This window comes from Triticum aestivum, chromosome 4A, assembly GCF_018294505.1.
Source record: "Triticum aestivum cultivar Chinese Spring chromosome 4A, IWGSC CS RefSeq v2.1, whole genome shotgun sequence".
NCBI lineage: Eukaryota > Viridiplantae > Streptophyta > Magnoliopsida > Poales > Poaceae > Triticum > Triticum aestivum.
The window spans coordinates 110,235,008-110,307,096 of NC_057803.1; the positions used below are offsets into that span (position 1 = coordinate 110,235,008).

Consider the following 72,089-nt stretch of genomic DNA (forward strand, 5'->3'; position numbering starts at 1 on the left):
GCCGAAGAAGTACCAGAGCGGGGCTCCAAGGGGAGCACAACCCACCTGGTCGTGCTTGGGGGCCCAGGTGCGCCCTGGTGGGTTGTGCCCACCTCGGCCGCATCCCGCACCACCTCTTTGCTCTATAAATACCCTGAAAATCCAAAAACCCTAGGGGAGTCAACGAAACACAATTCCAACCACCGCAAGTTCCAGAAACCATAGATCCAATCTAGACACCATCACAGAGGGGTTCATCATCCCCATTGGTGCCTCTCCGATGATGCGTGAGTAGTTCATTGTAGACCTACGGGTTCGTAGTTAGTAGCTAGATGGCTTTCTCTCTCTCTTTTGAATCTCCATACAATGTTTTCTTGGAGATCTATTTGATATAACTCTTTTTCTGGTGTGTTTGTTGGGATCCGATGAACTTTGAGTTTATGATCAGATCTATTTTATCCATGAAAGTTATTTGAGTTTTGATCTCTTATATGCATGATTGCTTATAGCCTCATATTTCTTCTTCGAATCTTTGGTTTAGTTAGGCCGACTAGATCGATTTTTCTTGAAATGGGAAGAGGTGCTTTGTGATGGGTTCGATCTTACGGTGCTCAATCCCAGTGACAAAAGGGGACATGACACATATGTATCGTTGCTATTAAGGATAACAAGATGGGGTCTATTCCTACATGAATAGATCTTCTCTACATCATGTCATCATTCTTATTGCATTACTCCGTTTCTCCATGAACTTAATACACTAGATGCATGCTGGATAGCGGTCGATGTGTGGAGTAATAGTAGTAGATGCAGGCAGGAGTCGGTCTACTAATCTTGAACGTGATGCCTATATAATGATCATTGCCTGGATATCGTCATAATTATTTGAAGTTCTATCAATTGCCCAACAGTAATTTGTTTACCCATGGTATGCTATTTTTCTCGAGAGAAGCCACTAGTGAAATCTACGCCCCCCGGGTCTATTCTTTATCATATTTGCCTCTGAGATCTATTCTTATTTGCTTTTATTTTCAGATATATTAATCCAAAAACCCAAAAATACCTTGTTGCACTTTTTTTGTTATTTATTTTATTTCATGTTTCCGCGAGATCTATTTATCCAATCTACTACAAATTTATCTATCTTTTTACCCGGGAGGGATTGGCAATCCCTCTTACACGTCGGGTTGCAAGTATTTGTTCTTTGTGTGTATGCACCATTTACATAGTGTTGCATGGTTCTCCTACCGGTTCGACAACCTTGGTCTCATCACTAAGGGAAATACCTACCGTAGCTGTGCTGCATCATCCCTTCCTCTTTGGGGAAATACCGACATAGTTCAAGCCACATCAAAAGGAATTTCTGGCGCTGTTGCCGGGGAGACATCATCAACATCTATCATGTTCCTAATCACAAATCTCATCTCCTTGCAATTTACATTATTTGCCATTTGCCTCTCATTTTCATCTCCCCCACTTCACAAAATTTTGTCCTTTTTGCCCTGTTTTCCGTTCGCTGTTTCTCGTCAAATCTCTTGTTTGCTTGAACTTTCCATCATGAGTGGCATTGGTATGGCAGAAACAGATGATGGCCTAACTCCTAAAATAGGACGATCTAGCAATATGGATGCTAAAACTTTTGTTTTGGGGCAAGGGAATGTTATAAGGAAAGAACATTAATGGCCCACAAGTATAGGGGATCAATTGTAGCTCATTTCGATAATTAAGAGTGTCGAACCCAATGAGGAGCAGAAGGAAATGACAAGTGGTTTTCAGTAAGGTAATGTCTGCAAGTGCTGAAATTGTAAGTAGCAGAGTAGTTTGATAGCAAGGTAATTTGTAACGAGCAAGTAACGATAATAGTAGCAAAAGTGCAGCAAGGTAGCCCAATCCTTTTGAGGCAAAGGATAGGCCAAAACGGTCTCTTATGATAAGCAAAGCGTTCTTGAGGGTACACGGGAATTTCATCTAGTCACTTTCGTCATGTTGGCTTAATTCGTGTTCGGTACTTTGATAATTTGATATGTGGGTGGACTGGTGCTTAGGTCTTGTTCTTACTTGAAAAAACCTCCTACTTATGATTAAACCTCCCGCAAGCATCCGCAACAACAAGAAAAGTATTAAGAATAAATTCTAACCATAACATTAAACTTTTGGATCCAATCGGTCCCTTACAGAATAGCGCATATACTGGGGTTTAAGCTTTTGTCACTCTCGCAACCCATCATCTAATTGCTACTCCACAATGCATTCCCTTAGGCACAAATATGGTGAAGTGTCATGTAGTAGACATTCACATGACACCACTAAGGGAATCACAACATACACACTATCAAAATATCGAACACACATATCAAGTTCACATGATTACTTGCAACATGATTTCTCTCGTGCCCTCAAGAACAAAAGTAACTACTCATAAATAATAAACATGATCATGATCAAAGGGGTATTAAATAGCATGTTGGATCTGAACAAATAATCTTCCACCAAATAAACCATATAGTAATCAACTACAAGATGTAATCAACACTACTAGTCACCCACAAGCACCAATCTATAGTTCCGGTAACAAGATTGATCACAAGAGATGAACTAGGGTTTGAGAGGAGATGGTTTTGTTGAAGATGTTGATGGAGATTTCCCTCCCCAAGATGGGAGAGTTGTTGGTGATGATGATGATGATGATGATGATGATGATGATGATGATGATGATTTCCCCCTCGGGAGGGAAGTTCCCCCGGCAGAATCGCTCCGCCGGAGGGCAAAAGTGCTCCTGCCCAAGTTCTGCCTCGAGGCAGCGGCGCTCCGTCCCGAAAGTCCTCTCCTCATTTTTCTCTATGTCAAATGACTTATATACCAGAAGATGGGCATCAGAGGTGGGCCTGGGTGAGCACAACCCACCAGGGCGCGCCTGGGCTCCCTGGCATGCCCAGGTGGGTTGTGCCCACCTGGTGGGCCCCCTCAGGTACTTATTGGCTCCAATATTCCTCATATATTCTCTTAAAATTCTCCGTGAAGTTTTGGCTCATTTGGAGTTGTGCATAATAGGTGGCTTGACGTAGCTTTTCCAGGTCCAGATTTCCAGCTGCCGGAATTCTCCCTCTTTGTGTATGCCTTGCATATTATGAGAGAAAAGGCATTAGAATTACTCCAAAAAGCATTATTATGGATATAAACATTATAAATAACAGTAAGAAAACATGATGCAAAATGGACGTATCAACTCCCCCAAGCTTAGACCTCGCTTGTCCTCAAGCGAAAACCGAAATCAAAAAACATGTCCACATGCTTTGAGAGAGAGGTGTCGATAAAAACAAAATACGGGCATAGAAGCATCATGTTGATTATTATAACAGAAACAAGATTAAACATAAGACTTTTATCATATACTTCTCATGAATAAGTAACAATTCATCACACAATCGAAGTATAAAGCAAAAAACTCTATTAGAAACCAACAAACTATGTTCTCAGTCAACTTTACAACTACAATTCATCATCTTTTCAGGAAGGGTCACGTGTTGGAGCCTTTAGGAAAGTGCACATACTCAACCATCATATAGTCTTCTATGATTGCTAACACTCACCTCGTACACATGATCAAAACGTTTCAACCGGACACATAGGAAGATAGGGGCTTATAGTTTTGCCTCCCAACGTAATCACCTCAAGGGTGGTGTCAACAATAATAACTCATGCTACCTATATTCAGCTGGACATATATGCCTAGACCTTTCCTCACCACATGATGCTTGCCAAAGGAAAAAAATAAAAAGGAATAGAAGGAAAACTTTGACTCTTTGCATAAAAATAAATTCGTAGAAGTAAAAGATAGGCCATTCGCAGAGGGAAGCAGAGGTTGCCATGCGCTTATTTATTTGTATGCTCAACCCCTTAGTGGAAAAGAACGTCATGTTACATTGCCCCTTGTGATAGCGACCTTTATTATGTAGTCTGTCGCTTTTATTCTTCACCATCACAAGTTCGTGCAGCGCTCAATTTTCTCTTACACTAAATGATCTCACACATTTAGGAGCTTTTTTATTGCCTTTTTGCACCGATGACAACTTACTTCAGGGATCTTGCTCAATCCCTAGGTAGGTATGGTGGACACTCGAAAATAACATTTGGGTTTAAGGGGTTTTGGATGCACAAGTAGTATCTCTACTTAGTGCAGAATTCTTGGCTAGCAAAGTTAGGGGGCAAGCACCACATGTTAAAGGATCCATCACAATATGACTTCTATGTGAATATAAAAAAACATAAACCATTAAGTTATCTTCCTTGTCCAACGTCAACAATTTTGGCATATAATATTTTGATGAGGGCTCACAATCACAAATGATTTCTAGGATAGTATATTTATATGTGAATCTTCTCTTCCCTTATTAATTATTTCATGAGTTGCATCATTGACTAATGCTATGTTTATCAATCTCTAATAAAATTTTCACCTTATACTTTTCCTTATGTGGTGTCATCACCTACCATAGGATTAGTATATGATATTCTCATTATTTATTTCCTTCCTTTTATTCTTTCTCATTTCCTTTATTTAATTGCAACATGAAAGTAAAGAAAGCAAAAACTCACACTAAACTTTATTATATACCTTGCACACGATTACAAGGATAGATCACTAAGCACTCTCGAAAAGAAGAAAGAACATAAGTAACTTTTATTCATCTAAAGCAAAAAGATCGAACTAAAATAAGTAGAGGAAAAAAGATAGTGGGATGATACGATACCGGGGCACCTCCCGCAAGCTTGGCGGAAGCCAAGGGGAGTGCCCATACCCGATACTCAATTCTCTTTTGGTGGTGAAGATGATGATGGTGGTGAAGAGATCTTGTCCTCGGATTTCCATGCCAGTGGTCCACCATCATAAGAGGAGGAGTGAGTCTCACGGGTCCTGCAATTAGCAGCCTAACTCATACCTTTAAACCTCGCCTCGTATTCAAAGACTTGGTTTTAGAGGCCATAGATCTGGCTTTGGAGGAAGTTGATTTGCTCATTGAGGGTGAAGACGATGTCCTTCATGGGCTTGCCATCCACCTTGAGATCACGGGAGAGGTCCGTGATCATGAGGTGATTGGCATTGAGCCCACGCTCCACCATCCCCTTGCACCGGAAGACATCTTGCTCCATAGCTTCAAGGCTGGCCTCCATGGTTCCCGTCCCCTTGGGACATGGCACATCATGAAGGTAAAGCACCCCCTCATGCATCTGGATGGTCTGAGGGTGCTGCACCACCTCCCGCAGATATCGGTTGATGACGTTCTTGAAGAACTTGTCCTTGGAAGAGCTTGAGGTGGCCATGATAGATGGGATCTGGCAGAAAAACTGCAAGAAAAGAGAATAGAGGATTTCTCCGTGATACGGTGATCAACAGGTTCGGGAAGTTTATATAGATTTTTTATCTTGGGGGACAAGCATAAGGTAGAAAAGCGAAGTACGGAAGGTGTCCTAGGTGGGCACAACCCACCTGGGCGTGCCAGGCAAGCCTTGCGCGCCCTGGTGTCTTGTGCCCACCAAGGGACGCTTCCTAGAAGTTTCTTTATTTCCTAATTTTCAAAATATTCCAAAACTGATAAAAAATATTTGTGCGGATTTTTCGGAGTCCGTTTACTTACCGTATCACGTACCTCCTTATTTTCACGATTCTAGAGTGTTCCGGAAGGACTCTTTCATGTGTTCTTTCGGTGTCAAAGTTTGGATAATATTACTTTCAACATTAATGGGCGTACCTGAGATATAATGTTTTATTCGTTGCCCATTGACAACCTTCGGGTTAGTACCTTCAAAATTATTTATTTTGATGGCTCCAGACTGATAAACCTCCTCGATGACATATGGGCATTCCCATTTTGAGAGGAGTTTTCCTGCAAAGAATCTGAAATGAGAGTTGTACAAAAGAACATATTCTCTCACTTTAAATTCACACTTTTGGATTCTTTTGTCATGCCATCTTTTAACTTTTTCTTTGAATAATTTTGCATTTTCGTAAGCTTGGGTTCTCCATTCATCTAATGAGCTAATATCAAATAACCTCTTTTCACCAGCAAGTTTAAAATCATAGTTGAGCTCTTTGATGGCCCAATATGCTTTATGTTCTAACTCAAGAGGCAAATGACAAGCTTTTCCATAAACCATTTTATAAGGAGACATACCCATAGGATTTTTATATGTTGTTTTATAAGCCCAAAGTGCATCATCTAATTTCTTGGACCAATTCTTCCTAGACCTATTGACCGTCTTTTGCAAAATTAATTTTATTTCTATATTGCTAAGTTCAACTTGACCACTAGACTGAGGATGATAAGGTGGTGCAATTCTATGGTTAACATCATACTTGGCAAGCATTTTACGGAAAGCACCATGAATAAAGTGTGAACCACCATCAGTCATTAAATATCTAGGGACTCCAAACCTTGGGAAAATAACTTCCTTCAAAATTTTAATAGAGGTGTTCTGATCAGCACTACTGGCTAGAATAGCTTCTACCCATTTAGTAACATAATCAACAGCAACCAAAATATGTGTATACCCATTAGAGGAAGGAAAAGGTCCCATGTAATCAAATCCCCAAACATCAAATGGTTCAACAGCAAGCGAATAATTCATAGGCATTTCTTGATGCTTACCGATATTACCTATCCATTGACATTCATCACAAGATAAGACGAACTTATGGGCATCCTTGAAGAGAGTAGGCCAATAAAATCCAGATTGCAATACCTTGTGAGCAGTTCTATCCCCAGCATGATGCCCTCCATAAGCTTTGGAGTGACATTTCCTTAGGATTTGTCGCTGTTCATGCTTAGGTACACAACGTCTAATAATACCATCTACTCCTTCTTTATAAAGATGTGGGTCATCCCAAAAGTAATGTCTTAAATCATAGAAGAAAATTTTCTTTTGTTGGTATGTAAAGCTAGGTGGTAAATATTTAGCAACAATGTAATTAGCACAACCAGCATACCAAGGAGTAATGAGCAACATTTATTGCAGCTAACTGCTCATCAGGAAAACTATCATCAATAGGTAGTGGGTCATCAAGCACATTTTCAAGCCTATATAAATTATCAGCTACTGGGTTCTCAGCCCCTTTTCTATCAATGATATGTAAATCAAATTCTTGTAATAAGAGAACCCATCGAATAAGTCTAGGTTTAGCATCTTTCTTTTCCATAAGATATTTAATAGCAGCATGGTCTGTGTGAATAGTTACTTTGGAATCAACAATATAAGGTCTAAATTTATCACAAGCAAACACAACTGCTAAGAATTCTTTTTCAGTAGTAGCATAATTTCTTTAAGCATTGTCTATAGTTTTACTAGCATAATGAATAACATTCACTTTCTTATCTACTCTTTGTCCAAGAACAGCACCAATAGCATAATCACTAGCATCACACATAATTTCAAAAGGCAAGTTCCAATCAGGTGGTTGAACAATAGGTCCAGAAATTAAGGCTTTCTTGAGTGTTTCAAAGGCTTCTAGACAATCATCATAAAAAACAAAAGGAATATCCTTTTGTAAGAGATTAGTAAGAGTCCTAGAAATTTTAGAGAAGTCTTTGATAAATCTCCTATAGAAACCAGCATGACCTAAGAAACTACAAATACCTTATATATCTTTAGGACATGGCATTTTCTCAATTGCATCAACCTTAGCTTTGTCCACTTCAATACCTCTTTCAGAAATTTTATGACCCAAGACAATGCCTTCATTAACCATAAAGTGGCACTTCTCCAAATTCAAGACAAGATTTGTTTGTTCGCAACTCTTCAAAACTCGATCAAGATTGCTTAAACAATCATCAAAAGACTTCCCATAAACAGAAAAGTAATCCATGAAAACCTCAACAATATTTTCACAAAAGTCAGAGAATATAGTGATCATACATCTTTGAAAGGTAGAAGGTGCATTGCATAAACCGAAAGGCATACGTCTATAAGCATAGGTTCCAAAGGGACAAGTAAAAGTGCTGTTTTCTTGATCAGGTTGAGAAACAGGTATTTGTGAAAAAAACATAATATCCATCAAGGAAGCAAAAATGTGTGTGCTTAGATAATCTTTCAAGCATTTGATCAATAAAAGGCAGGGGGTAATGATCTTTTCTACTTGCTTTGTTTAATTTTCTAAAATCAATTACCATTATGTAGCTTGTAACAATTCTTTGTGGAATAAGTTCATTCTTATCATTAGGAACAACAATAATACCTCCTTTCTTAGGGACACAATGAACAGGACTTACCCATCTACTATCAGCTATGGGATAGATTATACCTGCTTCCAGAAGTTTTAATATTTCCGTTCTTACCACTTCTTTCATCTTCGGGTCTAACCGACATTGGTGATCAACAATGGGTTTAGCATCAGGTTCCATATTAATTTTGTGCTAACATAGAGTGGGACTAATGCCCTTTAAATAATCAAGAGTATATCCAATAGCAGCTCGGTGCTTCCTTAGAACTTTCAATAATCTTTCCTCTTCATGTTCTGAAAGGTTAGCACTGATAATAACATGATATATCTTCTTTTCATCAAGATAAGCATATTTCAAAGTGTTTGGCAATTGTTTTAATTCAAACATAGGATCACCTTTAGGTGGAGAAGGACCTCCTAGAGTTTCAATAGGCAAATTTTGTTTAAGCAGAGGACGTTGTTCAAAGAAAATTTCATCTATTTCATTTCTTTCATGCATATGTAAGTCATTTTCATGGTCTAGCAAATATTGTTCTGAAGGATCAGTAGGTGGTACATGATACGTCTCCAACGTATCTACTTTTCCAAACACTCCTTTTGCCCTTGTTTTGGACTCTAACTTGCATGATTTGAATGGAACTAACCCGGACTGACGCTGTTTTCAGCAGAATTGCCATGGTGTTATTTTTGTGCAGAAATAAAAGTTCTCGGAATGACCTGAAACTTCATGGAGAATATTTTTGGAATTAATAAAAAAATACTGGCGAAAGAATCAACACCAGGGGACCCACACCCTGTCCACGAGGGTGCAGGGCACGCCCCCTGCCTCGTGGGCCCCCTGAGACTCCACCGACCTCAACTCCAACTCTATATATTCACGTTCGGGGAGAAAAAATAGAGAGAATGATTCATTGTGTTTCACGATACGGAGCCGCCGCCAAGCCCTAGTATCCATTACGTTCTGAAATTGATGTTGCTATGACTTTGCTATGCTTAATGCTTGTCACTAGGGGCCGAGTGCCATGATTTCAGATCTGAACCTATTATGTTTTCATGAATATATGTGAGTTCTTGACCCTATTTTGCAAGTCAATAGTCACCTACCATGTGTTATGATCCGGTAACCCCAAAGTGACAATAATCAGGACCACTCCCGGTGATGACCGTAGTTTGAGGAGTTCATGTATTCACTAAGTGTTAACGCTTTGGTCCGGTACTCTATTAAAAGGAGGCCTTAATGTCCCTTAGTTTCCAATAGGACCCCGCTGCCACAGGAGGGTAGGACAAAAGATGTCATGCAAGTTCTTTTCCATAAGCATGTATGACTATATTCGGAATACATGCCTACATTACATTGATGAACTGGAGCTAGTTTCGTGTCACCCTATGTTATAATTGTGCATGAGGAATCACATCCGACATAATTATCCATCACCGATCCATTGCCTACGAGCTTTTCACATATTGATCTTTGCTTAGTTACTTTTCCGTTGCCACTGTTACAATCACTACAAAAACTACTACTGTTACTTTTGCCACCGTTACTGCTACTTCCATATTACTTTGCTACTAAATACTTTGCTGCAGATATTAAGTCTTTCAGGTGCGGTTGAATTGACAACTGAACTGTTAATACTTGAGAATATTCTTTGGCTCCCCTTGTGTCGAATCAATAAATTTGGGTTGAATACTCTACCCTCGAAAACTGTTGTGATCCCCTATACTTGTGGGTTATCAAGACTATTTTCTGGCACCGTTGCCGAGGAGCATAGCTCTATTATTTGAGTCACTTGGGATTTATATCTGTTGATCACTATGAGGAACTTTAAAGATGAAAGAACCAAGATTTTTCCCTCAACTATGAGGGGATGTAAGGAACTGTCAACTAGCTCTGCACTTGATTCACCTTCTGTTTTGAGTAAACTTGCAACACCTACTCCTGCTATTGATTCTGATATGTCGCATGTTATTGATGATGCCACTTCCTCTATACATTATGCTTATGATAAACAACTTCTATGCTTAATAATATTGCGCCACTAGATGAATTTCTTGATGAATAACTTGCTAGGTTTAGAGAGAATGAAATTATTGAAACTGATAATATCGATTAAAGTGATGATGAAGATTCTCCCCCTAGATATGAATTGCCTGATGTACTTGAGGGTTATGTTATGGATGAAGAAACTCCTAGAGACTTTTTTTCTTGCAAAGATAGATATGATCTTAAGAAACTGTTAGTTAAGCTGAAAGAAAAGTCTTTGAATTCTAGAATGAAATATGACCCTGCTTTTGCTACTTCACCTATTTGTGTTTCTAATAAGGATTATGATTTCTCTGTCGATCCTGAGTTAATTACTTTGGCTGAATTTGATCCTTTTTATGGCTATGAATCTTAAACTGTTGTGGCACATCTTACTAAATTAAATGATATAGCCACCCTGTTCACTAATGAGGAGAAAATTCGTTACTACTATATCCTTGAGTTATTTTCGTTCTCATTAAAGGGTGATGCTAAAACATGGTTTAATTCTCTTGACCCTGGTTGTGTGCGTAGTCCCCGGGATATGATTTATTACTTCTTTGCTAAATATTTCCCCGCTCATAAGAAACAAGCTACCTTAAGGGAAATATATAATTTTGTGCGAATTGAAGAAGACAGTCTCCCACAAGCTTGGGGGAGGCTTCTCCGATTACTTAATGCTTTGCCTGATCATCCTCTAAGGAAAAATGAAATACTTGATATCTTTTATAATGGACTAACCGATGCTTCTAGATACCACCTGGATAGTTGTGCTGGTTGTGTTTTTAGGGAAAGAACTGTTGAGCAAGCTGAATTGCTATTGAATAATATGTTGAGTAATGATAATGATTGGACACTTCCTGAACCAACTCCTAAGCCAACTCCGAAGAAAAGGGGTATTCTATTTCTTAGTCCTGAAGATATGCAAGAGGCAAAGAAATCTATGAAAGAAAAGGGTATTAAGGCTGAAGATGTTAAGAATTTACCACCTATTGAAGAGATACATGGTCTTGATAACCCGACACAGGTAGTAAAGGTAAATTCTCTCAATAGATTTGATGAAGGTGATATTCCTCGTTATAAGTCTGCTAGCCAATGCTTATATGAGTTTGATAATTTTATTGTTAAACAAGAAAACTTCAATGCTTATGATAGTAGACAATTGAAACATAATGCTTATATGATTGAACACTTGAGTGATTATATGTATAGAGTTAAAGGTGAGCTTAAAATTATTAGTAAACATGCTTCTATGGTTACCACTCAAGTAGAACAAGTGCTTAAATCTCAAGATGATTTGCTCAATGAATTAAATAATAAGAAAAATGATAAGGCTGTTAGAGTTGTGACTGGAGGGGTAGAATGACGCGGTAACCTTTGTATCCTGAGGGACACCCTAAGAGAATTGAGTAAGATTTTCAGAGAAAAAATGTTGATGCACCTAGTACTTCTAAGAAGAAGAAAAAGAAAAATGATAGGACTTTGCATGCTTCTAGTGAACCTGTTTTAGACACACCTGAGAATCCCAATGATATTTCTATTTATGATGCTGAAACACAATCTGGTAATGAACATGAACCTAGTGATAATGTTCATGTTGATGCTCAGCCTAGCAATAACAATGATGTAGAGATTGAACCTGCTATTGATCTTGATAACCCACAATCAAAGAATCAACGTTATGATAAGAGAGACTTCGTTGCTAGGAAGCATGGTAAAGAAAGAGAACCATGGGTTCAGAAACCCATGCCTTTTCCTCCTAAACCATCCAAGAAAAAGGATGATGGGGATTTTGAGCGCTTTGCTGAAATGATTAGACCTATGTTTTTGCGTATGCGCTTGACTGATATGCTTAAAATGAATCCTTATATTAAGTATATGAAAGATATTGCCACAAATAAAATAAAGATACCGGAAGCTGAAATTTCCACCATGCTCGCCAATTATACTTTTAAAGGTGGAATACTAAAGAAACTAGGAGATCCATGAGTACCAACTATACCATGCTCCATTAAAAGAAACTATGTTAAAACTGCTTTATGTGATCTTGGAGCCGGTGTTAGTGTTATGCCTCTCTCTTTATATCGTAGACTTGATTTGAATAAGTTGACACCTACTGAAATATCTTTGCAAATGGCTGATAAATCAACTGCTATACTGATATGTCTCCGCCGTATCTATAATTTTTTATTGTTCCATGCCAATATTCTACAACTTTCATATACTTTTGGCAACTTTATACTATTTGTGGGACTAACATATTGATCCAGTGCCCAGTGTCAGTTTCTGTTTGTTGCATGTTTTTTGTTTCGCAGAATATCCATATCAAACGGGATAAAAACTGACGGAGATTTTTTGGAATATATATGATTTTTGGGAAGAAAAATCCATGTGAGACGGTGCCCGAGGGGGCCACGAGGCAGGGGGGCGCCCTAGGGGGGCAGGCGCGCCCCTGACCCTCGTGGCCACCCCGTAAGGCAGTTGGTGCCCTTGTTTCGCCGCAAGAAAACTAATATCTGAATAGAGACCGTGTTAAAATTTCAGCCCAATTGGAGTTAGGATCCCCGGGAATATAAGAAACGGTGAAAGGGTAGAATCTGGGAACGCAGAAACAGAGAGAGACAGAGAGACAGATCCAATCTCGGAGGGGCTCTCGCCCCTCCCACACCATGGAGGCCAAGGACCAGAGGGGAAACCCTTCTCCCATCTAGGGAGGAGGTCAAGGAAGAAGAAGACGAAGGGGCCCCCTCTCCCCTTCTCTTTCGGTGGCGCCGGAACGCTGTCGTGGCCATCATCATCACCGCAATCTTCACCAACAACTTCACCGCCATCATCACCAACTCTTCCCCCCTCTATACAGCGGTGTAACCTCTCTCTTACCCGCTATAATCTCTACTTAAACATGGTGCTCAACGCTATATATTATTTCCCAATGATGTATGGCTATCCTATGACGTTTGAGTAGATCCGCTTTGTCCTATGGGTTATTTGATGATCGTGATTGGTTTGAGTTGCATGTTTTATTATTGGTGTTGTCCTATGGTGCTCTCCGTGTCGCACAAGTGTGAGGGATCCCCGCTGTAGGGTGTTGCAATATGTTCATGATTCGCTTATAGTGGGTTGCTTGAGTGACTGAAACACAAACCCGAGTAAGGGGGTTGTTGCGTATGGGATAAAGAGAACTTGATGCTTTAATGCTATGGTTAGGTTTTACCTTAATGATCTTTAGTAGTTGCGGATGCTTGCTAGAGTTCCAATCATAAGTGCATATGATCCAAGTAGAGAAAGTATGTTAGCTTATGCCTCTCCCTCATATAAAATTGCAATAATGATTACCGGTCTAGTTATCGATTGCCTAGGGACAAATAACTTTCTCGTAACAAAAAGCTCTTTACTAAAACTAACTTAGTTGTGTCTTTATCTAAACAGCCCCTAGCTTTTATTTATGCGCTCTTTATTACCTTGCAAACCTATCCAACAACACCTACAATGTACTTCTAGTTTCATACTTGTTCTAGGTAAAGCGAACGTCAAGCGTGCGTAGAGTTGTATCGGTGGTCGATAGAACTTGAGGGAATATTTGTTCTGCCTTTAGCTCCTCGTTGGGTTCGACACTCTTACTTATCGAAAACTGTTGCGATCCCCTATACTTGTGGGTTATCAAGACCTTTTTCTAGCGCCGTTGCCGGGGAGCAATAGCATGGGGTGAATATTCTCGTGTGTGCTGGTTTGATTTATGACTAAGTAATTTTTATTTGCTGTTCTTAGTTGTTCTTTATCTTTAGTTATGGATATGGAACACGAAATACCAAAAAATTAGGTGTACTTGCTACTCATGGAGATGGGGAACCTCCTAAAACCCTCGATGTTGGTTATGTGAAAGATATTATGTACTACTTTAATAATCCTGAGAAAACCCCATTCAATTATGTAATGGGAGTAACGTTGGATCAACGTGAATACTTTAGGGATTACCGCTTGACTCAAAAAGGGAAACTATTATGGGATCAAATTCATATATTAAATTGGTATGCTAGTCAACTATGCTTGAGATATGATTATACTTGTTGCTCTAGGATGAAGGCTCCACACCTTCCCTTTTTATGAGAATTTAATGATAATAAAACCTTAGCTTCTTATGCTAATGGTATATGTGATTACTATGATGTGGAGCAAATAGAAGAATTTGTTGCTTTTATGGGTGCTTATGAAATTGAATCTATGTTTAAAGAGTTAGAAGATTTTGATGATGCTGCTTATAGACCTTAAAATTTAGCTATCCTCAAATATTGCTATGAGAATTATGAATACAATTCCGATATTAATGCACTCATTGAGAAAGTCTCCGCTGTCCAAGAATAGATTAATATTATGGAAGAAGAAATTGATGAAACTGTGAGTTCATTGGATGAAAAAGATGAGGAGGAGAGCGAAGAACAAAAGGAGGAAGAGCAGATTAGCTACCCGTGCCCACCTTCTAATGAGAGTAACTCTTCAACTCATACATTTTTTAATTTCCCTTCGTGCTTACCGAAGGATGATTGCTATGATCCCGTTGACTCTTTTGAAATATCCCTTTTTGATGATGCTTGTTATGCTTGTGGCCAACATGCCAATATGAAGTATGCTTATGGAGATGAACTTACTATAGTTCCTTATGTTAAACATGAAATTGTTGCTATTGCACCCACGCATGATAGTCCTATTATCTTTTTGAATTCTCCCGACTACACTATATCGGAGAAGTTTGCACTTATTAAGGATTATATTGATGGGTTACCTTTTACCGTTACACATGATGATTTTGATGAATATAATATGCATGTGCTTGCTGCTCCTACTTGCAATTATTATGAGAGAGGAACTATATCTCCACCTCTCTATGTTTCCAATATGATAAAATTGCAAGAAATTGCTTATGCTATGCATGGGCCTTTACTATGTGTGGATGAATTGTTCTTTTATGACATGCCTATGCATAGGAAGAGAGTTAGACTTCGTCATTGCATGATATATGTTACTTTGTGCTCACTACTAAATTACAAATCATTGTTAATTAAAATTGGCTTTGATATACCTTGGGATCCGGGTGGATCCATTACTTGAGCACTATATGCCTAGCTTAATGGCTTTAAAGAAAGCACTGCCAGGGAGACAACCCGGAAGTTTTAGAGAGTCATTTATTTCCGTTGAGTGCTTTCATATAGTTTAAAAACAACAAAAATTAAGAGGGGAACCCAAAACTTTTTCAAAAAGGAAAGTGAAAGTGAGAAAGACAAGCATTGTTTAAGTGGGAGAGCTCCTTGAACTTTGTTCATGCTCACGGCAACTTTGTGAATCTTGATTACAAAAACTTTTCAACAAAAATAATTATCCCCTTGTACAATTCCATTGTATTATAAAAATAATGTGCCAAGGTTTTCCTTTAGGATGTTTACGTTTGCTTGATGGTCTGTACGGTGCAGGACAGAAACTTTGGCTGTAGTGCACGATTTTACATTTTTAGCTGGAATGGCAAATGGTTCTGATTATTTTTGCATTGTCTTTCTATACAAATTGTTTATTTTCCTAATTTTGGAAGAATTTTTTAAGTATCAGAAGTATGGTAAATGTTCAGATTATTACAGACTGTTCTGTTTTAGACAGATTCTGTTTTTGATGCATAGTTTGCTTGTTTTGATGAAACTATCGATTTATATCAGTGGATTAAGCCATGCAAAAGTTATATTACAGTAGACACAATGCAAAAACAAAATATGAATTGGTCTGCAACAGTACTTAGAGTAGTGATTTGCTTTATTATACTAACGGATCTTACCGAATTTTCTGTTGAAGTTTTCTGTGGATGAAGTGTTCGATGATCAACAAGGTCTCGACGTGAGAAGAAGGAAGAGAGGCAAGAGCTCAAGCTTGGGGATACCTGAGGCACCCCAAGTAAATATTCAAGGATACTCAAGCGTCTAAGCTTGGGGATGCCCCAGAAGGCATCCCCTCTTTCTTCAACAAGTATCGGTATGTTTTCGGATTCGTTTCGTTCATGCGATATGTGCAATCTTGGAGCATCTTTTGCATTTAGTTTTCATATTTCTTTTATGCACCATGCTGGTATGAGATAGTCCTTGGTTGATTTGTAGAATGCTCTATGCACTTCACTTATATCTTTTGAGTATGGCTTTATAGAATGCTTCATGTGCTTCATTTATATCATTTGAAGTTTGGATTGCCTCTTTCTCTTTACATAGAAAACCGCCATTTGTAGAATGCTCTTTCGCTTCACTTATATTTGTTAGAGCGTGGGCATATCTTTTGTAGAAAGAATTAAACTCTCTTGCTTCACTTATATCTATTTAGAGAGATGACAGGAATTGGTCATTCACATGGTTAGTCATAAAATCCTACATAAAACTTGTAGATCACTGAATATGATATGTTTGATTCCTTGCAATAGTTTTGTGATATAAAGATGGTGATATTAGAGTCATGCTAGTGGGTAGTTGTGGATTAGTATAAATACTTGTGTTGAGGTTTGTGATTCCCGTAGCATGCACGTATGGTGAACCGTTATGTAACGAAGTCGGAGCATGAGGTATTTATTGATTGTCTTCCTTATGAGTGGCGGTCGGGGACGAGCGATGGCCTTTTCCTACCAATCTATCCCCCTAGGGGCATGCGTAGTAGTACTTTGCTTCGAGGGCTAATAAACTTTTGCAATAAGTATGTGAGTTCTTTATGACTAATGTTGAGTCCATGGATTATACACACTCTCACCCTTCCATCATTGCTAGCCTCTCTAGTATCGCGCAACTTTCGCCGGTACCTTAAACCCACCATATACCTTCCTCAAAACAGCCACCATACCTACCTATCATGGCATTTCCATAGCCATTCCGAGATATATTGCCATGCAACTTCCATCATCATCATATACATGACTTGAGCATTTATTGTCATATTACTTTGCATGATCGTAAAATAGCTAGCATGATGTTTTCATGGCTTGTCTGTTTTTTGATGTCATTGCTATGATAGATCATTGCACATCCCGGTACACCGCCAGAGGCATTCATATAGATTCATATCTTTGTTCTAGTATCGAGTTGTAAGTAAATAAAAGTGTGATGATCATCATTATTGGAGCATTGCCCAGTGAGGAAAGGATGATGGAGACTATGATTCCCCCACAAGTCGGGATGAGACTCCGGATTTTAAAAATAAATAAAAGAGGCCTAAGAAGCCCAAATAAAAAATAAAGAGGCCAAAGAAGCCCACCAAAAAAGAGAAAAAAAATGAGAGAAAAGAGAGAAGGGGCAATGTTACTATCCTTTTACCACACTTGTGCTTCAAAGTAGCACCATGTTCTTCATATAGAGAGTCTCTTGAGTTATCACTTTCATATACTAGTGGGTATTTTCATTATAGAACTTGGCTTGTATATTCCGATAATGGGCTTCCTCAAACGCCCAAGGTCTTCATGAGCAAGCAAGTTGGATGCACACCCACTTAGTTTCAGTTTGAGCTTTCATACACTTATAGCTCTAGTGCATCCATTGCATAGTAATCCCTACTCACTCACATTGATATCTATTGATGGGCATCTCCATAGCCCGTTGATACGCCTAGTTGATGTGAGACTATCTTCTCCTTTTTTGTCTTCTCCACAACCTCCACCATCATATTCTATTCCACCTATAGTGCTATATCCATGGCTCACGCTCATGTATTGTGTGGAAGTTGAAAAAGTTTGAGAACATCAGAAGTATGAAACAATTGCTTTCCTTGTCTTCGGGGTTGTGCATGATTTGAATATTTTTTGTGGTGAAGATGGAGCATAGCCAGACTATATGATTTTATAGGGATAACTTTCTTTGGCGATGTTATTTTGAAAATACATGATTGCTTTATTAGTAGGCTTGAAGTATTATTGTTTTTATGTCAAATGATAGACTATTGCTTTGAATCACTCGTATTTTAATATTCATGTCATGATTAGATATGTGATCAAGATTATGCTAGGTAGCATTCCACATCAAAAATTATCTTTTTTATCATTTACCTACTCGAGGATGAGCAGGAATTAAGCTTGGGGATGCTGATATCTCTCCATCGTATCTATAGTTTTTTATTGTTCCATTGCCAATATTCTACAACTTTCATATACTTTTGGCAACTTTTTATACTATTTTTGGGACTAACATATTGATCCAGTGCTCAGTGCCAGTTCCTGTTTGTTGCATGTTTTTTGTTTCGCAGAATATCCATATCAAACGGAGTCCAGATGGGATAAAAACTGACGGAGATTTTTTTTGGAATATATATGATTTTTGGGACGAAAAATCCACGCGAGACGGTGCCCGAGGGGGCCATGAGGCAGGGGGCGCCCCAGGGGGGCAGGCGTGCCCCTGACCCTCGTGGCCACCCCGTAAGGCAGTTGGTGCCCTTCTTTCGCCGCAAGAAAGCTAATATCCGGATAGAGACCGTGTTAAAATTTCAGCCCAATCGGAGTTACGGATCCCCGGGAATATAAGAAACGGTGAAAGGGTAGAATCTGGGAACGCAGAAACAGAGAGAGACAGAGAGACAGATCCAATCTCGGAGGGGCTCTCGCCCCTCCCACACCATGGAGGCCAAGGACCAGAGGGGAAATCCTTCTCCCATCTAGGGAGGAGGTCAAGGAAGAAGAAGACGAAGGGGCCCCCTCTCCCCTTCTCTTCCGGTGGCGCCGGAACGCTGCCGTGGCCATCATCATCACCGCAATCTTCACCAACAACTTCACCGCCATCATCACCAACTCTTCCCCCCTCTATGCAGCGGTGTAACCTCTCTCTTACCCGCTGTAATCTCTACTTAAACATGGTGCTCAACGCTATATATAATTTCCCAATGATGTATGGCTATCCTATGATGTTTGAGTAGATCCGTTTTGTCCTATGGGTTATTTGATGATCGTGATTGGTTCGAGTTGCATGTTTTATTATTGGTGTTGTCCTATGGTGCTCTCCATGTCGCGCAAGTGTGAGGGATCCCCGTTGTAGGGTGTTGCAATATGTTCATGATTCGCTTATAGTGGGTTGCTTGAGTGACTGAAACACAAACCCGAGTAAGGGGTTTGTTGCGTATGGGATAAAGAGAACTTGATGCTTTAATGCTATGGTTGGGTTTTACCTTAATGATCTTTAGTAGTTGCGGATGCTTGCTAGAGTTCCAATCATAAGTGCATATGATCCAAGTAGAGAAAGTATGTTAGCTTATGCCTCTCCCTCATATAAAATTGCAATAATGATTACCGGTCTAGTTATCGATTGCCTAGGGACAAATAACTTTCTCGTAACAAAAAGCTCTTTACTAAAACTAACTTAGTTGTGTCTTTATCGAAACAGCCCCTAGCTTTTATTTACGTGCTCTTTATTACCTTGCAAACCTATCCAACAACACCTACAAAGTACTTCTAGTTTCATACTTGTTCTAGGTAAAGCGAACGTCAAGCGTGCGTAGAGTTGTATCGGTGGTCGATAGAACTTGAGGGAATATTTGTTCTGCCTTTAGCTCCTCGTTGGGTTCGACACTCTTACTTGTCGAAAACTGTTATGATCCCCTATACTTGTGGGTTATCATATACATGTCGGTATTTGTGAGGATGTGCCTATTGTGGTCGCAAACGTTACTATTTTAACGGACTTTGTTATTCTTGATATTCCCGAGGACGATAGTGTGTCTATTATTCTTGGTAGACCCTTTTTGAATACTGCAGGGGATGTTACTGATTGCAACAAAGGCAATGTCACTTTTCATGTTAATGGTAATGAGCATACGGTACACTTTCTGAGGAAACAACCTCAAGTCCACAGTATCAATTCTATTGGGAAAACTTCAACGATTACTATTGGAGGTTTTGAATTTCCTCTCCCTACTGTCAAGAAGAAATATAATATTCTTATTGTTGGGGACATGCATATCCCCGTTGAGGTAACTTAGTGTTATTCAAAAATTGTCCGTTTTCATGTTATTCGGAAAGAGTTTGTTAACAAGACTTGATCAACCTTGTTAGTGGATTCCTTTTGATGATCATGAGATGGATGAAGTTAGGAAGCACAACTCTCTATACCCTCCTTTTACTTTCTGCTATTTAGATTAAATAAAGCAAAAATAGTATTTTCAGTCTGTTTCCTGAATTATCCTTGCAATAAAAAAATACCCTGAAAATAAAAGTTCTCCAAATGCCCTGAAAATGAAACATGATTTTTTGTAGAATATTTAAGAAGTATTGGCACTGAGAACACACTAGGGGGCCACACCACCTGGCCATGAGGGCCCAGGGCGCGCCCACCCCCCTGGGGCGAGCCCCCTGCCTCGTGGACCCCACATGGGCCCCCTCCACTTATTCCAGCACCCACACACTTCGCCTTCCTCCAGAAAAAATCATCCCACAGCTCAAACCCGAGTTCTAGCTCATCTTGCTGCCATTTTCGATCTCCTAGCTCAAAGCTCCATTCACAAAACTGCTTTGGGGGATTGTTCTTCGGTATGTGACTCCTCCAATGGTCCAATTAGTTTTTGTTCTAGTGCTTTATTTATTGCAAATTTTTGCTGCTTAGGTGACCCTGTTCTTGAGCTTGCATGTCAAATTTATGTGGTCAAAAGTAGTTTTAATGCATGATATAGCCTCTAGGCACTTGTGGGAGTAGTTGCTATCAATCTTGTTGAGTCTGATTCACTTTTATTTTGAGTCACTAAAAATTTCAGAAATTTTTCAGAGGAAGAAAAATGTTTAGGAAAATGTACCAAGGTGGTTCCTCAAGGAAGCAAGGACCAAGGCTCGTGATACGTGAGTAGGACGATGAACCACCAAGGGAAGCTCAAGTGCGGCCTTGTGAATGGCCGTCAGAGGAGTTTATGGTCCAAGCAGGCATCAAGGATGAATTTGACATGTATATGCGTAAGGCTGATCTTGAGGACTTCGTGTCCGATAAGTGCCGGCAGTACCACTACCTAACTGATTCCTTTGTGAGAAGTTTTAAATTTACATCCTTGCGCAATTCTCACACTATTTTATTTGATCTTTATGATAAATCATATACCATGGACCTAGAAGATTTTAACATTGCTTGTAAACTCCCGCACTGGGGCAATGTTAGTGAACCTCGCAAATCTGAATATAAAGACTTTCTTGCTAGTATCACTGTGGGGGGGAATCTAGGGAAATCACACAAGCTAATAGGGAGCATTCATTTCCCTTCCATACATTATTTTACTCTCTTCATTGGTAAATGCATTAACGGTAAAGATGAGGCTTGTCACATGTGCATTCCAGATCTTAGTGTCCTCAAGAGTGCGGTATTAGGTGATAAACAATATAACTTGGGGGCCATTGTTGCACGAAGGTTGCATCACAATAGTGTAAGTGGAGATTTGTTTGGTGGAATTTATGCAACTCGTGTAGCTAATTATCTTAATATACCCATACATGGAAATGATATAGAGTTACCTCCTGCTTACCTAGATTATAATGCCATGGTTCACCATTAGTTTGTTGAGAGGAATGAACAATTCCTCCAGTACCGACTAGACAGACGGCGCACCGTCCATGTTGCCCTCCCTGCTCCTACTTTCTTTGACTTTCAGGCAAAAAGGAGATATGTTATAACCAGGGAGGAAGCAAATGAATATGAGAGGAGGATGGAGGGAGCTCACCTTCCAAGCGGCAGCTCGTCAGGCAGTAGCTGTTGCATCTCATTACGACCCCAGCTACAACTTTGGATATCCACCATCCCATTAGTGGCCATAGACCAACTTAGGCCAAAAGCCTAAGCTTGGTGGAGCACATATTTCTCACCGACATTACATTCATGTTCACACACTCATTCCAGTTGTCGGCGCCCATACTTTTTCATTGTATTATCCATGCTAGTTTATTTTCTTTTCCAGCATTCTTCTTGTGTGTTTGAAAAACCTTAAGAAAAACCAAAAGAATTAGTTGTAGCTTTTAGCTAGTTTACTTTCCATGCTTGTAGTAGTAGTAATTAAAAGAAACCCAAAAATATTTCTCGTTCTTCTTTTGCTTGTTGGGAGCTTTCCCATGTAAATAGTTTTATTTCTTTTCTTTGGGGGTCGAGAGGAGAAGACCATGATGAAAATGTTGAGTGGCTCTCATATGCATTATTGTTGATCTAACCAAGAGCCCATATTACCTTGTCTTCTCCCTTGTATTAAATTCTTGCAGATTCCAGCTTAGTCCAATGCACGTGCACGATTATTATTATTATCCACACCGTTCGGTCTTACAAGTGAAAGGCAATAATGACGATATATGATGGATTGATTGAGATGAGAGAAGCTGGTACGAACTCGACCTATCTTGTTTTTGTAAATATGATTAGTTCATCATTCTTGATTCAGCCTATTATGAATGAAACATGTTTGCAATGACAATTAGAGATTATAGTTGCTCATGCCATGCTTAATTAGCTAGGAGTTTATAATGGTTTACCTTGCGTGCCAACATGCTATTAAAATGGTTGTGATGTGGTATGATAGGGTGGTATCGTCCTTTGAACGATTCAAGTGGCTTGACGACTTGGCACATGTTCACGCATGTAGTTGAAACAAAATCAACATAGCCTCCACGGTATTTATGTTCATGGTGAATTATATCCTACTCATGCTTACACTCAGTGTTGATTAATTTTAATGCATGTTCATGACTATTGTCGCTCTCTAGTTGGTCGCTTCCCAGTCTTTTTCTAGCCTTCACTTGTACTAAGCGGGAATACTGCTTGTGCATCCACTCTCATAAACCCCAAAGTTATTCCATATGAGTCCACCATACCTTCCTATAAGCGGTATCTACCTGTTGTTCCAAGTAAATTTGTATGTGCCAAACTCTAAACCTTCAAATTAAATTATGTTTTGTATGCTCGAATAGCTCATGTATCAATTAGGGTTGTCTATATCTTCCATGCTAGGTGGGTTATTCTCACAAGGACTGGACTCCGCTCCTCATTCACGAGAAAATGACTGGTAACCGGGATGGCTAGTCCCATGCTTAAATTAAAATAATTGCAAACAAAACTCCCCAAGGATTGTTGTTAGTTGGAGGCACCCATTGTTTCGGACAAGCCATGGATTGATGTTTGTTGGTGGTAGGGGAGTATAAACTTTACCATTCTATTTGGGAACCGCCTATAATGTGTGTAGCCTGGAAGATATCGAGATCTCTCGGTTGTTATGTTGACAATGAAAGTATACCACTCAAAATATTATTCATCTCTATTTCAAAACTCGAGCTCTTGCACCTCTACAAATCCCTGCTTCCCTCTGAGAAGGGCCTATCCATTTACTTTTATGTTGACTCATCATCCCCTTATTAAAAAGCACTAGTTGGAGAGCACCGCTGTCATGTGATGCATTACTATTAATTTGTCATGTGATGCATTACTATTAATTTAAATTGAGTATGATTGGATCTCTTTTACCATGAATTACAATGTTTAGTCGGTCCTTGATCTTCAGAGGTGCTCTGCATTTATGTTTTGCGGTCTCAGAAAGGGCTAGCAAGATACCATCTTGTTATATCATATTATGATTATTTTGAGAAAGTGTTGTCATCCGAGATTTATTATTATTGCTCGCTAGTTGATTATGCCATTGATATGAGTAAATATGAGACCTAAGTGTTATTGTGAATATGGTTAGTTCATAATCTTTGCTGAAAACCCGAATGCTGGCTTTACATATTTACAACAAGAAGAGCAAACAGAGTTTGTAAAAGTTTTTCTTTTATCACTTTCAGTTTATCAACTGAATTGCTTGAGGACAAGCAAAGGTTTAAGCTTGGGGAGTTGATACATATCCAAGGTATCTACTTTTCGAAACACTTTTGCCCTTGTTTTGGACTCTAACTTGCATGATTTGAATGGAACTAACCCAAACTAACGCTGTTTTCAGCAGAATTGCCATGGTGTTATTTGTGTGCAAAAATAAAAGTTCTCGGAATGACCTAAACTTCACGGAGAATATTTTTGGAATTAATAAAAAATACTGGCAAAAGAATCAACACCAGGGGGCCCACACCATGTCCATGAGGGTTCAAGGCGCCCCCCTGGGGCACGCCCCCTGCCTTGTGGGCCCCCTGAGACTCCACCGACCTCAACTCCAACTCTATATATTCACATTTGGGGAGAAAAAAAATAAAAGATAAGGATTCATCGCGTTTTACGATACGAAGCCGCCACCAAGCCCTAATCTCTCTCGGGAGGGCTGATCTGAAGTTCGTTCGGGGCTCCGGAGAGGGGACTCCGTCGCCGTCGTCATCATCAACCTTCCTCCATCACCAATTTCATGATGCTCACCGTTGTGCGTGAGTAATTCCATCGTAGGCTTGCTGGACGGTGATGGGTTGGATGAGATTTATCATGTAATCGAGTTAGTTTTGTTAGGGTATGATCCCTAGTATCCATTAAGTTCTGAGATTGATGTTGCTATGACTTTGCTATGCTTAATGCTTGTCACTAGGGCCCGGGAGCCATGATTTCAGATCTGAACCTATTATGTTTTCATGAATATATGTGAGTTCTTGATCCTATTTTGCAAGTCAATAGTCACCTACCATGTGTTATGATCCGGTAACCCCGAAGTGACAATAATCGGGACCACTCCCGGTGATGACCGTAGTTTGAGGAGTTCATGTATTCACTAAGTGTTAACGCTTTGGTCCGGTACTCTATTAAAAGGAGGCCTTAATGTCCCTTAGTTTCCAATAGGACCCCGCTGCCACAGGAGGGTAGGACAAAAGATGTCATGCAAGTTCTTTTCCATAAGCATGTATGACTATATTCGGAATACATGCCTACATTACATTGATGAACTGGAGCTAGTTTCGTGTCACCCTATGTTATAATTGTGCATGAGGAATCACATCCGACATAATTATCCATCACCGATCCATTGCCTACGAGCTTTTCACATATTGATCTTTGCTTAGTTACTTTTCCGTTGCCACTATTACAATCACTACAAAAACTACTATTGTTACTTTTGCCACCATTATCGCTACTTCCATATTGCTTTGCTACTAAATACTTTGCTGCAGATATTAAGTCTTTTAGGTGCGGTTGAATTGACAACTCAACTGTTAATACTTGAGGATATTCTTTGGCTCCCCTTGTGTCGAATCAATAAATTTGGGTTGAATACTCTACCCTCGAAAACTGTTGCGATCCCCTATACTTGTGGGTTATCAGTACAGCAATAGAAGCAAGACCAATTAATTCATCCTTACTAGGCAATTCTTTTTCATGAAGCTTTCTACTAAACTTGGAAAAAATAAATTCATGACACTCATCACCGAAACTAACACCGATAGTTTGTTTCTTGCAATCTGTCTTAGCATTAACAGTGTTCAAGAAAGGTATACCAATGATAATGGGACAAAAGTCATCTTGTGGGGAACCAAGAACAAGAAAATCAGTAAGGTATTTTATTTTCCCATGCAAGACTTCAGCATCTCTAACAATCCCAATCGGTGATATTGTGTCTCTATTAGCAAGTTTAATAGTAACATCTATGTCTTCTATCTTTGCGGGTGCTATGTCTTTCGTAATTTCTTGATATAAGGTGTAAGGAATAACACTCACACTAGCACCTATGTCACATAAACCATGATAACGGGGATCTCCTATTTTAACTGAGACAACGGGCATGCCAGCAACAGGTCTATGTTTATCCTTTTTATCAGGTTTGGCAATTCTAGCAGCTTCTTCATAGAAGTAAATAACATTCCCATCTGCATCTTCTTCCAAGAGATCTTTAACCATAGCAATACTAGGTTCCACTTTAATTTGTTCATCAGGTTTAGGTGATCTAATATAGCTTCTGTTAACCACAGTTGGAACTTTAGCATGTTCCTTTATCCTAACAGGGAAAGGTGGTTTCTCTATATAAGCAAAAGGGACAACTCGATCAACATTATAAAGTATAGTTTCTTTTTTAACCGATACTGGTTCTTTTGTTTCTTCTTTAATAGGTAGGTGATATTTAAACCACTTCTCTTCAGGGAGTTGAACATGAATAGCAAATAATTCACAAAAGGAGCCTACTATCTCAGAGTCAAGTCCATATTTAGTGCTAAACTTTTGAAAAGCATCGGTATCCATAAAAGATTTAACACAGTCATACTTAAGTTTAATACCTGACTCTTTACCTTTGTCGAGTTCCCAATCTTCAGAATTGCGTTTAATTCTTTCCAAAAGATCCCACCAGAATTCAATAGTCTTCTTCATAAAAGAAGCAGCACAAGAAGTATCAAGCATGGTTTGATCATTACGAGAAAGCCGAGCATAAAAATTCTGGATAATAATTTCTCTTGAGAGCTCATGATTGGGGCATGAATATAACATTGACTTAAGCCTCCCCCAAGCTAGAGTGATACTTTCTCCTTCACGAGGCCAAAAATTATATATATAATTCCGATCACGATGAACTAGATGCATAGGATAAAAATTTGGGTGGAACTCCAATTTCAAACGATTCCAATTCCAAGATCCAATATCATCGCATAGCCTATACCATGCCAATTATTTTCCCTTCAAATATAAAGGGAAAGCCTTCTTCGTAACTTCATCCCTGGGTAGACCTGCAAGCTTAAACAATCCACAAATTTGTTCTACATATATCAAGTGCATATCAGGATGCTCGGTTCCATCTCCTGCATAAGGATTAGCTAGCAGTTGTTCTATCACACCCGAAGGAACTTCATATTCAATATTTTCAGTAGGTGTAGTAGGTTGAGGGGTAATTAATTGTGGTTCCGTATGAGGTGAAGATACCTCGAACAAACCCCTCAAAGGATTGTTTTCCATAGTAGCAAGTGACAATAAATTTCAGCACACTATATAAATGTTTCCTTAGCAAATTCCACTTACCAAAGGCGCTTCACTCCCCGGCAACGGCGCCAGAAAATAGCCTTGATGACCCACAAGTATAGGGGATCAATTGTAGCTCTTTTCGATAAGTAAGAGTGTCGAACCCAACGAGGAGCAGAAGGAAATGACAAGTGGTTTTCAGCAAGGTAATGTCTGCAAGTGCTAAAATTGTAAGAAGCAGAGTAGTTTGATAGCAAGGTAATTTGTAATGAGCAAGTAACGATAATAGTAGCAAAAGTGAAGCAAGGGAGCCCAATCCTTTTGAGTCAAAGGACATGCCAAAATGGTCTCCTATGATAAGCAAAGCTTTCTTGAGGGTACACGGGAATTTTATGTAGTCACTTTCATCATGTTGGCTTAATTCATGTTCGGTACTTTGATAATTTGATATGTGGGTGGACCGGTGCTTAGGTGATGTTCTTACTTGAACAAACCTCCTACTTATGATTAACCCTCCTGCAAGCATCCGCAACTACGAAAAAAGTATTAAGAATAAATTCTAACCATAGCATTAAACTTTTGGATCCAATCGGTCCCTTACGAAATAGCGCATAAACTGGGGTTTAAGCTTCTATCACTCTCGCAACCCATCATCTAATTGCTACTCCACAATGCATTCCCTTAGGCCCAAATATGGTGAAGTGTCATGTAGTCGACGTTCACATGACACCACTAAGGGAATCACGACATACACACTATCAAAATATCAAACACATATCAAGTTCACATGATTACTTGCAACATGATTTCTCCCGTGACCTCAAGAACAAAAGTAAATACTCACAAATAATAAACATGCTCATGATCAGAGGGGTATTAAATAGCATATTGGATCTAAACATATACTCTTCCACCAAATAAACCATATAGTAATCAACTACAAGATGTAATCAACACTACTATTCACCCACAAGCACCAATCTATAGTTCCGGTAACAAGATTGAACACAAGAGATGAACTAGGGTTTGAGAGGAGATGGTGCTGTTTAAGATGTTGATAGAGATTGCCCTCCCCAAGATGGGAGATTTGTTGGTGATGATGATGATGATGATTTCCCCCTCCGGGAGGGAAGTTCCCCCCGGCGGAATCGCTCCACCGGAGGGCAAAAGTTGTCCTGCCCAAGTTCCGCCTCGAGGCGGCGGCGCTCCGTCCCGAAAGTCCTCTTCTCATTTTTTCTAGGTCAAAATGACTTATATACCAGAAGATGGGCATTGGAGGTGGGCCTGGGTGAGCACAACCCACCAGGGCGCGCTTGGGCTCCCTGGCGCCCAGGTGGGTTGTGCCCACCTGGTGGGCCCCCTCTGGTACTTATTGGCTCCAATATTCCTCATATATTCCATAAAAATTCTTCGTGAAGTTTCAAATCATTTGGAGTTGTGCAGAATAGGTGGCCTAATGTAGCTTTTCCAGGTCCAGATCTCCAGCTGCTGGAATTCTCCCTCTTTGTGTATACCTTGCATATTATGAGAGAAAAGGCATTAGAATTACTCCAAAAAGTATTATTATGGATAAAAACATTATAAATAACAGTAAGAAAACATGATGCAAAATGGACGTATCAAACGTAACCAAGAATTTTTTAACTCTGTTGGAAATTTAAGTCTTGACGATGTTCCTATACTTAAAAGGACTAAATCTTATGCGGAAGCTATTTTAGCACTAGTTCTGAAACTTGAAAATAAATTTATCCATACCCATCCTACCTTGCAAAGATTGTTTTTTGAGTTACCTGTTATAAAGAATCCCAAAGCTAAAAAGTTGGCCACCCTTGTTCTTATGAATGATTTGATTACATAATACGGGAAGCTAGGGAAATCTTTGATTTTTATGGTATGAATCGTGAAAAACTGGTTATAGATGAGATTCTTTATAATAGTGATTATGTGCTAAGACTTTGCTTGGGGATAATCGAATCTTTGATGAGAATCTTAAAAAGGAAGCTCTGGTTTTAGACATAATCCAGCAAGTTTCCAATTATGTTAATCAACACTATTCTTGGATTGTTGCCGGAAATCAAAGGGGATATGATGACAAGCAACTTGACAGTGCTAAAGTATCTATGGATAAGGTGTTTTATGTTGTTTTTGCAAAACCCCCTAACAAAAACACCTCTAAGGAAAATGAAAATAAAGATAACAATACTTATATCTATGCATTATGCCTAGCTAGGGGCGTAAAACGATAGCGCTTGTTGGGAGGCAAACCCAATGAATAAAATTTATTTTTGTCTTTTTCTTTCTGTTCTTGAGTGTTTGCACAATTGTGCTACTGTTATGATTGTGTTTTTCATATTTTAGTTAGTGTTTGTGCCAAGCAAAGCCTTTGGGATCATGTTGGGTGATAGTTGATTTGATCTTGTTGAAAAACAGAAACTTTTCCGCCCAGTAAAACAATTTTAATTTTTAACAGAAGAGCGATAAAATCCAGATTTTCGTACAAAATATTGATATACGAATTTCCCACGTTGTCCAAATTTTTCAGAATTTTTGGAGTTATAGAAGTATTCAAAGTTTTCAGATTGCTACAAACTATTCTGTTTTTGACAGATTCTGTTTTTCTTTGTGATGTGTGCTTATTTTGATGAATCTATGGTTTGTATTGGAGGGTATAAGCCATGGTAATTTTGGAATACAGTAGATATAATGCAAAAATAAAATATGAATGGGTTTGCGATTGTACTTAGAGTAGTAATTTGCTTTGGTATACTAACGGATCTCATGAAGGTTTTGTTGAGTTTTGTGTGATTGAAATTTTCAAGTTTTGGTTGAGATCGCGATGGATGAAGGAATAAGGAGTAAGAAGAGCCTAATTTTGGGGATGCTCATGGAACCCCAAGTTATTATCCAAAGAGGAACAAGCAACTAAGCTTGGGGATGCCCCGAGTGGCATCCCCTCTTTCTTCTAACGACCATCGGTATTTTACTTGGAGCTATATTTTTATTCGTCACATATCATGAGTTTTATTTGGAGCGTCTTGTATTATTTGAGTCTTTGGTTTTTTTGCTTTTTGTTTTGAGTCAAGTATCCTTGCTGAACACACCTATTTGAGGGAGTCAAAATTATACTATGATTTGTTAGAACTAGTTGACCTGTTGCGCCAAATGGCGCAGAGACCCGCTGAAGACATGCTATCGATGAAAATAGTTTCATGCTGCAAGGACCTTCTGCTAAATCATGCTATTTTTTTAAACATGTTTATTACATTGTGAAATAATAGTATGGAAAAAGGGAAATTGCATAATATGAATATGTTCAGTTTGAAAATATGCCCACTATGATGAGAGAGTAAAGTTGGCATGGTTGTATTTTTTGGCAATGGGTTTGGAAAAAGAAAATATTTGTGTGACATGAATAGGTTACTATAGGCTTGAGCAATCACATAGGACACAAACTGTAACTATTTTTATAAAAAAGAATAGACTTGTCCTTCAAAATATATACTTGAGAAGGTAAACATAGGTGACACAATAAAAAAGAAGGTAAACATAGGTGACACAATAAAGCCTGGTTTGATGAACTCTATCGCACACTTTGTGATGTTTGATGAATAATGCTACCCCTCAAAAAAAGTGACACAATAAAATGTACTTAATACATGATGAACATTTCTTAGAAATAGTGGTCAATTACATCATATAATTTGGTTCTGTACAAAAAAAGTTTCCTCTTTTGTGTATATATCCTAAACACCACCCCTTGCGATGAACTCTTTGTCTTTGTCCAGAAATTTGGTTATTCCCCATCCAGCATGTCAGTTGCAGTCTCCTAAAGCATAGGAACAACACAAGTTAAAACAATCTGGTCAAACATACACTAAGAATATACTCATGGGCATTATCGACAGATTAAACCAAAGTTATAGTGCAGCAGGTTCTCTGTAAAGTCAAGTTACCATGTGGTTTTTACGAACCAATGGAGAAAAGCCGAAACACTGACCTAAGAATTAACCTGAGAAGGTCGTTCTTCAAGCTGACTCCTAGCAGAAGATGATGCATCTAAGTGAAGCTGCCTGGAGATTTCTTATATGTCCCTTGCTCTCTATTGCAACAGATAGTTGGAATGGCATATAAGATAAGTATGAGGTACTGATAGAAGCTCACTCTCAAAAGGCACATTCAGTATGTGTATGTAATGATATTGATGCGTTATTAATTAAGTAACCTGAATAAGTTGTTGCATATTTCTTCTAGGGACAACTGTTTACATATTTCTTCTATATCCATTGCTCTCTGATGTAATGATTAGAATGGCAAATGAAGTAATTCTTAGGCATTGATATTACTGACTTACTTGTTCGTGGGCGTATACTGAAATCGAGAGCATAAAGGTAATATGTTATAGCATATATCTGTACTATAACAAAATAGTCTCTTTCCTTTTTTCAACATAACAGTCTACTTATCGATGCACTTAGGCTAACACGAACATAAGAAAACACCAATGAGTAATCATTTCGAAGGCAGCATGGCTGAGTCCTACACATGGCTAGTCAAGCCCTCTTGCCAAGCTGGAAAGTTTTTTACAAATGCAGAAATATCCATAAGATTGCATCTCTCCTGTTCTACTCAAATAATATTTTGTATATATCAGAGGTTTCAAAAGCTAGGTACCAGTTAACTCCTATTGTGTCTGTTTGTATATATAGCATTGGTCTGTTTTATTCTAGAGCCTTACTAACCAAATAAAGATCAAAATTTTGAAGTAAATTATATTCCTAGAAACCAAATAAGAACTACATTGAAAATATTTATGAATTACTACAACTATTCAGACCATTTTAGACTACTTTAGTGTAGACTGTAATCAAGAATAATGAATGTAGGTGATCTGATATCTTGTTCGAACAATAAAATAAATAAGGACATACAGGTAATGGATTTGACCAACAAAACCAAATACTTCTAGATCTGTACGAACTTCTAAAGAGCAGATAGAGTAATGATATGTTACAGGAATAAGCAAGCATGTCCGCTGACCATACATAATAGCTGATTAGCGATGATGCACTCAATGCGAACCGGTGTTTCCATGCCTATCAGGATAAAGGTATTCTTTTCTGCAAGGATAAACATGGAAGTGGAGTGATCAAGCACACCAAAAAGAGTTTTCATGACTTAAAAATAATAAACAGAACATGGAAATAAGTGCTTTGAAACATAGAATTTTGGAGCTGCACAAAAGATGCAGCTGAAGAGGACACCCCTAAATGAAAACATCAAGCTAAAAAATTAAGCTAGCAAACCAGTCCGACCTATTAGATATCCCACATGGACAGTAGCACCTACATATTGAAGCAACAAAATTAACAAAAAAAATCCCCATATATGAACATCACAATCTGTCGGCATTAACTAAACACAAATTAAACCTAAAAGAAGAAATCAAATGATAAATCTTCTACAACATTAACACATGGGTGATAACATCACGAAAACAATGATCGTGTTCACACAAGAGAAATATCACCTTGTTCTTCTTCACCAAATTCTTCTGCTGGATTATTCCTCCACTTATTTCTCAGATCGGCCAACATCGAATCAGAGGATGGAGCGCCTAACAGAGCAGAGCAGGGAAAATCTTTAGGTCTAGTAAAACATTAGCCAAGCGAGTACACAAATTCTTGTCCATTACCTTGAGGAATATGAGATCCAAAAATAATACACTGCGATAAGGTGACCATTATGACAATGTCCATGGACCTGCAAGCACCATTGAGTACAATCATAGGAAAAATATCAAAAATACATTACAGAACAACAGGACATCATCACAATAATACCTTTAATCTAAGAGAATAAATGAATAATACTAAAGAAATAATGGAAGGAGAACAGAACTATAAAGCTTTTATTAATCGATGAGTAGCCTGGTTCACTTCCCAAATATAAATATGTAGAAATTGAGGGAGATGGACACCGATCAATTTGACATGCTGCGCTTTCTGCCAAACTAAGAGACACAACCAGCCAATGTATTTTTAGCTCCACTACACCAATCTGATTGTTAGCTGATCAACCAGAAAGAATAGACAATATAAACCATGCCAACATCAACATCAGCACACAAGCGCACAACCCAAGGTATATGCAGACACCTAAACCAGAGACAAAAGTAGGCCTAGCGCTAGAAAACACACACACCAAAATTATACCAAGCAAAAGAAAGCACATATTATCACTTGCAGAGGCAGCAGCATACGCAAAACTCATAAGAAATGCAAAGAAAGAAGCAAAGGAGCAGTGCATTACCATAAGAAAGAAGCACAGCCAGGACGCCTCTTGTACTGGCGCATGGCCGTGGACGCCAAGCGCGCGCAGGGCAGCTCGTCCCACTTGCCGGCCCTCATGTAGACCTCGGGGAGCTCGAGCACCTTGCGGAGCGGCACCTGCACCTCATGGCGGAGCCGGTTGCGGATGCGGTAGGCATAGAGCTTGTTGGGGATAGCGAGGTACTCGGCTCGAGTCGCGCGGGAAGACCCGGCGCGTGATGGCCTCGCAGAGCAGCGTCGCACAGTCGTACGACGAGCGCAGCGACATGCACCACTTGGCGGCGAACACGATCTTGGCCGTGTCGCCCGCGTGCAGGTGCTCCTGGTCCAACTTGAGCATCCCGGCGAAGAGGTCGGCGACGCCGTCGTAGAGGTTGTGAAAGGCCTCGTCAGAGTCGTAGCGTGCGAGCATGGCCTGCGCGTGCTCCGCCTCCTTCTCGCGCCGGGCCTTGGCGGACTCAGCCGCGGCGGCGGCAAGGCTGTCGACGCGGCGCCGCTTGCCGCTCTTGCCACCGGGGCTGCCGCAGCGACGTCTTCCTAGTCCTTGCGCTCATCGCGGGGGTCGTGGAGGAAATGATAGAGGATCTCGGGGAGGTCCTTGAGGCAGCCGAACCTGGCGAAGCCGGCGAGGTTGGCGGCGAGCGTGCGCGGGTGGATGGCGTGCATCCAGAGAGCGGCGACATAGAAGCCCTCCCTCTCCCCTTTCCTCTCTCTCTCCCTCTCATCTTCTTCCTTATCTCTCCCTCTCATCCTCTCTCTCCCGCAGATCTAATCGAGCGCCACCGCCATCACCCTTTGCCTGCAGGTCGCCGCGGCCGCCAGGGAAGCTCGCCTCCATGCCCACACCTCGGTCCCACGGGATCCGAGATGAGGAGGTTTGGGCGCGATTGACACTACAAAAAAATATACTTCCGTGATGATACGTGTTTGTCACAGTAGGTCGCGTTTTTTGTCATGCATGTACATCCATGACGATTTTATGACAGAATCAAGATAGTCATACCTGTGCTGTCGTAGAAGTGTTCCATGATATTACCAAAATTATCATCACGGAAGTGTCCACTTCCATGACGATAAATCGCGCGTCACAAAAGTGCTTTCGTCAAGGGTGACCGACACGTGGCATCCACCGTAACGGAACGTCGTTAAGCTATTGGGTCGGGTTTTGGATCCGATAACCCGTAAACAGACCCGACCAATGGGGATTTTCCACGTGTAAAATCATCTGGCTGGAGGAGACACGTGTCAGGTTCGCGTTGGCACAGGTGTCACTCATCCAATGGGCGAGATGCGCCTATGATATGTTGACATGTGGACCGGCCCATCAAGTTTAAATGGGCCGGCCCAACTAAAGGCCCACAAGATTTTGCGGACCATAATGGGCTAGCCCAACTAAAGGCCCATGAGATTTTGCGGACCATAATGGGCCGGCCCAGCTAAAGGCCCACAAGATTTTGCGGGCCATAATGGGCCAGCCCAGGTAATGGCCCACAAGATTTTTGTGTGCCATAATGGGCCGACCCAGGTAAAGGCCCACAAGATTCTTGCAGATCATAATGGGCCGGCCCAGCTAAAGGCCCACGAGATTTCACCGACATTAATGGGCTGGCCTAGCTGTAGGCCCACAAGATTTTGAGGACCCTAGTAGGCCGGCCCATTAACTGGCAGCCATGTTTTGGGCCAAATGCCGGCCCATATTTGATCCGGTCCATTAATGGCCTACCACGCTCCGGGCCTAATAGTGGCCCATATGAGATCCGGCCCGTTAAAAGCCTACCACGATCTGGGCCAAATTACGGCCCAGATCAGGTCCAGCCCTTTAAGAGGCTTTAGGCTCAATTATGGCCCATATCAGATTAGGCCCGTCAACTGGACACTATGCTTTTGGGCCCACTTGCTAAAGGCCCACTTAGTAATTCGGCCTGATATTAGTTTTGGCCTGTTAAGGGCCCGTTTAACATTTCGGCCCTATATTAATTTCGGCCTGTTAAAAGCCCGTCATATAGTTGGGCCTAACTACGGCCCGGTTTGCATCCGGCCTGCTCGCAGCCGATATCTGATTGGGCCAAACAAGGACCGAGACAATTTTGGCCTGTTAAAAGCCCGTGATTTGATTCGCACAATCATGGGCCGGGGTTCATTTCGGGCTGCTGCCGGCCCGTGAGCTGTTCGGCACGTTTCAGGCCCAACCTACATCGTGATTGCATGACGGCCCGATTATGTACCGTAATTTTACGGTTTGGCCGGTTTACTGCGAAGACAGGATATATATACAGTAAAATAACTGCAGCATCATGAATAAGAAAAAACCTAGACTATACAATAAAGAAATTACGGCATATTACATCCACTGGGCATCAAAGTTCGCCACTATGATAATAAAGCACAAGCAGACAGCAGATTACATACACTGGGCATCAAAGATCGCCACCAGTGCAAATAAACACGCCGACAAAATAATATACAAAACCGACAGCACTTCAATAGAGTTCAAGAAAGGTTAGCCCTGCTGGGGAGCTGCAGCGCAAGCAGCTGAGCAAGATGATGAGACTGCGCTTGTTCAACACTTATATCTTCCTCACTCTGAAAGATAAACAAGCAGACAGATGACAGGTTTTGCACATAAAAGTATCAGTGCTGACAATTCATCACATTTCTTACTGACGAATAAAGTGACACAGTTTAAAATTGCATTAACACAATATGGTATTGTTCAGGTCAAGACATGGCAGGAAATGACATTGTGAAGGAGTTGGCAGCTTCACGACACCACTGGATTACAGATCAAGAACTCATAAGTATCAATGGTTAGTGTGCTGTCAATTTATACCATTTCAGATTGGCAAATAAAGAGACGGTTTAAATAATAGTAGAATGATATGACATTGTTCATAGTTAAGACATTGCAGAATATGACATTGTGCTGTAGTGGGTAGGTTCACCACACCACTGGATTACGGATGAAGAACAGAAGCATACATGCAGTGCAAAAGAAGATCACTTGCTCTGTATAGTTTAATTTACATGGTATGAAGAAGGAACTTGGTTGTACAACTGAAAACTTAAATTGAGAAAGGACAAACTTTTGTTTATGAACTACATAATAAACTTTAAACAAGCAATTTGATGCAAACACCAAAAATAAACAGCTGTTGCAGTCATGCCTAACCAAATATATACAACAAAGTTTGAAGGCTTGAGATGGACAAACTTACATTATTGGTGAAGACAGGCTCTATAAAGGCCTTGTCCATGCTGATGGGGGGGGCAATTCAAGAAGTTTACCACAGAATCTTCTTCAAAAGCATTGCCTTTATTCTACATTTTGTTAAGAGTAAATATAGATGTGATAATATACGAAAAAATGGAGAATATTTAAGATAAGATGAAGAGTGATGCTACATAACCAAGTAGCTATAAATGTAAGTGCAGCGATACAGGCAAAAGGTACAGCCAAGAGCAATGCACAGCTAAACTTCTTCAGTACCAACCTTATGGTAAGAGTAAATATAGATCTGATGTGTAGAAAATGGAGGGCAAAGGAAAATAAGCTGCAGAGTGATGGTACATGAACAACTACCTGTCATTATAAGTACACTGATAAAGGACAGCATGTACTTACAAGAACAATGCAGAGCTAAAAAACATTGGCATTGGATATATTCTACACTAATGTAACCATTCATACAGATCAGATAATTTGGAGCGAACAATTGATAAGCAAGCTATCATGCATACTGCTGTCACATAATGAACCAGGTATGTATGCAAGTACAGTGATACAGGACAACAGGTACTAACAAGAGCAAAGCAGCGGGCAGCATATTTGCGATATCCTGTCGTTCTTGTCAAACCGGAATTCTTCTTCGAGCAGATTTCCTGCAAAAAAGATCCGTAAGGCACATGCGGAAAAGTAGAAGTTCAAATTGTCATGTGATTTCATAGACAGTACCTCATCCTGGGAACGAGACCAGTGCATAACAAGGTTTTTCCATTCAATGTCTTCTAAATTTAGCACAGGAGACTTCACCGGAAATTCGTTTATAGACTTGCCATCAAAGTGTGATTTCCTCAGGTAACACCGATACTGCTGCAATGCTTCCTTGAAAAGCACAAGCAAGCTTTGCTCGTCATGACTATCCAGATTGACCCTCGCCTAGTTACAACAATGTAATGTAAATCATTGATGTGTTCAATCAGCAGAAAACAGGAAAATAATAACCATGAATAATAGCACTTACACGTAAGTTGGACAGGAAGATGTGAAAATGGTGTTTGTCTTCACAATAATCTTCCCATGATGGGAATATATGCACGTAGTCCCTAACAACATTGAAAGCATTGTCTTTTAAACTGGGAATAAATGGAATGGGGTTCCAATCTGCAGGAATTGGCCGTCTCTGCAGTTGGGATAGGTCTTCGGCCGGTGGACTTGCTGTACTTTTTGCTGGAGTGGGATTTTTCTGTGGTACAGCTGGTGCTATGGCAAATGAAATTGGCATACCTTTTGCTGGAGTGCAGGTCCTGTGTGGTGGGGCTAGTGGTGTGGCCAGTGAAGTATGGGTACAGTCTGCTGGAGTCGGTCCTACGTTTTGTGTCACTGGTTGTACATCCAATATAAGTGGGGTGCTGTCTGATTTCTCCGGCACCACCATGTTTTTCAAGGACTTTGCTGGTGCTCCTTCAGGTTCGGCAATCACCCTCTTCCTTTTTGATGTCTGATGCACAAGAACAACATTTGAGTGGAAAAACATGGTATGATGACAGATGGAATATGTATTGATAATGGATGGGCATGGCATCTCGACATATATGATGAGTAAACTAAGCAGATGGCGGTGCAACAAAGTAGAAGAAATGCAAGACAACATATGCAAGATACCCGCAATCAATAAAACATTGCCAAATTAGAACAGGCACCTTGATGGGTGAACAGGACAGGCCATCTGCCTTTGACTCCTCGAGGTTAGAATAGTCATTAGGATCATATTCTGAACAAGAATCAACAGGTGGGGAGCGTATGAGTTTCATTGCATCCAGAATGGCACTCAATGCCTTGGTGCCAATTTTGTAAGTCATTGCAGTGTTTAGCTTCAAGAGTGGACTGCTGCTAGTGCGACACAAAGCAGCTACACAGATCATAGTGTAGATATAACGGGAAAACCTTAAGCATCAGAGTAAAATCAGCAAAGTGGAACTTGCTGGAATATATGTGCTAGTATTGCCGGTACGGCTAGAAAGGCTTCGGATACCAGCTCTCTTCAAGTGAAGGTGCGGTACTGTTAATATCAGTGTAACTCTCAAAGGCGACACAACTCCCCGCATTTCCTTGCTATTCTTATAGGATTCAAGTGGGCAGGCCACTACAAATCCTATTCCTATGTTTACAAGATCCTACGAATCAAAGAGGCTCAAAGTGTCCATCACAACCGACCGTATAGACCTCTACACTGCAAATGTCCCTGCTCATCTTCAGTACAAGGAACATACTGTACTACTATCATACTCCCTCCGTTCCAAAATATAAGTCTTGGTAGAGATTTCCACTATGGATCACATACAGATGTATCCAGATACATTTTAGAGTGTAGATTCACTCATTTTGCTCCATATGTAGTCCATGGTGGAATCTATACAAAGAATTGTATTTAGGAATGGAGAGAGTACATGTTAAAGAAGAACGGAAGAGGAACATGGTAAAGAAGAAGAAGCAGATTTTGGAAATAAAATGTTGGTTGCGCAGTGCCCACACATGATGAACCAGAGCGCATTAAGAATGCAACTCCCAGCTGTCTCTCGACCATTTCAGGCGGTTGGATGAAGATCCTACGTCTCCTAACCCTTCTTCTTCCTCGTCTCTGATTCTTCCCATACAGAACACCGCACGGGCCGCCGGCCGGACCACCGGCCCCCATCGCCTGTGTTCCTCCGCCACCCCCACCACCGCCCCAACCCCCACCTGCATCGAGTTTTCTTCATTCAGCGAGGCCCCACAACCACCCGAGCCCCTTCGATCGCACCGGCGAACTCCGGTGAGCTCTGAAAAATCGACTGACCCAATTTTGAAATTTAGTCTACTATGATTTAACCAGTGTGGAATATAAAAGGGGAAAACTATAAGCATTGGGAGTATAGTGTTGAGCGTGCCATGGCGGATCTGAAGGTGCAAACCGGACAAAGGCAACTTCGCAACCAAGACAAGAAATCAGAGTAAAGCAATGGTGATCTATTTTCTTGCTGTGATAAATAAGTTGAGCAGATACGAAAGAGTACCGCCTCTGGTGCGGCGCCGTGTAGGCATCTGCTGAGAATTTGACGGTGTTGCGGTAGCGCTGGCTGTCGGCAGCATGGAAGCAGATCTAGGAGGGTAGACGGTGGCGGCGGGGGCGGTGGACAAGACGGTCGTAGGAGCGGCGCCGGCAAGGTGGACGACGGCGGGGATGAAGCGAGAGGACGGGATGCAAGGATCCCGGTATGAAGCCGTGGATGAGAGAGGTCGATCTCTTGTAATGGAAGGCGGCGTCGGGGTATCAGCTCCGGCATGGTGGAGGAGGACGGCGGCGGACGGAGGAGGGTGGTGTGGAGAGGGTGTTTTCGCGCCCATGGAGTACGAATGGGGAAAAGGGAGGTAGAGAGGAAGGGGGAACCATGTATTCAGGGTGCGCTTGTCTCAAATGCGAGGAAATTTACAAACTTAGCCCCCGTTTCAAATTTCTACTACATCACAACAACATTAGTCGATTGGGGATAGGACGGTAATCTCGCATACACCGAATATTTGCCGACGAGAGTTTGTTTTTGGCGCCTACCGTGTATGAATATGAATCGGGGAGGGAGTCGATTTCGGCCGAGGACACACTGTGTTTTGGCGCCCATCGTGTATGAATCCGGGTGAGAGGCGGTTACGTCACGTTTGGGTGAAATTACAAACCTACCCCTATCAAAACCTATAGAAATCCAGTAGATAGGCTTTGCGTGGCAGGGATAGGCAGTAGTGATTTCCATCTCATAGATTCTGGTTTCGGGCGGTTACTGCGACTTTCCCCGCTTCGTTCAAATTTTGCAGAGTGCACGTTTACCATGCCAACTCAATTCGAATCCCGTTTGTATTCTATTTTTTTGGGCGGGGTCCAATTTCAATTGGAATTACATTCTATATACATCATTTTTTTATATATACTTTCAAAAGCACAACAAAGAATTCTGCTCCTTTATATGTATAATATGATTTACAAATACAACGATCTCGAAATCTTAAGGTTGAATTCGAAAAAATTTAACCAAATTATGTTCTACTAAAATGTATGGATCAGTAATATCTACATATTAAATAACATAGATGTGCGTGAATTCATATGAGTATGCATGTTTGATAGATCAATTTTGGTTCGAGTATGGATTACATGTATCATCATCTCGAATTCAAATATTTGAATCCCTTTTTTGTTCACTCCTTTCACGCCCATCTCTCTCGCATGCATGCTCCTTCAGGTAGCTATCACTCTCTTTTCTCCAGCTCACCCGCACGCTCACTTCATGTTTCTCCTATCCTCGCAAACATGGTCTCTCGACGTCTCCCTTGAGAAGTGTCACACTCTCCCTATCATTATACATTACACGGTTTTCATTATCTCTCACGTCTCTACTGTTCTCTGGTATCACTCGGTACCTAAGCTTTCTTTTTCACCGCCACACACACAGTCTCCACTCGTCTTTCACTTTGTCTTTCTCTCTATGGGATTCTCTCACACACCCTATATGTCTCTACATATGACTCATACCACTAAAATTACTCTCTCTCTCTCTCCTGTAGACACAACATTTGTTGCGGTCTCCTTTTCGTCTCCATCCCAGACTGACATTATTCATTTGTTTACCGATCAGACAACCCCGACTACCGTCTCCTCTCTCTCTCTCACAGACACACACACACACACAACTCCTGCTTCCACTCCCCTTCCTGACTACCGTCTCTCTCTCACACACACAAAACTCTCGCTTTCGCACCCCGACTCGTATTTCTCTCACAAACATTTATCGACTAGCTAGCCTCTAGATAGGTTTATACACCCGCACACTCGTGCTTCCACCATCGCATACATGTCTCTCTCCCGCTCCTTGTATCTATGTAGATTTTTCTTCCCTTCTTGAGACACGCCCTCTCGATAGTGCACACACACACTATCGCCTCATTTTAAGCTGATACCTATCGCACACACACTCCTTGTGTCTTTGTCACACATGCACTCCGTCCTCCTCCACTCTCCCTCTCTCTCACACACACATGGGCTTTTTGCAACAACTAGCAAGATGCCCATGCGTTGCACGGAACATCAAGATGCATTTGTATGAGTAGTTTATCTTGTGGGGGAAAAGGATGAACGAGGGAAGGCCTTATTTGCAAATGTGGAGAGGGGTGTGGGTATCTTTTTGCAAAATTGCCATAGTTTCCTTCCTATCCGTCAGATATAGATCGGACGGCCTATATTGCAGGATGGCAGGCACACGATCATCACCGACAATGCTTTTTATAAGAGTAGGGATAAAAAATAGAGTTGGTGATGATGGTGGGCCTGCCATCCTGCAATGTAGGTCGTCCGATTTATATCTGACGGATAGGAAGGAAAATATGGCAATTTACCCGCACTCTTCACCACATTTGCAGATAAGGCCTTCCCTCGTTCATCCTTTTCTCCCACAAGATCTTGATGTTCCGTGCAACGCACGGGCATCTTGCTAGTAAGAGTAGAAATTAGACATATACCACTTCTCGAATCTTGAAACCAACAACATTCCTCCCTTATCTCATCAAAACCGCCAAAGGAATATATTTTGAGTGAAACATAACATATTTTTAGTGATATACGTATTTCAAAACTAGACTTTTTTTCTATCAAATCGGTGAATATGTATTAATCTACTTTGATCGTGTGGCAACGCATTGGCACATTGCTAGTAGTTATTATAATTTTTTGGACACCAGACAAACGGTGGAGTACATATACGAAGAGAAGAGGCGCACGCACGCAGTCGGCCTCTCGCTGTCTCGCACACATGAGTGTTACGTAAAGGCGACGTTAACAAATAAACCCTAAAACCCTAGGTGCACGATTGCTGCATTCGCGGGTACCGGGTACGTGGTGGAGCACCTTTGTAGGAATAGTCAGCTCGCGTGATAATTTGATCCATAGGAGTTGATGGTCGGGACCACAGGTGAACGACTTGGAGCGCGGTGGCTCGCCAGTTGCCACAGATCGAGTAGCCACGTTTAAAATATCGTTTTTTAGCGGGGTTAAGAGTTCCGATTTTCAATGGCGCGTTATAAGTAGTAAGTAGTTTTTAGAACGATTGGTATGGAGCGAAAATGGAATTCATAGTACTACGTACCTCCTTGGCGTATGGTTGTATGGTTTTTTTGCGATGGAGGTTGTATGGGTTTATGTTGCGAGATGTTGAACCTGGTAGTTCTAGGGCAAATACTATGGTTTAGATTTAGATGCTGGTTTTCAGTAATGAAAATCGGAAGGGGAAACCCTTCTTTGATTAAAAAACTACTACCTCCATTCTGGTTTACTAGTCCCCATCGTACTTTGGGTCAAAGTTTATCCACGATTTTTACTTGTAAAATGTGAATGGAAAACGAGATGCATGCATGAACACTAGTTACTCTAACCCCCCTCTCTTCTTTAGTTCTTTGCCACATCAGCATGTTTGCTATTCCCGTGTGCATGATACCAGCTAAGATACCACCATTATGGCCAGCCTTAATCATCGCATGCAATAATTTAGTGCACCTTGAAATATGAACATGTGTGGGGCGTGTATGTTTTTAATGACTTGAGACTACACCTAGCCCGGCATGCAAGATGACTTATTATGCACCGTTCCCCATACCTGCAGGAAGCCCGTTCGTCTCCAAATCTTTTCCTCTCCATGTGTGGAAACAATATGCCTGTCAAACTCTCCTTCTCCCTCCGGCGGTCCCACCACTCCACCCCGTGTGAAAAAATCTGCATGCATGACTCTCCTCCCCCCCACGCTCGTCCAATGCGTTGTGACCAGCAATATTTCCACCCCTTCGCTCCCCCGTAATTTACTCCAACAAATATGCCCACGTAGATGTTACTTAAATGCACGTGCATTGGGTCACTGACATATGGGCCCAATAGGGGTCTAGCCCACATGTCAGTGATGCAACTGGACCTGCAGTTAAGTTAGTGCAGCTCAGTCCATATCTTACGTAGGTGTGCCATTGATCGCTATAAATACAGCGCCTCCCACGACATCGCTATCTCCTCCCCCTCATGTTCACGTCCATCGCTATCTCCTCCCCTCCCTCTCACATCGACCACCATGGCATCGCCCCTCCCAAGCCCTAGGAGCCCCTCGCTGCACCGCGCGGACGGTCACGCGTCACCGTTCTGTTCCTCGCCGCCACTAGTCGAGGAGGACGCGTCGGTGTTCCGCTCCTCGCCGCTACGCGACGTGTCGCTGTTCCGTTCCTCACCGCCACTAGTCGAGGAGGACGCGTTGGCGTTCCGCTCCTCGCCGCGACACGATGCGTCGCCGTTCCGTTCCTCGCCGCCACTAGTCGAGGAGGACGCGTCGGTGTTCCGCTCCTCGCCGCGACGCGTCGAGGTGGACACGTCGGCATTCCCAATCTCGCCAGCACACGCGCCGGAGGATGCGTCGGCTCCCCACTACGAGGAGAACGCCGCGCCGCCCGCCGAGCCCCCCAGCCTTGAGGAGCTTTGGAAAGAAATGGATGTTGCCTTGTAGGAGGCTTTGCCTCCAGTAGAGCGCGCCAAAATAGAGGCGGAGAAGAAGGCCAAGGAAGAGAAGCGCACCACGAAACAAGCTGCCTGGGAGGCCTATGTCGCGTCCGAGAGAGTCAGGTGATTGGCTCTTTGGCAGAAGGCTCGTGCGAGGGTCATGAGGGTGGCGGAGGACGCCCGTGCCGACGCCCTGAGTGCAGTCGGGCCTAAGCACCTCATCTACGCTTGGCGGTACATGGATCGGGTGCACGCTTCCAGTGAGGAGGAGTACCTGTTGGCGCCGGATCACCACACCAGTGAGATCGCGCTCGCCCGCCGGCAAGCCGCCAATCAGCACCTCGCGAGTTGCAAGGCTGAGGAAGAGGCGTTGTGTCGGCACGCTGGGAAACGGCCGCGCACCAAGGCACTCGTGGCGCGCCGCAAGAGCTCCTCCGAGCGCCGTGGCTTTTAGGAGGAGTATAATTTTTGTTTCGTAAGGCGATCTCATTAGTTTTAGGACGCAAATGATAAATCCTGAATGTTCAGGAATTTTTAGCATCCTTAATTAAGTATGTAAAAGGGAAAGTTTGGAAACCTTGTGTATTCGTACGCATTTTGCAAGTACGTGCATATAGCACAAACTTTGCTATATACTATCGCACTACACGTCTCTCTCGATATATGCTTGCAGACTGTGCTACTCCCTCCGTCCAGGTCAATAAGTCATCTTTGGTTGTGCACTGTGACCAAGAAGGAGGGAAGACTTATACACCTAGACAGAGGGAGTACTACTATTACTTATGTACGTGCAAATGCATGTTTTAACATTACGATGCGGTTTTTGTAAAACTAGAAAAACAACACTAGTCAAGCTTGTGAAACAATTCAATGCAAAACAAATGCAAAAATGCTCGTTTGATTGTTTACTTTTAGCTTCCTTCTACGTGGTTATTTCTTTGTCGTACTTTGTACGGAGTATCTCACTGGTTGGAAAGGCATGCAAATTCCCAAACAGCTTCCTACACCCTGTATCGAATTTTTTGCCTAACAAGTTGTGTCGTGCAATTGGAATTCCAACTTGAGTACTACTACTAGTAGGAGTACCAGGGGCCAGTTCTTTTAGGCTTCTAGATTAGTAATACCATAACTACTACCTCCGTCCTGGTTTATTGGTCCGTGAGGGAGTCCTGGATTAGGGGGTCTCTAGACAGCCGGACTATATCCTTTGGCCGGACTGTTGGACTATGAAGATACGAGATTGAAGACTTCGTCCCATGTCCAGATGGGACTCTCCTTGGCATGGAAGGCAAGCTAGGCAATACGGATATGTATATCTCCTCCTTTGTAACCGACCTTGTGTAACCCTAGCCCCCTCCGGTGTCTATATAAACCGGAGGGTTTTAGTCCGTAGGACAACATACAATCATACCATAGGCTAGCTTCTAGGGTTTAGCCTCCCCGATCTCGTGGTAGATCAACTCTTGTACTACTCATATTATCAAGAATAATCAAGCAGGACATAGGGTTTTACCTTCATCAAGAGGGCCCGAACCTGGGTAAAACATCGTGTCCCCTGCCTCCTGTTACCATCCGCCTTAGATGCACAGTTCGTGACCCCCTACCCAAGATCCGCCGGTTTTGACACCGACATTGGTGCTTTCATTAAGAGTTCCTTTGTGTCGTCATCATTAGGCTTGATGGCTCCTTCAATCATCGATAGCGATGCAGTCCAGGATGAGACTTTTCTCCCCGGACAGATCTTTGTATTCAGCGGCTTCGCACTATGGGCCAACTCGCTTGGCCATCTGGAGCAGATCGAGAGTTACGCCCCTGGCCACCAGGTCAGGTTTGGAAACTTAAACTACATGGTCGATATCTGTGGAGACTTGATCTTTGATGGATTCGAGCCCCTGCCTAGTGCGCCACACGGTCACGATGAGCATGATTTAGCTCTGCCATCGGACAATGTTCAAAAGATCACGTCGGCAACCGCTCCGACCCTCAATTCGGAGCCAGTTGTGCCACCCATGGACGGGTGGATAGACCCCGCCACGGAGGCCGTATCCTCAGCGGCGATTGAGCCGAGTATTGACCTTACCCTTCACGAGAGCCATGATGCCAAGCTGTCGGATCCTTCCCCGGCCACGGACTCTGAACCGCCTGCGCCCATGCCTATCGAATCTAACTGGGCGCCGATCATGGAGTTTACCTCTGTGGATATCTTTCAGCACTCGCCCTTCGGCGACATACTGAACTCATTAAGGTCTCTCTCCTTGTCAGGAGAGTCCTGGCCGAACTATGTCCGGCAGGATTGGGATGCGGATGAAGAAGAAATTCGCCGCCTACCCACCACCCACTTAGTAGCCACTATCGACGATTTGACCGACATGCTCGACTTCGACTCCGAAGACATCGACGACATGGACGACGATGCTGGAGGCGAATAAGAACCACTGCCCACAGGGCACTGGACAGCCACCTCGTCATATGACATATATATGGTGGACACACCCAAAGAAGGCAATGGCGACGGGACAATGGAGGATGACCCCTCCAAGAAGCAACCCAAGCGCCGACGTCACCGGCACCGCTCTAAGTCTCGCCAAAGCAAAAGCGGTGACACCGACACAAGAGATAATAGCACTCCGGACAGTGCCGAAGACGACAACAATCCCCTCCAGCAAGATTTAGGACAGGAGGATGGAGAAGCCAGCCCTCCCGAGAGAGCGGCAGATGGAGAGGCGGAGGATGATAATTACATGCCTCCCTCCGAAGACGAGGCAAGCCTCGACGATGACGAATTCGTCGTGCCTGAGGATCCCGTCGAACAAGAGCGCTTCAAGCGCCGGCTTATAGCCACGGCAAATAGCCTTAAGAAAAAGCAACAACAGCTTCAAGCTGATCAAGATTTGCTAGCCGACAGATGGACTGAAGTCCTTGCGGCCGAGGAATATAAACTCGAACGCCCCTCCAAGAGTTACCCAAAGCACAGGTTGCTACCCCAATTGGAGGAGGAAGCACCAAAACCTACATCTCCAGCGTATGCGCGGCTGATCGGCCACCTCGTGGCCACGACAAAGAGGCATTTCAGCCAAAAGCTCAGCCCGCACTCCGACGCCACTCAAATAAAAATGTCAAGGCATGGGGAAATACGCCAGACCTGTGAGACGTATTGGAGGACAAAGAAAAACACGCAAGATCGATCTACGGATCACGAGGGCGCGCCACTATGCGAGACGATAACCATCATGCCGGATACAGTAAAAGTAAATCCGGCCGGGCCGAACACAATGGACAAGACTCATTTGAGCTGTGTCATGATATAGCCCAGTACAGAGGCGCCGCACACCCCCTATGCTTCACAGACGAAGTAATGGATCACCAAATCCCAGAGGGTTTCAAACCCATAAATATTGAATCATACGACGGCACAAGAGATCCTGCGGTATGGATCGAGGACTTCCTCCTGCACATCCACATGGCCCGCGGTGACGATCTACACGCCATCAAATACCTCCCACTCAAACTCAAAGGACCAGCTCGACATTGGCTCAACAGCTTGCCAACATAGTCCATTGGCTGTTGGGAAGATCTGGAAGCCGCATTCCTCGACAACTTACAGGGCACTTATGTGCGACCACCAGAAGCCGATGACTTGAGCCACATAATTCAGCAGCCAGAGGAATCGGCCAGGAAATTCTGGACACGGTTCCTGACAAAGAAAAATCAAATCGTCGACTGTCCGGATGCAGAGGCCCTAGCAGCTTTTAAGCACAACATCCGCGATGAGTGGCTCGCCAGGCACCTTGGCCAGGAAAAGCCGAAATCTATGGCAGCCCTCACGACACTCATAACCCGCTTTTGTGCGGGAGAGGACAGCTGGCTGGCTCGCAGCAATAACATATCAAAGAACCATGGTACTTCGGATACCAAGGATGGCAATGGCAGGTCACGTCGCAACAAACACAAGCACCGCATCAACAACGACAATACCGAGGATACGGCAGTCAATGCCGGATTCAAAGGCTCTAAACCCGGTCAGCGGAAAAGCCATTCAAAAGAAGCACTCCGGGCCTGTCCAGTTTGGACCGTATACTCGATCGCTCGTGTCAAATACACGGCACCCACGACAAGCCAGCCAACCACACCAATAGGGATTGTTGGGTGTTCAAGTAGGCCGGCAAGTTAAATGCCGAAAACAAAGATAAGGGGTCACATAGCGATGACGAGGAGGAGCCCCGGCAGCCGAACACCGGAGGACAGAAGAGGTTCCCCCCACAAGTGCGGACGGTGAACATGATATACGCAACCCACATCCCCAAGAGGGAGCGGAAGCGTGCGCTAAGGGACATATATGTGTTGGAGCCAGTCGCCCCAAAGTTCAACCCATGGTCCTCCTGTCCGATCACCTTCGATCGCAGGGACCACCCCACTAGTATCCATCATGGCGGATTCGCCGCGCTGGTCCTAGACCCAATCATTGATGGATTTCACCTCACTCGAGTCCTTATGGACGGCGGCAGCAGCCTAAACCTGCTTTATCAGGACACAGTGCGCAAAATGGGTATAGACCCCTCAAGGATCAAACCCACGAAAACGACATTCAAAGGCGTCATACCAGGTGTAGAGGCCCATTGCACAGGCTCAGTCACACTGGAAGTGGTCTTCGGATCCCCGGATAACTTCCGAAGCGAGGAGTTAATCTTTGATATAGTCCTGTTCCGCAGTGGCTATCATGCACTGCTCAGGCGAACCGCATTTGCGAGATTCAATGCGGTACCGCATTATGCATACCTCAAGCTCAAGATGCCAGGACCTCGGGGGGTCATCACAGTCAATGGAAACACAGAGCGCTCTCTCTGCATGAAGGAGCACACTGTGGCCCTTGCAGCAGAAGCGCAAAGCAGCCTCTTAAGGCAATCCACCACTTCGGCGATTAAGGACACGGACACCTTCAAGCGCGCCCGGAGTAATCGGCAACAAGACCATCTGGCACGTTCCGAGCTCGCATAGCAATGCGGCCCCCACCCTAGTCCCAGCCAAACGGCAAAATCCGTGCCACACGTACATAATTACACATTGAAAATACCATGGGCACAGGTGGGGAGGGGGCACAACTATGGCACGCCCCAAGACGCGGCTCAACCGCACTAGGGGCTTCACGCTTTGTCATTTTTCTCTCTTTCAGGACTTTAATCTCTGGAAACCATGTCCGACAGTATGATTGTCGGACACATGATGCAACAACCAAGGAGGTAGAAAGCTATGTCGCACCACGGAACTCCCACGTGGCCTCTGATAACGAGTGAAATACTTGCTTTAAATACCATTCCTCAGGTTGCCCTTGGAGGGGACATGCCAAATAGTCCTACTTTCTGCTTATCGCATTACTTGTATCATTCTGCTTTGACGCACCTTATTGAATAAACAATGCATAGCACTAGACTATTATCGCATTCTCTATTCTTCTTTATATATATACATATATATAGGACAGCACTATTCTAATCCCAGGATTAGAATAGTTATTTGGATCATAGCAGGCCCTATATAGGGCCCGATGGGTCCGTTCCCGAACTCCCGAACTGGGCAGCGACAACAAAAAGAAAAAGAAAAAAAATACCAGCCCACCTCCTCCGATCTCGATCCACCACCTCCCCCGATCCCGATCCAGCACCTCCCGCACTTCCCGCAGCAACCGTCCCACCTCCTGCGCGCCGCCGCCTGCCTCCCCTGCGTCGCGCACCGCCAGGTGAACCACGCCGCCGCGCGCCGCCCAGCCACCACAGCGCGTCCGGTCAATGCCCGCAACCGCTGCCTCCCTCCCTGGCTCACGTCACCGCCGGGCTCCGACCACCAAGTGCGTCGCCGCTGCCCCTACGACCATCGCCGCCGCCGCCAGGCACTGACCTCCAATTGTGCCGCCGGCGCGTCCTCCCTGCCCCTGCTTCAACTTCAGCAGCGGAGTCCCTCCCATTGCGTCCATCGCGGCACTGGCTCTTCATCCCCCATGCCACCGGCACCCTCGGCCCCTGCCACCAAGACTGGCCTCCCCGATGCTGCATCTTCCCTCGGCCTCCTACTTCATGGGCAACGCCTCGCCCCTCCCAAACTACGCCACCCTGTCTGCCGCCTCTGTCAGAGGCTAGCCACAACGGAGGGTTCGTGCTCTAGCGATTGGAGCAGAGGTGCTGCTTCAGCTGACGTCTGTCCCTATCGCTGCTCATAGGTGATACCGTCCTTCTCTGGTTGACTGGACAGGACTTCCGCGCTTGTCCCATGGCTCCAAGTTGCTTCCCATTGCTGGTGTAAAAGTTATGCACTTACTAAACAATAGATTTTTTTTTCTTGATGGAATGGTTTTGCAACAAAGTGGGCAGCAAATTTCATGTTTTCTTTGAGTAAAATTGCAGCCTTAATCAGCCATTGTGAGTATTAGTTGGCAGCTTCACATGAAGTGGTGCGCCTCTGTTCCAGACTTCTTGGTGATGTGCTTAAAGATCACAAACCTCAACTTCCATGGAAAACCGATGTGCGTGTGTACGTGAGAAAAAAGTCTGTACAAATAAGTTCATGTATTACTTCCAGGAAAGTTCATGTATTACTAAGTGTGTACACATGATTTCTCACTCCACATATGTGTGTATGACTGTATGTCTGTTTGTGTGTGTTCCTCCAGATCAACTTTAGCATTGACCAAATGAACAAGGTTTCACCAGCAAGGGAAGCAACATTCACCAGCAAGTGACTCTGCCTAGACCCCTCTCTTTTTACGCCATTCACCTATTTTTTGAAAATGTCAACAAAAGGGCTGGACATTTTTCTTCATGTATTTCTCAAAAATGGATGAGAACGGTTGCGGTACTGTGCAAGTATTTTTGTTTTTTCAATTTGTTTATTTGAAGTTCAAAGTGAACTGTTGAAGAAGGTTGACTCTATATGGACATCAAGTTGTTGTTTTATGCTTCTCTTTTAAAAATCAATAAAATATTTCATTAAACATAAAAATGTGAAGTTCAACTAAAAATAACACAGAAGTTCAAAGTATGTTAAAACCTAGGATTTACACGTTCAAAAAACAACAACATCTTTTTGGCATTTTAAAAAAACCCAAAGTTTTCTTGTTACTAAAGAATAAAACTAAGAAGTTCAAATTAAAATAATGGAGCAGCTCAATGTATACAAAACCTCAAATTCTTCTCGTTTCTAGAACAAAAATTAAATTCAAAAAAGTTGTTCGATGCTTTCTTAGAAAAGTCAATTTTTTTCTTCTATAAAAATGGAACTACGAAGTTCAAATTAAAATAGCAGAGAAGTACAGAGTTTAGAAAATAGCAGCACGTGAAAAACAGAGTGAAGTTCAAAAAGAACTGCTCTAGAAGTTCTACCTCTTCATGCAGTGCATCTTCGGATACTCGGTTTTTGTGATGAAGACAGAATGCATGATCTCAGAAGTTCAGATTGATAACTGCGAGAAGTTCACGTACTACACGGTGTGCATTCTGTATTAAAAAAAGAATGAAAAAGGAAAGGCTAAAAATTTTGTTGCTAGAAGTTAAGTGATCTACCCGAGAAAGTTCAAAAATTCTTGTGAGAGAGGTTGAACAAAAATACGTGACAAAAGTTAAAGGTGAAAACAGCGGGAAGTTCAACTACTACTCGGAATGCATTTCAAATAAGAATATAAGCACATAAAACTAAAAGCTTCAAAGGTTTGTTGCAAGAAGTTCACGTGCTCCTCCCGGTGAAGTTCGATATCTCTAGTGCGAGACGTCCAACCTTCAATTACATGTTAAAAACAAGGAAAAACTATGTTTTTGTGTTTTAAAATAATTCTCTCAAACCAGAGAGAAGTTCAAAAGTGATAACAACTAGAAGTTCACATACTACATGGTGTGTATTTCATATAAGAAATATACAATAAAGTGAAACAGAGTGAAGTTCAAAACAGACATGCCACAGGAGTTCACCTACTTCATGCAGTGCGAAAAACAACACGTCAAAAAATAGAGTGAAGTTCAAATAGACATGCCCCAGAAGTTCAACTACTTCACGCAGTGCATTTCCGTTCGTGATGAACGCAGAAATCATGATCTCGCCATTTTCTTATTTACCTCAAAACTACAGGAATATCATTTGTGTAAGTTTCAAGTCCTCGGTCGGGGAAAGTTAAAAAAAATTATTGTGAGAGGGGTTTGTACAAAAGGAGTAGCATTTGTGTAACACTAACGAATGGATGAGAAAATTACAAACAAAAATACGTCAAAGAAGTTCAACATGAAAACAACATGAAGTTCAACTACTACGCTGAATGAATTTCAGATGAAAAACTTTTAAAATCATCACGAGTATGAAAAAACGATCAACACGGGAAAGTTATGTGCTTACAGCAGCTTTCCACTGGTATATCACTTGCTCAATTCCGGTGAGTGGATGGAGAGTTACGAGCAGTGGATGGAGACCTACGAGCAAAAAAAATCACATGAAAAACAGAGTGAAGTTCAGGTACACGCGTCGAGAAGTTCAGGTTCTTCATGCGGTGCATTTTCGAAGAATCTGTTTCGCGATAAAGGCAAAACGCATGATCCCGCTGTTTTCGAAATTACTTGAAAACGGCTAGGAATCAGAGAAAACCATCAACAAGAAAAAGTTTCGCATTTTCCGTAGCTTTTCAGTGGTATATTATTCGCCCCATTCTGAAATTTTTTGTAGAAATTACGACGGAAATACATTTTTTGCCATTTTCGAAACTGACTTAAAACCGTAAAGAATTTGGAGAAACAATACATACCAAAAAGTTTCACATTCGTTCAAGCTTTCCAACGCCATATCATTTGCTGCATTCGGACGCATGGTTAAAAAATTAGCTCGAAAATACGAACTCGGTAGGGCTTGGACCATTTTCTAAATTACTCTTAAACCATTCAAAATTAGAAAAAAAACTTTCAAGATGAAAAAGTAGCGCATTTTCATAAGCTTTCCAATGCCGTATCATATGCCTCCATTGGATTAGCCGTTTAGAAATGACATCGAAAAAACGAACTCAGCTGTTCGGTTTACGAAATTTTACGTTTTTTCAAATTACTCTTTAACCATAGAGAATTAGAGAAAACTTTCAACATGTGGAAGGAGCGGTTTTGCAGCAGCTTTCCAACGCCATATTATATGCCTCATTCTGATAAACGGTTTAGAAATGCGATGGAAAATACGATTCACATTTTTTGTGCGAAGAAAAAACGGTTTTCAAAACTGCTCTTAAACCGCTTATATTTTGCCAAAAATTTAAGTTGGGTCATGATATTGGTGTCCATAGCTTTCCAACGGTATATCACAAGCCCCATTTGGCAATGTTGGCAGAAGTTCAACCTAGTTCACAGGGAAGTTCAACGTACTACTAGCGGGGCAGGTCAGGTTGTGATCAGAATATTATTCTGATCCCGTGATCAGAATAGTGTTTATATATATATATATATATATATATATGTTCATTCATGACATTCAGCACCCGTATAGTCTGGTACAGCCAATACGCCAGGGGCTTAAGCATACCCCATAATACGGCATGAGAAGTCTGAACACATTCGACAGTGCGCCACCCCGAACTTATAGCATTATATGCATCAGCTCCGAATCATGTCTTGGGTCAATAGTTGGGTTTGCCCGGCTCCCATGTTTTGGTACCTTAGGTTCCGCTATATCGGCTAAGGTAGCACTGGGAGAACTACTGCGATTGTGCCCCGGTTCAGCTGGGCTAAGCACCTCGGTAGAGAAAGCTAAAACTGACGGTCATGATAAGGCGAGAGATGGTCGCTGTTCGAGAGGTCTCGAGTCCCTAAAGACTTACGCCGCTTAGAGCGAGCAGTCGGCTTTGTCCGGCTTAAGGCGTGTATAGCGCCCCGAATTCGGCCTTCCGAATACTAGGGGCTTCGCCAAAATTTAAAATTGTAGAATTCTATGGCTAAGTGAGAGTGATAAAGCATTATAGTCCGGTTGCCTTGTTCGTTGTGCTGAGCACCTCCCTCGAAGGACCCAACAATGGGAAAAAGAGTGCTCGGGTTTATCCCGAACACCCCAGCACTCGTGGCATGGGGCAGAAGCCGACGACTGGCCATCTCTCAGATTTGATAAACAGCCGCACAGAAGGTAATATTTTAAATTCAAACAAGCATTGCATAGCGCATATGAACAATTTTTCATATTACAGGATCACACGAGCAAGTTCATTCAAAAATTACATCCTTCGCACACTCGTCCGCCACAAGACGGGCACCCTTCAGGACACCCTCATAATACATTTCGGGGTGGCGATGCTCCTTGCCCTGCGGCGGCCCCTCCTTCACCATCTTCTCAGCGTCCATCTTGGCCCAGTGCACCTTTGCACAGGCAAAAGCCCGGCGGGCACCTTCGATACAGATGGACCGCTTGATGACTTCCAGCCATGGGCAGGCATCCACAAGCCGCCTCACCAGGCCGAAGTAGCTGTTGGGAAGGGAGTCGCCAGGCCACATCCGGACTATAAAACCCTTCATGGCCTGTTCGGCCACCTTGTGCAGCTTGACCAGTTGCTTCAGCTGGTCGCTCATAGGCATCGGGTGTTCGGTCCTAGTATACTGAGACCAGAACAACTTCTCCGTCGAGCTTCCCTCCTCGGCCTGGTAATATTTCACAGCATCCGACACGCTGCGGGGCAAATCTGCGAATGCTCCTGGAGAGCTCCGGACTCGGGTAAGTAACAAGTAATTTACTTTCACATGCTTGCTTTGCATATTGAATGCCTTACCCGCCGCGATCTTCCTCATCGCCTCAATCTCCTGGAGGGCCTTTTGGGCTTCGGCCTTGGCACTCTTTGTGCTCTCGAGGGTCGCGGCAAGCTCGGACTCTCACGTCTTCGAGTCAAGCTCCAAAGCCTCGTGCTTCTTCACGAGAGCCTGGAGCTCTTGCTGCACCTCGCCCACCCGTGCCTCTTGCTTTTCCTGCTCAGTGCGGTCCTTGGCCGCTTTGTTTTCGGCCTCGGACAACACTTGCTTTAGGGTCGCCACTTCGGTCGTGGCCCCTGGCACATTCATGATGATCCTGTCATTTCGCAACCACATTTTCTTTTATATGTAGACAAGGTATTACTTACCTTTGTTCTCCTCGAGCTGCCTCTTGGCAAGGCCGACCTCTTTCTCGGACCCCTCGAGGTCCTGCTTCAGTGCGGCGACCTCCGCGGTCAGTGCGGCAGAGGTCAGCAGCGAAGCCTGCATACGCATACAGACATACTTATATTAGACTCCTGCAGATATTATTTGATCCTCTATTCGGCTTTTCTTTGTGAACACCAAACAGAGCATCAGGGGCTACTGTCTATGCGGTAATATTTTCCTATATTTTAAATACTTACCTCAAAGCCTGTTAGAAGGCTGGCACAGGCTTCAGTCAGTCTGCTCTTGGCGGACTGAACCTTCTTGATCACTACACTCATAATAGTGCGGTGCTCGTCGTCGATGGAAGCACCGCGAAGCGCTCCCAGAAGGTTGTCCGGTGCCTCTGGATGGACAGAGGTCATCGGCACGGGCGGCTTGCCCCTTTTGGAAGGGGGCCGCCTGCCCGAGTCCAGAACCACTGGAGGTTCCGGCGCGATGTTCGGCTGAGAGCCGAACTTGGAGCCCCCGGGAGCCTTGCTCCCTTTGCTCCTGGAGTCCGAAAGGTCGCCTTGAGGCGCCTCCGGGACTGTCTCGCCCCGGCTCGGCGCCCCTTGAGACAACACCTCAGCATTGTCCGTAGGGCAAGGAGAGGAGGTGGTTGGAAGTGTATCACTATTCATGTCCGACGAGTCCAAGGAACCGTCCGACGATGATACATCGATACGGACTTGGGGCGGACTGCATAATCATATTCGACGTTAGGAGAAGTAGTGCGACAAAGGTATGCTATGAGTTACTCTGGTATCCGAATAATTACGACTTCACCAGGGGCTTGGCCCTGAGCAGCCACTCGTCTTCGTCGTCGGTGGCGGCGGTGGAGCAGTCCGGAAGGAGAGTCCTTCCCTTCTTGGACCCTTCGGCCTCCCCGGTTGGGGCGGCCTTCCTTTTCTTGTCTCCCCCGGCTGGAGGGGGAGAATCTTCATCTTCCTTATCCTTGTTTTCACGGGAGGAATGCGTCTCGGTGTCATCAGACGATGAGTCCGATATCACCTGGCGCCAGGAACTCTTTCGGGTTCCCTTGGCCTTCTTCTTGGTCTTCTCCGGCACCTCATAAGGGGCCGGAGTCCGCATCTCCGTCAGGAGAGCGTCCGCAATGTCTTCAGGCAGAGGGGCCAGACAGTTAATCTGCTCCCATGTCTCCACCCAGTCCTGTCAAAGGCATGGGAGCTCAGACCCCGCACATGGTTAAGCTATGGGAAATAAATATCCTACCAGATGTACATAACTTACCGAATTCGCAGGGCGCTTCGCGCTTAGCCCGCGGTCCTCGGTAAGAGAAGGAGGGACCTCAGCGCCCTTGAATAGCACCCTCTAGACGTCCTTATGCGGCATGTCGAAGAGCTCGTGTAGAGTCTGGTGCTGGGCCGGGTCGAACTCCCATAAGTTGAAATCCCATTGTTGACACGGGAGGATCCAGCAGAAGAGCATGACCTGGACTATGTTGACAAGCTTGAGTTTCATGCTTATCATGTTCCGGATACACTTCTGGAGTCCGTCCAGCTCCACCGATGAACCCCAGGACAGGCCCTTCTCCTTCCAGGAAGTGAGCCGCATGGGGATTCCGGATCGAAACTCGGGGGCCGCCACCTAGTTCGTGTCGCGCGGCTCAGTGATGTAGAACCACCCCGATTGCCACCCCTTTATGGTCTCCACGAAGGAGCCCTCGAGCCATATAACGTTGGGCATTTTGCCCACCATGGCTCTGCCGCATTCCGCTTGTTGGCCGCCCACCACCTTCGGCTTGATATTGAAGGTCTTCAGCCACAGGCCGAAGTGGGGCCGAATGCGGAGGAAAGCCTCGCACACGACGATGAACACCGAGATGTTGAGGATGAAATTTGGGGCCAGATCATGAAAGTCCAGCCCGTAATAGAACATGAGGCCGCGGACGAATGGATGGAGGGGAAACCCCAGTCCGCAGACAAAGTGGGGGAGGAAAACCACCCTTTTGTGAGGATCCGGGGTAGGGACGACCTGCCTCGCGGCTGGCAGCCGGTGCGCGATATCCGCGGCTAAGTATCAGGCCCCATGCAGTTTTTTGATGTGCCCCTCCATGACGGAGGAGGCCATCCACTTGCCTCCCGCTCCGGACATGTTTGGAGAGAGTCGAGGAGAAGGATGTGGACTTGGGCGTTGGAGCTCGAGTGCGCGAGAATGGATGAGCAAGGAGGAAGAAGGCGTGGGTGGAAAAAGGTGAGACCTTATCCCTTTATAAGGGCAGACGAAACTATGCCCCCACACTAGCCTGGTAAAACTCGCCTATCCCCCAAGCGCCGTAATTGGTGGCGCGGTTGGGTTACCCACGCCCGTATTGATGAGAATCTCGTAATAAGGGGAACACGATCTCTGCTTCGACAAGACGTGTCAAAAAACCGCCTCGCATTATGTGCAGGGCTGGTTAAAGAAAAACGGTTCGAATAATTACCGGGCAATGGCGTGATGTCATGCTGCCAAAACATGTCAGTGGATTAGATTTGTGAAAATATTGTTCTCTCTACAGAGGTATGTGGAACTTATTTTGCAGGGTCGGACACTATCCTTGTATTCAAACTCTTCTGTGGTGTATTCGGAGGAGGAACCTGCCTTGCAATGCCGAAGACAACACTGCGTGTCAGACTCATCGTCATTGAAGCCTGGTTTAGGGGCTACTGAGGGAGTCCTGGATTAGGGGGTCTTCGGACAGCCGGACTATATCCTTTGGCCGGACTGTTGGACTATGAAGATACGAGATTGAAGACTTCGTCCCGTGTACGGATGGGACTCTCCTTGGCGTGGAAGGCAAGCTAGGAAATACGGATATGTATATCTCCTCCTTTGTAACCGACCTTGTGTAATCCTAGCCCCCTCCGGTGTCTATATAAACCGGAGGGTTTTAGTCTGTAGGACAACATACAATCATACCATAGGCTAGCTTCTAGGGTTTAGCCTCCCCGATCTCGTGGTAGATCAACTCTTGTACTACTCATATTATCAAGAATAATCAAGCAGGACGTAGGGTTTTACCTCCATCAAGATGGCCCCAACCTGGGTAAAACATCATGTCCCCTGCCTCCTGTTACCATCCGCCTTAGACGCACAGTTCGGGAACCCCTACCCGAGATCCGCCGGTTTTGACACCGACAGTCCCCATTGTAATCTGTGTCAAATTTTGATCATAAATTTAACTAATGAAATGTTAGTGCATGTCACATGCACTACTCCTTCCGTCTAGGTGAGTAAGTAATCTTAGAGCAAGGTTAATAGTAAAGCCTGCTGCGGCTCTATAGTAGAGCCATGTCACCTGTAGCCTGTATTTGAAAAGTTCATACAGTAGAATGGCTGTAGTGTTGGCTATACATTTAATGCATGCATGCTATGCTAGGCAAAGGAAAGTGACAGGATTGGTTGGGGGGAGCTGAACACCGGCCGTAGCGCTCGCATGGCTACATGCAGGCTCCTTTTCCTCGTTGCTTGTGCTATCGCCCGGCAACTCGCGAAGCGCCCGCTTGGTCCTTTCTTCTCACTTCTCTCTCCTCCAGCTATGATTTTGCTGATGTGGAAGATGTTATAGCCTGCTGACTAGTCTCTATTGTACTTGCTCTTAGGCTGTGCACCGTGACCAAGGAGGAGGAGAAAATGAGAAACGTTAATGTTTATTTGCTAATTAATAGTATTGCATGCAATAAACTAACCACTGCATGTCGTGTTTGATATCTCAAGTCATTAAAAGCATGCACCCTCTTTATCTCTTATTGGTTGATATGTCAAGAAACAAGAAACGAGGTAGAAGTTAATGCACCGCGCCTAAGTGTTTTGGGATTATTTGGTTTTCGTAAGATGACTTACACACCTAGACGGAGGGATTACAATGGTGAGGAATAAACCAGTTAAATCTTTGGTCAAAATTTAGCACAAATTACAATGGTGAGGAATAAACCAGGACGGAGTAGTAGTTTAGAAGCCCAAATAAATGAGTGAGGCGCCTTATTGTTACTCTCCACTGTGACTAGTCTTGTGGGAAAAGCTGGGGAAGCCGCCAAAAGAACTGGCCCTAGGAGTAGTAGCTAGGGATCGAGTGTGCGAGATGAACCGGAGAAAGTAAATGCAGAGAGATGAAATGCAAAAAAGACGGAGGGATGTGATGGTTGCTTGTCCGTTTATTTTACCAGGCCACTTATTACTGGGAGTGGTTGGGTTTTGTGATATGACGGCTTTACTGCCGCGCCACGAGCGGGGTGAGAGGTGAGACTCCCGTGCAGCGCCGCCCTCTACACTTGTACTACATCGGTCGTGGTTTATTAGTCCCCCATTGAATTTGACTGAAGATTTAACTGACAAAATGTTAGTGCATGTCAACAAAAACTATATCGTTGGATTCGTATTTGAACATAGTTTTGAATGATATAATTTTAGGTGACATGCATCAGCATTTATCGTACTATATATAATGTTAGTTCAATTTTTGGTCGTACTAATCTATAGTAGTAAGGTGCCCGTGCGTTGCACCGAAGAGTGAAATGCATTGATCGGGGAGTTGTTTATTTTGACAAAGGATGTGGGGGTCATCTCATGTGTAACGGGTATCGATAGGTTTCTTCGGATATTATTTCATCTCTAGAGCTCACAAACATCCGGGTGAAATAGATAAAAAGGTATCTTTTGCAAACAAAAGCGTTCAACTGTTCAACCTGCATCCAAAACTTGTGAAGAAATAACACTTATTGTGCTTTGCAAGAAATGATCTTTTCTATACTATCTATACTACTACTACTATATAGTATACGAGTCCTGGATTGCACCTAGAGCATCAATCCTAGCCACTCATCTCCTAAATCTAACGGCTGATATTGGAGGGATTCGCAGTGAACAGTGCCTGCAGCTGAATCTACTTGGTTCTGGAACCATCGCTGCACCGTGTCATACCTTCCTGAAAAGAAGACCTATGCCTCCTCTACTATGCTGCAATTGTCAGGTTGTGATGAGTAAAAAAAGAGTTGGTTGTGAGCCGATGTGAGATGGTCTGGAGGAGAAACTAAAGTTGAAGTAAACAATTTGTGGGTTCCACCACGTACTTTTTTTATATTCTTCGAAAATTTCTGGATGACCGCAGGCAGTAGTTGCATTTTGTACTACCAATTAGTAAATTTCTAAACTCTATTTCGTGTGCATCAACAATATTTTTTTTGCTCGGAATTCATTTTTCAAAGTATTTTTTGGTGGAATCACACCATACTGTTAAGACGTGCATTGCACGTGCATACACACTAGTAAGAATTAGTTTTTGAGTATCGATTGTTATACATGTTGGCTACAGATGACATGGCACTTTCTTATAGTCAACAGTTGGCTATACTATTAAGTAATATTAACCATGCCCTTATACACCTAGACGGAGGGATTAAATCAGGATGACTTGCAAGCGGGCAGAGGAGATGTAAGAAATGGTTCATCGTAAGTCTTTCACCAGTACTGTAGTAAAAATTCATACATGGAAGATTCTAGACTAAACCATAAACGGATACACTTTTATTCATGCGCGATACTCCAATAGAGCAAGATCCTGCATGGAAGTCTCCACATGCTTAGACAGCGGATTACATTGAGCGAAGACTAATGATCAACATTTAACTTGATAATGCGTATGTCCAGGTGAACCTCCTTGGAGTCCCCGTGCACCGCGTCGGCGGGTAAAGGATGCCATGGGTTTTCCAAGTCCACATTGGCGGGATAGTCCCAGCTCCCCAGAGTCCAAGTCCGTTCGATGAGGCCGGTGTCGCCGCCCACGCGACCCGGAGGGGTAGTAACACTGACCACGCACCCGTACATCGGCCTCGTGTCAGTGTCAGCGTCAGCGGCGTCGCCCCTGACGCACATTACAGAGACGGGGCGGCGGCCTGCGCGGGCCTCGCCGGTGCCCACGATCAAGAGGAAGACGCTGTCGTCCTCCTCCGAGACTAGCAGGCGGCGGTGATCCTCCAGCGACTCCGGCATGGTGAACGGGTAGCACGTCTCGTACTTGATGTTCTCCGCCAAGGGCCAGCAGTGACCGCTGCACGCATCCGTGAGGTGATGCACCATGTCCGCCGGCGAGCCACAAAACGGCATCGGGCACTCATAGCAGTGGACGAAGGGCTCCTTGGAGGCATCGACCAGGCCGTCCATGAAACGGGAGTGGCTGTAGGGGACGTTGCGCCAGTTGAATATATGAGCAAGTTACTACGAGATTTAATCCGAATAAGCACAAAATTAATCATGACGGCTATAACAGAGATGAAACTAATCATGTGGACTAGCATAGTAGTAGGATACAGAGTAGAAACATGAATTCTACCACGATTTCGAACAGGAAGGACAGAAACACATACGGTGCAACGGGAGCAGCACCGTTGGCGTTGAGGTTGTCGCCCATGTCCAAACACCACGTAGACACGGGCCCTGTTTGGATACTCTAACTCAGTTAGAGGTTAGAGTTAGATTCTAACCTTGAACTAGCTCTGAACTAACTCTAACCAAAAAGATGTTTGGATGGCAGGGTTAGATGGAGCGCAGATACGGCGAGGCGCCTTCATGGGCGGTGCGAGAGGGAGGGAGGAAGAGGACGAGACTCCTTCATGGTCTTTGAGCACGGTTCGTAGTCGTTCCACGCTCGGGCATTGAAGTTTGTAACTATTTTAGATTAGAATATACTACTCCTCCGGTGCTAGTAGTAGAGCAGAGTCCTACTCTACTACTCTACTCAAGCAAGTTAGGGCATAGCACTGTAGGGAGTACCAGTACTGTGATCACTCAAGCAAGTTGTCTGGCATCGACATGACCCTACGCTGCTGGTATGTGTCTCGTAAGTCAAGCGGCATGCTGTAGTCATCATCACCTGTCCACTTCCCGCAGCACATATTCGCTTCTCCATCTTTGTCCGCACATAATCTCGTCCAATCTTCCATCCCCGCTAAGGCGCCTCCCCCCCTCGTCCGAAACCCAAGCACTAACAATGGCAGAACCGAGCAGCGTCCGCCGAAAGAGTGGCTGGAATTCGCTCCCCATAGAGGTAATCAAGCTCATTGTTTCGCGTGTGGACAATCTCAGTACCATGCAAGGATCATGATGGCAGCGCGGTTTCGTTTATCAGGCAAAACTGTGTGTACACAGCGTACCATGCGTCTCTGCATGCACCATACCCTGATATGCGTCGCCACGCTCTGCAGCCCAAAGTAGGAGAGAGGGTCGCAAGTATCAGACTTCGACCTGCTGGCTGGAGTTTCCCCCGTCAGGCACCCATCTGGTTCAAGCCGTCAGCCAATCTCCACAGCTTAATAAATAGTAACGTCTAACTGAGCCAGTTAGTTAGATGCGTACACTTGGTGTAGTAGGATCTTTATTTAGTTTGATGCATACACTTATTCTTTTTTGTAGCCCTTTTGTAATGATGGCTGATGTTTGGTTTGGAAGAGAGAGCTGCGTCTTCACTCTTCTGGCCTACTTACTGCTTCTGTTGCACCCCTAGCCCTGGTTGTTGTTGCTGCTGCTGTTTTCAATGTACAATCAGTAGTATATTTCGTCTGTTGGTTGAATAAATGTGTTGTTAGAACGACAAACACAATGTTTTGGAAGTCGTTGCACGGTTCGATCCTTTAGTGCCCCGTACCGTACGTAGCGCATACTATTTTTCGTACGGAACACATTTTCCACTTGTTGATAACATGCAGCCCACTGATGAAGGCCCAATAGAGAAGCCCATAATTAACTGGAAGGGAGGCTCTCACATGAATCCGGCCCAGGTACATGCTCATGGTCCCCTAAACATAAATAAGTAAATAAATAAATAAATAAAGCTAAATGCTCATGCACCAGTTCTTTGGGAAAATAGGTAGCCCAGTATTTCTTTTTGAAGAATACCCAAGCTAGGCCTATTTGTTTTCTCCGAATTACTGGGCTGCAAATCTTTCAAGACGAGGAGGGATGCATTCCGGCCTGGCTTAAGAGTATGGTCAATGTCTGTTAAAAGTAATATCAAAAGGGGTTGAAAATTCCAAAAAAATTATAGCAAATGGGATATAAGTTTCTTTTTTTGTTTTTGTTCTTCACTGATATCTTATATGTATTTCATTGGATTTAACATGACATAGTACTAATTTATTTTTAAATTTGTTTTAGTATGGCTATTAATTTTTGGATTAAGAATATTTCGTTCCCCAGCAAAAATTTGCGAATTTTCAAAATTTCCCACATATTTAGTTAATTTTTTGACCCTGGTACTGACCAAAAAATGGTCAGCAATTCCAAAAATGGAAAACAGGCTGCAATAAATTCCATATGAATTAGAAAATGAGTTAAAGTTATAAAAATAATAGCAAATGGGTTGTACACGCCACAGATTTCGAGGCTGACTTGTTTACGCAAGGCTTTATCAGTGAACACACGATTCTAGCAACAGTGACTATTGGATGTCCATCCAACGGCCGACGTGCTTCTTCAATCTCTGATCTTCCTGCTCCAGCCGCCTAAACTAGCGCCAGCAGGACTGCCTGCTCCCTCCTCTTATGGCCCGCTGTGATGCCGTGCAGGCTTCCCCGGCCCACCCTACTCCCTTCGCTGGCCTGGCCGCACGCAATCAACTGCCTCCTTATTACGTGAAAAAAATATTCCTCCCACTGACATCTGGGGCGCACCGGTTGGGAGGCTGACATGTGGGCCTACTAAGTTGACGCATATGCAGGGCTTATCAACTTAGTCAGCAAACGATTCTAGCAGCAGTAACCGTTGGATTTGAATCGAACGGTCCTGCTGCTTCTTCAATCGCTGCTTTTCTTGCACCAGCCGCCCAAACCAGCGCCGGGGAGACCGCCTGCTCCTGCCTCCAGTGGCCGGCTGTGCTGTCGTTGAGGCCTCATCTCCCCCTACTACTCCCACCGCTAGCCAGGCCCTGCGGCGACGGCAGCCTCACACCACAGCCGAACCAGTGAACCCTCGTACTCCTCTCCACGTGGGCATCCACTGTCGCATCTTCCCCGGCTCTGCGTCGTCCCCTTCCTAGGCCTCACCGTCGTCCACCGCCTTGGTGCTCTCGGTGTGGCATGGTCAACGACATTCCATCGGAAGAGTATCGTACGTGGAGAGGCTGACAGCTGGGTCCACGGCCACCAGCCAGTTTTTTTGTGATTTGCCAAGTAAGTCGCTTTGTCAGGCCTGTTGGGCTCCAAATCTTTCAAGACGAGGAGAGCTTTCATTCAGCTGGCCGAGAAAATGGCCCATCAGTAATGAGAAATGGGCTATAAATTTTTAAAACACATCAAACCGGCAATTAGTTTCAAATATCTTTTTTTTCATTTTGAGATTTTAAATTACATTAATTTTTATGCGTGGAGAATTTGTTGGATTTTATATTGATATACATTTATTTTTAAAATTAGTTTGAATGCGAGTCGAAATTTCGGGATTAAAAACAGTTCGGACCGCACCGAAATATGCAAAATTTCGTATAATTTTTTAACCGTGGCCACAATATGGGTTGTAATGCTAACAAAAAGAATATGGGCTCCATAAAAAACTATAATAATTAGCAAATGGGCTGTAAATTATTAGAAATAATGGCAGATGGGTTGTATGCTATTTTCCACAGATTTGAGGCTTTTCTAAAAAAAGGTTGACGCACAAGCAGTGACTGTTGGACGGCCATCCAACGGCCGTCGTGCTTCTTCAATCTCTGCTCTTCCTGCTCCAGCCGCTCAAACAAACGCCAGTGGGACTGCCTGCTCCCTCCTCCCCGCGGTCAGCTCTGCTGCCACGCAGGCCTCACCGCCCCACCGTACTCCCATCGCTGGCCTAGCCATCCCTCCACTCACCCACACCTGTTGTTATTCTCCACGACGATAAACGAACCAGTAAACCCTCGTACAGTCGTACTCCCCTCCGCGTGGGAAACAACTGTCGGGTCTTCCCTGCCTCCATGTCGTTCCCTTCCTAGGCCTCGCCGTCGTCCACCGCCCTGGTGCTCTCGGCGCGGCCTGGTCAACGTGGTCAACGACCGACATGCATCTGAAGTGGACTGTACGTGGACAGGCCGACGGCTGGGTCCACGGCCGCACGCAAGGAAATGCCTCCTTATTACGCGCAAAATAATGATTCCTCCACCTGACATCAGGGACCCACCAAAAGGGCCTCTGTATTTCACGAAAAAAACGTTACCGCCGCTGACAGCTCGGACCCACCAGCTATATCTTCGCACGCAAGGAAGTGCCTCCTTATTACGCACAAAATAATGAATACTCCCCCTGTTAGCTGGGACCCAGTATAGTGGCAGGCTGACTTGTGGGCCTACTAAGTTGACGGGGACGGAGGGCTTTGTCAACTTAGTCAATATGCACGATTCTAGCTCCAGTGACCGTACGATGTCCATCCAACGGCCGTAGTGCTTCTTCAACCTTTGGTCTTCTTGCTCCAGCCGCCCAAACCAGTGTCGGTCGTGCCTCATGCTCCTGCCTCCCGTGGCCGGCTGCGATGCGGCGGAGGCCTCACCGCCCCCTACTACTCCCACCGATGGCCAGGCCATCCCTTTACTCACCCACACCCCCTGTTATTCTGCGGCGACGACAGCCTCACATCGCAGCGAACCAGTGAACCCTCGTACTCCTCTACGCGCGGGCATCCACTGTCGCGTCTTCCCTGGCTCCGCATCGTCCCCTTCCTAGGCCTCGCCGTTGTCTACCGCCCTGGTGCTCTCGGCGCGGCATGGTCAACATGGTCAAGGAACGGCTTCCATCGGGCGTGGACTATACGTGAAGAGGCTGACAACTGGGTACACGGCCGCAGCAAGGAAGTGCCTCCTTATTACATGCAAAATAATTATTCCTCCACCTGACAGCGGGGACCCACCGGACAGGCCACTGTATTTCGTGAAAAAAACGTTTGCCCCTGACTACTGGGACACACCAGCTACATCTTCGCACGCAAGGAAGTGTGTCCGGACAAAAAAAAACAATTCGCCCCCCTGACTGCTGGGACCCACCAACTACATCTTTGCAGGCAAGGAAGTGCGTGACAGTCGGGACCCACCTGGTCGAAGCGTACGTAACGTTGTCATTCTGGTCATGAACGTGTACGTACATATATACTGGTGGATGTAGAGGCGCGCATGTGTCGTAGTAGAGGCGCGCACGTAGCATGTACACGTACGTACAGTGGCCAGGGTGCAAGAAAGAAAATACGGCCACGTATGTGTACATACGGGCAGGGTCTCGAACGCCTACTCGCGCATACGTACGGCTAGGGCTCGTGTACATGGCTGGGTCGGAACGGAGAAACATCGTCGTCGTCGTGTTCATGGGGAGGCAACGGGATGCGTCGTGTTCATCGGGAGGTAACAGAATGCGTCGCGTTCATCGAGAGGCAATGGAACGCGTGGGAGCCAACCGGCTGGGTCGGAACGGAATGCGTGGTCGTGTTCATCGGGAGGGCTTGGACGGAATAGGCGATGGAAACGATGCCTGAACGGGGTCCTGTTGATCGGGAGGGGTCTGGCGTACCACAAAACGGAGGAAACGGACCTCCTACGGTCGAAACAGGGGTCCTGTTGATCGGGAGGGGTGTGGCGTACCGCAAAATGGACGAAACCGACCTCCTACGGTCAAAACGGGGGTCCTGTTCATCGAGAGGGGTGTGGCGTACCGCAAAACGGACGAAACGGACTTGTGTTGGAGCGCTACGGTCGAAACAGGGGTCTTGTTCATCGGGAGGGGTGTGGCGTACCGCAAAACAGGACTCCACGGGATACTGTTCATCTCCACCGTCGACCTCCTCCAGCCTCCACGGGCTCCTGTTCATCCAGCCTCCACCACGCGCTACTCCACCGGCTACTGTTCAACCACCCCTCCACGGGCACCCCTCCACCGTCTACTGTTCATCCAGCCCTCCACACCACGGGGTCCTATTCAACCACCCCTCCACGGGCACCCCTCCACCGTCTACTGTTCATCCAGCCCTCCACCACACCACGGGGTCCTGTTCATCCAGAGGCAATGCCACCGCTCACTGTTCATCCACCCGCCCGCAACGCTCACTGTTCATCCCAGAGGCAGCATCGATCGGCTTCAGTTAGCAGCAGTAGCGAAGTAATCGCTCGATCGGGTTCAGTTAACAGCCATCTATCGATCGCTCTTGTTCAGTAACGCGTAGCTTGTAGTGCAATTGCTCGGATTCAGTTAGAGCCCAACACCTCGCTCGGGTTCAGTTAGAGCCAACGCCTCGCACACACGTGAGTATGTGTACGAGAGAAACGCGCATCGCTCGGCCCCCGACCTCCCACCGTAATCGGGAACTCCCTGAAATTTTCCTCGCCCTCGCTTCTACCATGGTTTTTTCTGTCATGGACGGCCCAAAGAATGTCATGCAGCTGCGTCTTTGGCCCGCCCAGGATGAAAAGCCCATTTTTTGTCATGATTTTTTGTCATAGAAGTAGGAGCCCACCACATCTATGATGATACCGGGTTTTGTCACAATTATCGTCATAGAAGTTTCATATGTATGACATATTTTTTTTATTCGGCCCAAAATGTCACGGATGTGTCTTTTTAGTGTGACGCGGGAGGATGCACGAGCGTGGAGGCGGCTAGGTCGATGGAGATGCAGGAAGTGGGCTCGCGAGATATTTTGCCAGTCCATCTCCTCTCTCCAACCGTAGGCGGAGGTGAGGCACGCAGGACGCACACACGATGCATCGGTCAGCCAGGGGTCCACGCGAACATGCCCCAGCCAACCTAGCGCAGTCCGCACAACCAACCAACATGACACAGTCCGTGCAGCGGACGAGTGGGACCAGCAGCAGGACCGGCCAACCTGTCATCGCAATAGAAGAGACACTGGTGCATAAGCCAGGTACACATGCACTGGCCGAGCCCTGCGCAGCTGCTCCCATAACGCACGACGCGGGCGCAGCGGACGAGGCAAGCAACGTGCTTGCGAGCGGCGGCCCCAAGCACGTTTGACCTGAGAGAAACATCGTGGGACGTGCAACCAGTTCAACCGACGAGCGGGGCCAGCAGCAGTACAGGTCCACCCGTTATCGGTCCAGCGCAGGTGCGGGCACAAAAACCAGGTATATATGTGTCGGCCGAGCAGCGCATAACCTGCGCAGCACCCATGACACGGCCTTCGCACGCACGTGGCGCGGCAGGAGAGGCTGCCCCGCGCACCGAAGAAACCGGCACCCAGCCAATCAAACCGAGCGCGAGCCCCACAAGTCATCCCCCGCCCAGGATCTACCGCAGGTCAAAACGCAGAGGTCAATTCCCAGCTAAGATCAAACGGACAGGAATGAGAAAATGACTGCATTGACCAGGATTGAACGGCTATCGAAGGAAGAAATCGGGCGAGCGCCCTGGGAGCGAGTTGCCCAGCCTCATTATTGTTTTAAATTGCTCTATGTGCTTCACTTAAATTTTTTGAGCTATGGAATTGCTCTAGTGCTCCACTTACATCTTTTTGAGCATGGTGTGCTTTATTATTTTTGAATAAATGCTCTCATGCTTCACTTAGATTTATTTGAGAGTTTGTAGAGTTTTTAAAGAAATTCTCTCATGCTTCACTTATATTATTTTGAGAGAAGAAAAGTTGTATGCTCATGTTCTTCACTTAGATTTATTTGATCTATCAAAAGCAACATATGAAATTGGTCCCAAAGTGATAGATATTCAAGAGGGATATAATAAAAACTTTCATGAAGATCATCAGACAAAATAAACTTGATTCTTTGTAATAGTTTTGTGATATGATGATAGTGATATGTGAGTCATGTTGATGAGTAATTATGGTTTAGTAAGAATATTGATGTTAAGGTTTGTGATTCCCTATGCAAGCACGGAAGTCAAGAGTTATGCAATGAAATTACATCCTACTTGTGGTGCATTATTCGGTGTTAGTTATGCTTAATACTCGCTTATGAGATTTTCTGTTTCTTGGTTGCATGCTTCTCAATCTTTTGCTAACCTTCACTTGTACTAAGTATGATTACTACTTGTGCATCCAAAATCCTTAAACCCAGTTTTGCCATATGAGTTCACTATACCTACCTATATGTGGTATTTCCGTGCCGTTCTAAGCAAATTTGTATGTGCCATCTCTAATTTTCAAAATAAACTTCCTTTTTGCGTGCTCGTACTGCTCATGAAACAGTAGGGGGTGGCTGATATTTTTCCATGCTAGATGTGTTATTCTCAAGATGAGTGTTTATTCACTTGTCATTGCATGATAGTACGACAAAGGTATTAGGGATGCCCAGTCCCGAAATGAAAAATAAATTTACTTTATGTTGTCAAATAATAAATTCCTTGGAAAGTGTTGGTATGGACAGTACACGTCGATTCGGTTAGCCGTGGAATGTGAAAGTATGGTGGAAAAAGGAATAAACTTTATTTTCTGTTTGGGAATCGCATATGATATATCTAACATGGAAAGTATTGGGAATTACTCAATCGTTTTCATTGACAGGAAAGGCATGCCACCCAAAATGTTTTATCTCTATCTTTTTCGCATTGAGCTCTGGCACCTCTACAAATCCCTACTTCCCTCTGCGAAGGGCCTTTCTATTTACTTTATGCAATTTTTATTTTTATTTGAGTCTCCATATTCTCTTATAAAGCACAACTAAGGAGCACTATGGTCGTACTTGAGCATTGGGTGTAGCTAATATGCGAGCGTGTTTCATGAATGGATCAATGATTGAGCATAATGGGCTAGGGATAACTTGCTTTAGTGTTGATATTTTGAAAGACATGGTTTGTTTTTGATATGCTTGAGTATTGGAATCTTCATGTCAAAACTAGACTATTTCTTTGAATCATATAAAAGTCCAAATGTCCATCCTACCAAAGAAAAGAATATGTGATGAACATGATAGGCGGCATTTCACATCAAAAATAATGTTTTTATCATTTACCTACTCGGGGACAAGCAGGAATTAAGCTTGGGGATGCTGATACGTCTCCAACGTATAATTTTTGATTGTTCCATGTTGTTATATTATCATTATTGGATGTTTTACAATAATTTTATAGCAACTTTATATCATTTTTTGGGACTAACCTATTGACATAGTGCCCAACCAGTTGCTGTTTTTTGCTTGTTTTTTACTTCACAGAAAATCAATACCAAACAGAGTACAAATGCAACGAAACTTCTTGGAGATTTTTTTGGACCAGAAGACACAAGATGGGCCAAAGTACCAGAGTGGGGCTCCGAGGGGAGCACAACCCACCTGGGCGCGTCCTGGTGGGTTGTGCCCACCTCGGACGCCTCCTGCACCGCCTCTTTGCTCTATAAATACCCCGAAAATCCAAAAACCCTAGGGGAGTCGATGAAACACAATTTCAACCGCCGCAAGTTCTAGAAACCACAGATCCAATATAGACACCATCACAAAGGGGTTCATCATCCCCATTGGTGCCTCTCCGATGATGCGTGAGTAGTTCATTGTAGACCTACGAGTCTGTAGTTAGTAGCTAGATGGCTTTCTCTCCTCTCTTTTGATTCTCGATACAATGGTCTCTTGGAGATCTATTTGATGTAACTCTTTTTGCGGTGTGTTTGTTGGGATCCAATGAACTTTGAGTTTATGATCAGATCTATTTTATCCATAAAAGTTATTTGAGTTTTGATCTCTTATATGCATGATTGCTTATAGCCTCGTATTTCTTCTTCGAAACTTTGGTTTAGTTAGGCCGACTAGATCGATTTTTCTTGCCATGGAAAGAGGTGCTTTGTGATGGATTCGGTCTTACGGTGCTCAATCCCAGTGACAGAAGGGGACATGACACGTATGTATCATTGCTATCAAGGATAATAAGATGGGGTCTATTCCTACATGAATAGATCTTCTCTACATCATGCCATTGTTCTTATTGCATTACTTCGTTCCTCCATGAATTTAATACACTAGATGCATGCTGGATAGCGGTCGATGTGTGGAGTAATAGTAGTAGATGCAGGCAGGAGTCGGTCTACTAATCTTGGACGCAATGCCTACATAATGATCATTGCCTGGATATTGTCATAATTATTTAAAGTTCTATCAATTGCCCAACAGTAATTTGTTTACCCGTTGTATGCTATTTTTCTCGAGAGAAGCCACTAGTGAAATCTACGCACCCCCGTGTCTATTCTTTATCATATTTGCCTTTGAGGTCCATTTTTACTTGCTTTTATTTTCAGATCTATTAATCCAAAAACCCAAAAATACTTTGCTGCACTTTTTTGTTATTTATTTTATTTCGCGTTTCTGCAAGATCTATTTATCCAATCTAGTACAAATTTATCTATCTTTTTACTCGGGAGGGATTGACAACCCCTCTTACACGCCGGGTTGCAAGTATTTGATCTTTGTGTGCAGTTACCGTTTACATAGTGTTGTGTGGTTCTTCTACTGGTTCGATAACCTTGGTCTCATCACTAAGGGAAATACCTACCATAGTTGTGCTGCATCATCCCTTCCTCTTTGGGGAAATACCGACGTAGTACAAGCCACATCACCCCCCCCTTGTGGGCCGGTGCACCTCCCTCCTTGGCCAGTGAGGCCTACCAAGTAGGTATAACCTACCGGTGGCCTCCCGGAACCCCTCCCTACACTCCGATAACTATCCGTTGCATTCCGAAACTCTTTCAGAACGCAAATACCTTCATCCTATATATCAATCTCTACCTCTGGACCATTCCGGAGCTCCTCGTCATGTTCGTGATCTTATCCGGACTCCAAACAACATTTGGTCACCAACATACATAACTC

The 72,089-nt window shown here is 43.7% G+C and overlaps 1 long non-coding RNA gene across 1 annotated transcript; it reads right to left on the reverse strand.

Moving 5' to 3' along the window:
- Positions 1-30,724: 30,724 nt before the first annotated feature.
- On the reverse strand, positions 30,725-31,177 carry LOC123081834 (uncharacterized). The gene is made up of 2 exons (XR_006438813.1): positions 31,083-31,177; positions 30,725-30,899 (listed from the first exon to the last, which is right to left on the reverse strand). It is a non-coding gene; the product is annotated as an uncharacterized lncRNA (long non-coding RNA).
- Positions 31,178-72,089: the final 40,912 nt, after the last annotated feature.